Source organism: Vitis riparia, chromosome 16, assembly GCF_004353265.1.
Source record: "Vitis riparia cultivar Riparia Gloire de Montpellier isolate 1030 chromosome 16, EGFV_Vit.rip_1.0, whole genome shotgun sequence".
Classification (NCBI taxonomy): domain Eukaryota; kingdom Viridiplantae; phylum Streptophyta; class Magnoliopsida; order Vitales; family Vitaceae; genus Vitis; species Vitis riparia.
Genome location: NC_048446.1, coordinates 2,516,378 through 2,588,466, shown reverse-complemented (window position 1 = coordinate 2,588,466; position 72,089 = coordinate 2,516,378). Strand labels below are relative to the sequence as shown.

The 72,089-nt window shown below is 33.7% G+C and overlaps 5 protein-coding genes and 1 pseudogene across 6 annotated transcripts; 1 reads left to right on the top strand and 5 right to left on the bottom strand.

Moving 5' to 3' along the window:
* Window positions 1-1,303: 1,303 nt before the first annotated feature.
* LOC117933036 (rust resistance kinase Lr10-like) lies at window positions 1,304-3,242 on the bottom strand. The gene is made up of 2 exons (XM_034854382.1): window positions 2,814-3,242; window positions 1,304-2,721 (listed from the first exon to the last, which is right to left on the bottom strand). The coding sequence occupies exons 1-2, from the start codon at window positions 3,145-3,147 to the stop codon at window positions 1,430-1,432; spliced, it is 1,626 nt and encodes a 541-aa protein (XP_034710273.1). The 5' UTR covers window positions 3,148-3,242; the 3' UTR covers window positions 1,304-1,429.
* Window positions 3,243-21,199: 17,957 nt separating this feature from the next.
* LOC117933948 lies at window positions 21,200-22,678 on the bottom strand. The gene has a single exon (XM_034855535.1). It carries the CDS (start codon window positions 22,676-22,678, stop codon window positions 21,200-21,202), a length of 1,479 nt encoding a protein of 492 aa, XP_034711426.1.
* Window positions 22,679-28,113: 5,435 nt separating this feature from the next.
* LOC117934157 (binding partner of ACD11 1-like) lies at window positions 28,114-32,871 on the bottom strand. The gene is made up of 5 exons (XM_034855794.1): window positions 32,765-32,871; window positions 30,642-30,745; window positions 30,327-30,402; window positions 28,981-29,064; window positions 28,114-28,887 (listed from the first exon to the last, which is right to left on the bottom strand). Exons 1-5 carry the CDS (start codon window positions 32,768-32,770, stop codon window positions 28,324-28,326), a joined length of 834 nt encoding a protein of 277 aa, XP_034711685.1. The 5' UTR covers window positions 32,771-32,871; the 3' UTR covers window positions 28,114-28,323.
* Window positions 32,872-36,964: 4,093 nt separating this feature from the next.
* LOC117933947 lies at window positions 36,965-39,046 on the bottom strand (annotated as a pseudogene).
* Window positions 39,047-47,564: 8,518 nt separating this feature from the next.
* Window positions 47,565-52,935, top strand: LOC117934289 (syntaxin-22-like). Its single transcript, XM_034855967.1, has 7 exons — window positions 47,565-48,000; window positions 48,348-48,441; window positions 49,356-49,495; window positions 50,184-50,258; window positions 50,914-51,071; window positions 51,169-51,269; window positions 52,436-52,935. Exons 1-7 carry the CDS (start codon window positions 47,798-47,800, stop codon window positions 52,499-52,501), a joined length of 837 nt encoding a protein of 278 aa, XP_034711858.1. The 5' UTR covers window positions 47,565-47,797; the 3' UTR covers window positions 52,502-52,935.
* A 2,303-nt stretch (window positions 52,936-55,238) lies between these two features.
* LOC117933852 (heat stress transcription factor A-1b) lies at window positions 55,239-59,514 on the bottom strand. Of its 2 annotated transcripts, XM_034855411.1 has the most exons (3): window positions 59,145-59,513; window positions 55,917-57,263; window positions 55,239-55,491 (listed from the first exon to the last, which is right to left on the bottom strand). In XM_034855411.1, the coding sequence occupies exons 1-2, from the start codon at window positions 59,376-59,378 to the stop codon at window positions 55,956-55,958; spliced, it is 1,542 nt and encodes a 513-aa protein (XP_034711302.1). In that variant the 5' UTR covers window positions 59,379-59,513; the 3' UTR covers window positions 55,239-55,491; window positions 55,917-55,955. The 2 variants fall into 2 exon arrangements, with proteins under 2 accessions (XP_034711302.1, XP_034711303.1); XM_034855412.1 differs by lacking the exon at window positions 55,239-55,491 and having other exon boundaries at window positions 55,720-57,263; window positions 59,145-59,514.
* Window positions 59,515-72,089: the final 12,575 nt, after the last annotated feature.

Genomic DNA, 72,089 nt, shown 5'->3' with positions numbered 1-72,089 from the left:
CGGAGGGTTGGCCGCGTCAAAAGATTGTGAAGCCAATCAACAATAAGAAGATAGCAACAAGGCCATGCATATATACGACTTTTCTAGCATAGACTTGGGAGTCCAAGTCCACCGCATTATACATTTCAAAATTCTAAAGGGTTTGTTTTTCCTAAAGTTTCACGGAAGCAAAGCAAATGATATCAATTTTGGATAGTGATTGGGTGCAGTCCAAGTCTATGAGATCTGCCATCCCTCATAAGTCATAACTTTGATAAGTGCCAGTTTTGACCAATAAGATGCAGTTGCCTTCTTCAAATGCAGGCAACCCATGTTGACTTATACTATGATATACAATATATATATATATATATATATATATATATATATATATATATATATATATATATATATATATATGAGAAAAATCAAATTTAAAAAAAAGACGTTTATATTAATTGTTTAAATATGCAAAAAAAAATAGAAATCCCTAAAATGGAGAGGGGGGTAAAATAATCTTACATAAAAAGTTACGAGTTTGTTTGATAATTGTTTTCGAGAACAATTTTTTAATTTTCAAAATAAAAAAATTGGAAAACGCATTTCACAACTATAAAAAAAAAATTGTTTTATGTGTTTTTTTTTAAGAATGTAAAATATAATGTTTTTAAATAAAAAATTTTAATTGTTTCAAGTATTTCACTTGTTTTTTAAAAATTGTTTTTAAAAAAATTATAAAAACATATATAATCACTAAAAATAAAGTTTTATATATAAAAATTATTTTTAAAACATATTTAAAATTATTAAAAACAGGTTAAAAACATTTCAATTTCCCAAATAGACTTTTTTTTTACAAAACATTAGAGAACGGTTTTAAAAAATTGTTCTCAAAAACTATTTTTCTAATTTTCTGGCTTATTTTCTAAAACAATTACCAAATATGACACATATTTTTGTTTTCAAAAACTATTTTGAAAATTGTGTAAGCTTCAAATTTTTGAAAGATTTGAATATTGATATTAAAATTGGCGGTCATTGGTAAATAAAACTTTGTATGTAAAGTATTATTATTATTATTAACAATAATACATGTGAGTATATATGCCTAGAATTTAGAACTAAAAATCAAATTTAAAAAAATTTATATTTCTAGATTTAATTTATAATAAAACTATAGGTTAAACTCATATTTTTTTAAATTCAACTTTTCCCAACTCCTACCATTCAATGCTTCATATGGTATGATATTTCATGAAATTGGTGTTATGCGTCATACTCCATGTATAATATTATATATAGACATTTTTTCTTATTCATCGGGTAAAGCAAAGAAATTAAAGATTGTATTTCCATTGAATAAGAGAAAAATATTGTAACTCTAGACATGAACAACAATCTTTTCACTAAGGATTAGGAAAAAATAAGAATACAATGTTTTGATGATGAACTAGCTGAGTATCTCTATCTCCAATACTCCTTCCCCAGGAGTAGCATAAGATGGCTCTGATGTTTCCCTAGTGGATTCTGAAGGATCTGTGTCTTCACTACTTCCTCTTGATGACACCAAATTTGGCATAGAACGTTGAAATGGATATGGAGGTGGGGGAATCTCAGTCTCCCCCTCCAGCATCTTCACCACCTTCCCCATTGTAGGCCTTGCTTCAGGTAAATACTGAACACACCAAAGAGCCACCATGCACATTCTCCCTGCTTTCTCTATGTTAGTTTCTTTGATCCCACAAAGGGACAGCATCTCTGGTAATTCATTCTTCTCAAACATTTCCCACGTCCATCTTGGAAGCCATTGTCGGGTCTCGCTCAGACTAGCGTCATGGTTTCTTCTCCGTCCGACCATTTCGAATAGAAGCATACCAAAGCTGTACACATCACACTTGAAGGTGACCGGATACGGCTTCCAGAGCTCCGGTGCGGCGTATCCCGGCGTCCCTCGAAAGCCCGTCACGGGGACCTGGGTGCTGTCCCTGTTACAGAGCCTTGCTAGTCCGAAATCTGCCAATTTTGGAGAGAGAACTGCATCGAGAAGAACATTTGCAGGTTTTATGTCGTAGTGGATGATTCTCTGCCGACACTCTTCATGGAGGTATGCGATTCCTTTCGCTGTCCCGACTGCAATTTCTTCAAGCTTTCCCCATTGATCATTAGTTGCCTTGTTCTCACCGAACAAGAACCTGTCCAGGGAACCATTCTCCACATACTCGTAGACGAGAGCTCGCATGGTGGGGTCGAAGCAGAAGCCATAGAGCCTGACCAGGTTGATATGGTACGTTCTTCCAATGGAGGCTACCTCCGCCATGAACTGCTCTGCAACCTTCTTCTCCGAATTGCTGTTGATCACTTTGACGGCCACCGGCAGACCATTTGGGAACTCCCCTTTGTAGACGACTCCAAAACCTCCAGATCCCAGTACCATGGAGAAGTCAGAAGTGAATCTAGCAAGCTGCTGAGGTGAAAACCTGGTGGGCTTCTCTCGTTCCATTTCACTAAGGAATATCTCCATGGTGCCTGTTTTGAGCTGTGAGTCTGAAATTATGGGGTAACCTGATGACACTGCGTCTTGTACCTTCTGTGTATCTTCCATGGAAGTTTTATTGAAAGGTTCATCATCGTCTTTACTTGATATTCGAGCATACTTTGGAATCGCGGTTCCTGTCTTCTTCAAACAGTCTATAAGCGCCAGCACTACAGCAACCACGGCAACAACGACCACTACAGAAGAAACTGGAGTTTGGAGAACAATGATAAGTTAGTTAATATCAACATCATTCCACTTCGAAAATTTACTGGAAATTCTGTTTGGTTTTGGATCTTACAGATTGAAGCCACGACAGTCCATTTGAAAGTCGAATCAACCGACTTCTGGAACGAGTTGAATATATCTTCGGGTCCGTTTGATGGATTGCTGTTGAATCCATCTCTGAAGTGGTAGGTTTCACCTACAGACCGCTGTATTGAATTGAATGCATCAGCAACTTCATCAGAGGAGAGAGAGGATGGAGAAAAGATCCAAATTTCATCTGCTGGCTTGAAAGATCGAGTCATCTGGTCCCTGTGCAGAAGGGTTTGGGGAAGATGAAGTAGGAAATGGAGAAGGCGATAATATAACTGATGAATAAAATTAAGGCTATGTGGTAGGGTTTTCTGCATGGGTCACTTTCTGTTTAGTCATCTTCATTTGCGCGTAGTCTTCTTCATTTGCGCGTTGGGTCTGTTTCGGGGAAGATTCTGAGCAGAAGGCAAATATGATCGACAAGAAGGTTGATGAAATCTACATCTAATTAAGTGTATGGGAACCATGCAGGTTTGACACAACGCTTTGAAATTAGGTGTCACATGGCTTTGAGATTAAAGGTTGCTTTTCGATGTGGTACCACAAAGTAGACTTCACTTTTGGTGGTTTGCTTCTAAAGTCATTTGATGTCTTGAAACATCTTCACTGTGTGAAAGAGACTCTTTTACATTGTGTCATCATTGTCGTGTGGAATAATCTTGTTTGCAACGAGATACCGTGTGTATAAAAAATATGACTTCTTTTTTTTTTTTTACGAAAATATTTTTAAATACCCTCCAAATAATCCCCTTAGAATGGAAGAATACAAGGCAAAGTTTACAACTGCTAGCTTCCTCTGATTAGATTTTTCTTTGGATGTAACCTTTGTTTATTTTATTATTTAGCTTTGCGTGTGAATGTTGTCATTGATGGTTGAAGTCTTTCTTGGAGAAGGAATTTCCAGACCAGATGAACCCAAGTCTTAACCCTAAAATTTGGGCATTGATGTCTCATCAAGGTCAAATCTTTCGTAAAATTTTTAGCACAGGTAACAGATATAAAACAGAGCTTTGACCCAAAATAGTATATTTTACAAAAAAATTCCAAAAACTAAACTTTTTTTAAAATAATGTCCAAGTGCATTATAAAAACTAAACTTTTATAAATAAGAGGTTTGACCCAAACTAAACTTTCTAAGTGGTATATAATATCACATATATATATATATATATATATATATAAAAGTTTAATTTAAGTTTAAAATTTATCATATTTTTATTTAAATATATAAATAAATTATTATCATATCGATATGATATTATGAACTTAAATTAAAATATGATAAATTTTAAACTTAATTGAACTTGTATACATGTGATATTATGTACCACTTACATATAGTATATAAAAAATTATTAATTAATATAATAATTTATATTATTTGTTTTTTTAATAGGCTTTCACAATTTATTATATTTTATTTATATTTAAATATAATTAACTAAATATATTTATATTAAATATAGTGCCTATTATTTTAATAAAATTAAAAAATATATTTTTATATCAAATTAAAAATATCAATTATTTAATTTCATATATTATTATTTTTTAAATAATGAAATAAGTATATTTAAAATCAAAATAATATAATATTTTTATTTAAAAAATTAAAGTTGTATATAAATATATATAAAGTTAAAGTCGCAGTTGGTGACTATGACTTTGACCATTTTTAAAAAAAATCAAAACCGTAGTCACCAACTACGGCTTTAAACTTAAAGTTAAAACCGTGGTTGGTGATTATGGTTTTTAACCATTTTAGAAAAATAAAACTGTAGTCACCAACTACGGTTTTATGACATGACAGCTTATGTGACAGACACATACGTAGCATTATTTTGGAAACAAGTTTAGTTTTTGGATTTTTTTTTTTTTTAAATATACTATTTTGAGTCAAAGCTCTATAAAACAGGAGTAGTTCAAATCCCATCATTAAGAACTAGATTGCATTACTTTGAAGTTTGAAATTTGGAGGCAATGATGCTTTCAAGGTAGTTTCACACACATATATATTGACATGTGGACAAAGACTACAATTTTAAGAGAACAAAGAGATTTTTATTATATTAAAAATTTTCAAATTATCATAATTGGTTTTTTTTTTTCACTAAAAGTAATTTTAAAATATTGTTCTAAATTTTGTAAAACAAAGACAAATAAAATGCAAATCAAAGTAGTAGAGATAAAATATATCTTACTTTGATATATAATATGGAAGAAGGAATCAAAGAAGAGAATTGAGAAAGTGAAAGAAAGAGAGAAAGAGAGAGAATGAGAGGAAGAGCTTTCTTTCTTTCTCGGGATGCTTTTACATGGAGGGGTAAGAAGCCTTTTATAGGCTTCATAATATGAACTCCATTTACTCATCTTTAAGATGAGTAATGGGAGTTCATAATGGCCATCAATGTGGTCATTCATTCTTTTCATTTACAACACTCCCCTTGGATGACCACCATATTAAAAGAATATGCCTCATTAAAACCTTGCTAGTAAAAAAACCCTATAGGAAAAACCTAGCGAAGGAAAAAGAGTACAATATTCTTTTCTTGGTATATTAGGACTGTCTCGTTAAAAACCTTGCCAGTAAAACCCAGTAGGACAAAACCTGGACGAAGGAAAAAAGAGTACAGTACACTAACACCCTTTTACAAGCATACTCCCCTCATGTCGATATCCTTGAGTTGACGCATTCCAATCCTGTGTATTAACTTCTTGAATGTTGAGGTTGGCAATGATTTTGTGAATAAATCTGCTAGATTATCACTTGAGCGTATTTGTTGCACATCAATTTCACCACTCTTCTGGAGTTCATGTGTATAAAAGAATTTTGGTGAAATGTGTTTAGTTCTATCTCCTTTAATATAACCCCCTGTTATTTGTGCAATGCATGCAGCATTATCTTCAAATAATGTTGTCGGGTCACCTTTGATAGAGGAGAGTCCACATGATTCTCGAATATGCTGGATCATAGATCTTAGCCATATACATTCACGACTTGCTTCATGAATTGCCAGTATTTCCGAATGATTTGATGATGTGGCTACCATTGTTTGTTTGACAGATCTCCATGAAATAGCAGTACCATTGCAATTAAACACATACCCTGTTTGTGACCTGCCTTTATGTGGATCTGAAAGATATCCTGCATCTGCATATCCAAGCAATTGTTGCTTTGATTCCCTTGAGTAAAATAAACCCATATCAGTAGTTCCGCGAAGATAACGCAATATATGTTTGATACCATTCCAATGTCTTCGAGTTGGAGCGGAACTGTATCTTGCTAATAAATTGACAGAAAAAGCAATGTCTGGACGTGTACAATTGGCAAGATACATAAGTGCACCAATAGCACTAAGATACGGTACTTCAGGACCAAGTAACTCTTCATCCTTTTCGCAAGGACGAAATGGGTCCTTTTTCACATCAAGTGATCGGACAACCATTGGAGAACTTAAAGGATGCGCTTTATCCATATAAAAACGCTTCAAAACTTTCTTAATGTATGTTGATTGATGTACTAAAACTCCATTTGGGAAATGCTCGATCTGCAGGCCGAGACAAAATTTGTTTTTCCAATATCTTTCATCTCAAATTCTTTTTCAAGTAATTTGTTGTTCTTGTGAGCTCTTCAGGAGTTCCAACAAGATTTAAGTCATCAACATACACTGCAATAATTGCAAATCCGGTTTCTGATTTCTTAATGAAGATGCATGGGCATATAGGGTTATTCACATACCCTTCTTTTAGCAAGTATTCGCTAAGGCGATTGTACCACATGCGTCCAGATTGCTTTAATCCATACAAGGATCGTTGTAACTTGATTGAGTACATGCTACGAGGCTTTGTATTATTTGCATCAGGCAATTTAAATCCTTCGGGGATTTTCATGTATATATCATTATCCATGGATCCATATAAATATGCTGTAATAACATCCATGAGACGCATATCCAGTCCTTCTGAGACTGCCAAACTAATTAAGAAACGAAATGTGATTGCGTCCATGACAGGAGAATATGTTTCCTCGTAGTCAATACCAGGTCTCTGCGAGAAACCTTGTGCTACTAATCGCGCTTTATATCTTATGATCTCATTATTCTCATTGCGCTTTCGTACAAATACCCATTTGTACCCAACAGGCTTTACATCTTCAGGTGTTTGGACTACAGGTCCAAAAACTTCTCGTTTTGTTAATGAGTTTAATTCTGCCTGTATAGCTTCTTTCCATTTTGGCCAATCATTTCTATGTCGACATTCTTCCACATTTCGTGGTTCGGGATCTTCATCATTTATTATGATATCAGAGGCCACTTGGAAAGCAAAAATATTGTTAATAACAATATTATTTCGATCCCATTTTTCTCCCGTTTGTACATAACTTACTGAGATCTCACAATTTTCAGGTACCTGTGCCTCTTCAGGGGCTTCTTGTTCAATATGTGCCTCTTCGGGGGCTTCTTGTTTAATTTGTGCCTCTTCGGGGGCTTTCTGCATTATTTGTGCCTCTTTTAGGGCTATAGATTTATCAATTTTAAACTGATCAGTCATTTTGATGGTCTCTTCTAGAGTGCCAAGTTTTTCTTGGATTCTCCTCTTCCGGGGAGTTACATCCTTTGAGCCGATAGGTCTACCACGCTTCAGGCGTATCTTAGATTCATTTGTTAACTGTCCTACAGGGACATCAATCCGTGCTGGAGTATTTGCAGCCGGGATATGTGACTTTGTCACTTTCTTGGTATCAATGAATGCATCTGGTAATTGATTTGCAAGATTTTGCAAATGAATGATCCTTTGAACTTCTAGTTCACATTGATTTGTACGAGGATCAAGATGGGTCATAGTAGATGCCTTCCAACTAATTTCTCGTCGTTCTTCAAGAATCGACTTTTCTCTCCCTAATGATGGGAAAACACTCTCATTAAAATGACAATCCGCAAAGCGGGCTGTAAAAACATCGCCTGTCAAAGGTTCAAGATATCTTATGATAGATGGAGAATCAAAACCTACATAAACCCCAAGTCTTCGTTGGGGACCCATTTTAGTGCGTTGTGTAGGTGCAATTGGTACATATACTGCACAACCAAAGATTCGTAAGTGAGAGATATTTGGTTGTTTTCCAAGCACAAGTTGTGAAGGGGAGTATTCATGGTAAGTTGTAGGTCGAATACGGACTAAAGCTGCAGCATGCATAATAGCATGTCCCCAGGCGGAAGTAGGTAATTTGGTTTTCATTAGTAATGGTCGAGCTATTAATTGGAGACGTTTGATGAAGGATTCTGCTAAACCATTCTGGGTATGAGTATGAGCAACAGGATGCTCAATATTTATCCCTACTGACATGCAATAGTCAATGAATGTTTGAGAAGTAAATTCGCCAGCATTATCAAGACGTATTGTCTTAATTGGATAATCTGGAAATTGTGCTCGTAATCTGATTATTTGTGCAAGGAGTCTAGCAAAGGCTACGTTACGTGTAGAAAGGAGACAAACATGTGACCACCTAGTAGAAGCATCTATTAAGATCATAAAATAACGGAATGGTCCACATGGTGGATGGATAGGCCCACATATGTCCCATGTATTCTTTCTAAAAAGATTGGTGACTCAGATATGACTTTAGTAAAGATGGTCTGATTATCAATTTACCTTGTGAGCAGGCAGCACATGAGTATTCATTGGGCGAAAGAATCTTCTGGTTCTTTAGTGGATGCCCATGTGAGTGTTCGATTATTCGACGCATCATTGAAGACCCTGGTGACCTAGCCTGTCATGCCAAAGGACAAAAACTTTTGGGTCGTTGAACTTCTGGTTCACGACAACATATGATTCAATAGGCTTTATAGTTGTATGATACAACCCAGAGGAGAAAGCCGGGAGTTTTTCCATTATAAGCTTCTGGCCAGATATGATGGAAGTAATATAAAGATATTCTACATTATCTTCATTCATAGTTTCAATATGATATCCATTTCTGCGGATATCTTTAAAACTGAGCAAATTTCTTCTGGATTTGCTAGAATATAACGCATCATTTATATGGAATCTAGTTCCATTTGGCAACATTATGTTTGCTCTTCCAGAGCCTTCAACTAAGTTTGTAGTACCAGATATGGTACTTACATTAGCTTTTATTAATGTCAATTCGAGGAAATATCTTTTATCTCGAAGAATTGTGTGCGTGGTCGCACAGTCCGCGAGACATACATCATCCTCATTCATCTTGAGACCAAATAACACATGGATTTCAGATATAACAAAAAAAAAACAGGGCATAATGTAAATAACAAAGTAAATCAGATGTAAATATAAGACATAATAATATATTATTTTATATATAAAGTAACATCAATCAATGTTAATTTTTTCATCATTTATCAAATGGTCTGTTTTTTCATTGGGACCTCCAAAGAAATCAATGTCATAGTAGGTTAGGTCCAATCCATCACCATCGGTAAAGTTCATCTCTATCTCTTTTCCTTTAGCTTTTATTGATGCTTGATAGAGGTCGACCAAATGTTTGGGCGTACGACAGGTACGCGACCAATGCCCCTTCATACCACATCTATAACAATTATTCTCATGGTTCTTAGGAGGTTTATCTTGTATACGCTTCCCATTTTCTTGTATTGTCTCAGTATTGTTCCACTTCTGGTGGTGCAATGAGGCTTTCATTTCTGAGAATTATTACTATAAGAACCATGGTATCGGGGATTTCTTCCACGACCACGACCACGTCCTCGTCCTCGTCCACGTCCACGAGTTTGGGACGATATTGCATTCACTTCAGGGAATGGTTCAGATCCAGTTGGACGAGACTGGTGATTTCTCATCAAAAGCTCATTATTTTGTTCAGCAACAAGAAGACATGATATTAATTCAGAATATTTTGTAAATCTACGCTATTGCTGCTGCAGGAGCACATTCGAGGCATGAAACGTAGTAAAAGTTTTCTCTAACATGTCTTCCTCTGTGATTTTTTCTCCACACAGCTTTAATTGAGAGCTGATTTTGAAAAGTGCAGAGTTGTATTCACTAACAGTTTTAAAATCTTGCAACCTTAGGTGCATCCAATCATATCGAGCTTTTGGGAGAATCACAGTTTTCTGGTGGTCATATCTTTCTTTCAAATTACTCCATAGAGTAAATGGGTCCTTTACCGTAAGATACTCATTTTTTAAACCTTCATGGAGGTGATGGCGAAGGAAAATCAATGCTTTTGCGCGATCCTGCAGGGATGCTTGATTTCCTTGTTTGATCGTAGCTCCAAGGTTCATTGCATCAAGATGTAATTCAGCATCAAGGATCCAAGATAAATAGTTCTTTCCCGAAATGTCAAGTGCCACAAATTCGAGTTTTGTGATATTCGACATTGTCAAATAACTTCATATATATGACAAAACAATATTATTAAAATCAGTTATAATAACTTGATAGCATTGGTATAACTTTGATTATAAACAAAATCAAATAATTTGTTTATAACTTTTAACAATATGTAACAAAACAAATCAACAATAATATAAATATGTAAAATTTTATTCTATATAAATAACTTCAAGTTTAAGATACGAGAATTACCTTCAGAGCAATTCGTGTTGATAACGTTTTGTAAAACAAAGACAAATAAAATGCAAATCAAAGTAGTAGAGATAAAATATATCTTACTTTGATATATAATATGGAAGAAGGAATCAAAGAAGAGAATTGAGAAAGTGAAAGAAAGAGAGAAAGAGAGAGAATGAGAGGAAGAGCTTTCTTTCTTTCTCGGGATGCTTTTACATGGAGGGGTAAGAAGCCTTTTATAGGCTTCATAATATGAACTCCATTTACTCATCTTTAAGATGAGTAATGGGAGTTCATAATGGCCATCAATGTGGTCATTCATTCTTTTCATTTACAACACTAAACATAAAATTCAATTATATTATAATATTATTTACTTTTAATTTTATTTCTCGAAAGACAAATATTAACCCAAACAACATGGAATTGTAGAATTTTGCACCTATAAAAAATAATCACTTTTTTAAATCTTGATCTTTGTATCATATTACGCAAAGTGTGCGTTGCGAGTTGAATGCCTTATATTATGATTTTATGTCTAGGAATTATATTTCAAAAATATTGTTATTAAAAATAAAAGATAATTTTGTAATTTTACAAAATTAATTAAATAAACATATGTGTGGACCCCGCATTTCGGCTCATGCGTTTCCCACTCGAAGGCGAGCTCGATTTTGATTTCGAAAAATGATCTTTATTGATTAAGAAAAATTGACTTGAAGTCGCCACTTATTTTTGTTTTATTTTTAAAAGGGTAAACAAAATAAGAAAGAAAAACCCTAAGTGCGACTCCTGGTTTTGGAAAAGGTGATCTACGAAAAACCGGATCGGGCTCGGGGGTCAGGTTACTTATCGGGAAGGTACGGTGAGGACCATAGCACCCCTTTAAGTCCCTAAAGTCGGGTCTCTACTAATAAAATGAAGTTGATGTGGCAATTGATAAGTAAATCAATGAATATCCTGAATGATCATGCACACATAAGAATCGAGACATGGATAGACAACGATTAGAGGGAAAATGGGTATATACCTGGGCAACGAGCCACCATGCGCTATCGATAGAAATGGTTAGTATACCATATAGAGCACAAAACATATCACATGTCTAAGCAGGGATTAAAATTGTTCGAAGGAAAACTAGATTTTTGAAATTTAATTGAAAAAATAGAGTTTTAGATATTATTTGAAAATTGGATTTTTAGGAATTAAATGTAAGAATGAGAACTTTTAGAAATTAAATTTGAAAGAAAATCGGGATTTTGAAGAATTATTTGAAAGTTCGGGATTTTTAAGAGAAATTAAGTTATGAAAATTGGGATTATGGGAGTTAAATTTCGAAAGGGATCTGAATCGTAAGTTATTTGAGGCGTAGAAATTATGAAAGTTGATGTATAAAAATTGGAAATCTTAGAAATCATTCGAAGGCAGAATTTATAGAAATAATGAATAAGATGATAAGGATAATGGTAATGAATAAGTAGCGGGATAAATACGGGAATTGGAGCATGGGAAACTGAAAATTAAGTTCGGAGATAGGACAATTGGAATTTCAAATAGCTAAATTTAGGAATCGGAGTTTTGAAGAATTAAACTTTAATGATTGAAATTCTTAAGAGAAATAAATGGGTAAGTATGGAGTAATGTTACTAATTAATCAAAACGATATTTGGATAGATGAATAGTGAATAGTGAGATTTGTGAGATTAAAGATTAAATTGGAAAATCGGATTTTGACGAAAGTGATATTTGAACGGATGAAAGTGAATAGTGGGATTTTGAAAATTAATTTTGGAAGTCGGGCTTTTGAATAATTGAACTCTAATTATTGGAATTTTTAGAAGAAAGAAACAAGTAAACGTGGAATTTATAATAATGATAACAAAGATGATATTTAAATGAATAAAAGTGGATGGTGGAATTTTTTTAGTCTAAAGGTTAAATTTGGAAAGCCGGTTTTGAAGAATTGAATTTTAATGATTGAAATAAATAAATGAACAAATATGGAATGATGATACTTATTAACAAAAATAATGTTTAAACGAATAAAATAAATAAATAAATAAAATAGTGGAATTTTTCTAATTGAAAATTTGAATTAGGGCATTGGATTTTTAAAGGATTAGGCTTTGAATAAATAGGTAGGTATGAGATTATAATACTAATTAACGAGAATAATATTTAGGCGAATAAAGATAGGTAGTAAAAATTTTGGGATTGAAGTTTTAATTCAGAAATTGGATTTTTGAAGAATTGGATCCTATATAAATAGATAGATGTGGAATAGGAATCCTAATTAATAAAATTTAGACGAATAATGGAATTTCTGGGATCGAAAGTTCAATTAAGACAGGGGGGTTTTCGAAAAATTGGACTTTGAATAAATATGGAATAATGATTCTAATGGGTGAGGATAAAATTTAAACGAATTGTAAAATTTTTAGGATTGAAAGATTAAATTAAGACATGATATTTTTTAAGAACTTTTTAAATAAATAGATGAATATGGGATAATAATCCTGATCGATGAAAATAAGATTTAAACGAATATTTGAAGAATTAAACTAAAGCATGAGATTTTTGAAGGATTAGACTAGATAGATGGATGAATATAGGATAACAATTCCAATTGATGGACATAAGATTTAAATGGATTATTGAAAGATTAAATTAAAGCATGGGATTTTCTTGATGGATTAGACTTTGAATAACTAATAAATACGGGATATAGATTCGGCTTACGAAAATATGATTTAAACAAATATTTTGAAGAATTAAATTAAAACGTGGGATTTTTTTAAGATTAGGCTAGATAGATGGATGAATATAGGATAATGATTCCAATTGAGGAACACAAGATTTAAACGGATTATTGAAAGATTAAATTACTAAAATAAATATGGGATAATGATCCTAATAGATGAAAATAAGGTTTAAATGAATTATTGAAAAATTAGGTTAAGGCATGGGATTTTCAAAGGATTAGGCTTTAAATAAGTAAATGAATATAGGATACTAATTCTAATTAAAGAAAATAACATTTAGACAAATAGTGGGATTTTAGGATTGAGAATTAAATTATGACATTGGATCTTTTTAAAGGGTCGGATTTTGGATAAATAAACTAATATAGGATGATAATACTAATTAACGCAAATAATCATTTAAACCGAATAAAAGGAATTTGGAATTTTTAGGGGTTTGAGAATTAAGTCAGGACATTAGGTTTTTGAAGAGTTGGACCTTAAATGAATAATAAAAGAAAACACAGGGGATAAGAATTCTAGTTAATGAAAATAACATTTAGGCGATTAATAGAATTTCAAAGGTTGAAAGTTAAATTGAGGCTTTTGAAATATCGGACTTTAAATAAATATGGGATGATGGTTCTAATTGATAAAAAGGAAATTTAAACAAATTGTGGAATTCTTAGGATTGGAAAATTAAATTAAAATATGAAATGTTCGAAGGATTAGACTTTAAATAACTAAATAAATACGGGATTGTAACTTTAAGTGATGAAAATAAGATTGAGTTGAATTATAGAGTTTTTAGGATTTGAAAGATTAAATTAAAACATGGAATTTTTGCAGGATTAAACTTTAAATAACTAGATAAATATGTGATAATAATTCTAATTGATAAAAATAAGATTTAAACGAATTAGTGAAAGATTAAATTAGGATTGAAAAATTAAATTAAAAAATATGGAGTGTTTGAAGGATTAGAATTAAGTTTTAGCGAGTGAGATTTTTAAAATGTGATAAATAGATTCATACGAAATAATAATAATAATTAATAATCATAATGTTTAAGCTAGTGAAATCGAATAGTATAAATTTCGAAATAAAAATATAATTAATAATTTGTCTTTAAGTTTGAGCTAACTAAATTGGTGAAGATAAAAAATAAAATAAAATAAGTAAAATGACAATGCATGAATAAGCTAATAATTTATTAAAATTAAAGACTTAAAACTTGTTAGGATATGAAGTAACTAAATGGGCTCACTCATCATGGACTTGGGCCATGAGAGTGGCTAGCATAAGGAGCAATTGGGCCTTCCATCAGCAACCTTGGGCTTGAGCTCCAACTTAAACCCAAAACCAAAGCCAATATAGGATTGGGCCTAATGCCCCAGCTCAAGCCCAAGCCTAAGACTTCCCTTTTCTTCCAGCTTGCCTCTCCATTCGCGCCTGGCTTCAGCACGATCACCACCTCCCCGCAGCGGCAGCGGCAACGCCAGCCAGCACCAACCAGCACCCGCTATCACCTGCCCGCGCCAGCACCAACTGCACCTGAGGCCATGATTGTGGGTGCTCTCCGGTATAAAATCTCCGACATAATGGAGAACTATGGTATTCACCATGGTAGGGCATCGAGAACATGGGAAAACAGCAAACAGAGCACAATGGGAAAGGATAAAACGAACCCATCCAAGCCATATTACATGTTTGAAACAATGGGTTTAGATGAGGGTGAGTTAAATCAAACATGCATCCCATGGAAAAATGAAGGGGATAGCAACCAAGCATAAACCATAAAACTAAACACAGAGCTAAACGATCCACACACAAAAAAAAAAAATATCCAGAAAAACAAAGAGAGATTATGCTCCAATGAAGAAAAACCCAAGCATTCATAGCAGTCATACCTTCCCTTTCTCCTTCAGGCTGCCTCCAACCAGCCCGCTTCCCATATCTCCCAGCTTCCCTCCTAACCTCAAAACCTTCCTATCTCTCTCACCCACTCTCATGTGTCCTCATCAACAGGCATGGCCCCTCAAATTATGGTCATCCCTGCTCCTCCTTCTCCTCTACAGCTGGTCCTCCCTTTTTTTTAAAAAAAAAAAATGCCCAAAAGAGAGAAAAAAACTCACCCCCGGGCCTTCCTCCAATAAAAGGGGTCTACAAATATGCCCCTCTTCGGTAGAGCTCACGAGCGTAAGGAATATGAACACTGGAGTGAAAAGTAAGTGTGAAAAGTGAGTGGAATGAAGTGAACTCTACCGAAGAACAAAGGAGACCCCCCAAAAGGATGTTAGTGAAACACGAACTCACTCAGGCCAATAGGCGAACATAAAGGCTCTAATCCTAAAAGACAAGGATGACTCAAAATGACTCTGAAGTCACACTAGGGACCCAGATCCTCTCTAGGACGTATCTAAAAGTGACTCGAAAAACCATATCAAAGATGGGTAACGGTCGAACCACTCTGGAGTGCGATAAAAGACATGTCCCAAGAAGACTGCCCCAAGGGAACTACGTGAAAGTACCAAGTGTAGGATGCCCAACAACATGACCGAAGTACGTGTTGTGAACTCAAAGGACTACGTCATGAGCAATGAGAAGAGAAGTCTGGAAGAGCAATGGCGAATAAGCGATAAACACCAAGTAACCAGGTGAGGAGAACGACTCTGAACGCCTAAAATGAAGGGAAACAAGGTGACTCAAAATGCCTGGATGAGTATGCACGAAAAAGGCTCTGAACACCAAAACTAAAGAGAGATGGTGACCCGAAATCGGACAAGACTCGACTCAATCTAACAAAACAATGACCGATCCATATAGGTGCGGCCCCGAAACTCAAACTGACAAGATGATGACCGATCGATATAGGTGCGGTCCCGACTCAGACCCAAACAGACAAGATGATAAGAAGATGGTCGATCGATATAGGTGCGGTCCCGACTCAAACTGAACTCGAACTGACAAGATGATGACCGATTGATATAGGTGCGGTCCCGACTCAAACTGAACTCGAACTGACAAGATGATGACCGATTGATATAAGTGCGGCCCCAAAAACTCGAACTAACACGGAAAATGACTGATTGATATAGGTGCGGCCCCGAAAACTCGAACTAACACAGAAAATGACCGATCGATATAGGTGCGGTCCCAACTCAAACTGAACTCGAACTGACAAGATGATGACCGATTGATATAGGTGCGGTCTCGACTCAAACTCAAACAGACAGGAATATAAGAAGATGGTCGATCGATGTAGGTGCGACCTCGAAAACTCGAACTAACATAGAAAATGACCGATCGATATAGGTGCGGCCCCAAAACTCTAACTTAACTCGAACTAACAAGATGATGACCGATTGATATAGGTGCGGTCCCGACTCGAACTGACACGAAAAGTGATAGGAACATGGCCGATCGATGTAGGTGCGGCCCTGACTCAAACTGACACGACGAATGACCGATCAATATAGGTGTGGTCCCGATTCAAACTGAACTCGAACTGACAAGATGATGACCGATTGATATAGGTGTGGTCTCGACTCAAACTCAAACAACGAAGTTATAGGAATATGGTCGATCAATATAGGTGCGGCCCCGACTCAAACTAAACTCGAACTGACAAGATGATGACTGATTGATATAGGTGCGGTCCCGACTCAAACTCAAACAACGAAGTGATAAGAACATGGCCGATCGATATAGGTGCGGCCCCGACTCAAACTAAACTCGAACTGACAAGATGATGACCGATTGATATAGGTGCGGTCCCGACTCAAACTCAAACAGACAAGATGATAAGAAGATGACCGATCGATATAGGTGTGGCCCCGACTCAAACTAAACTCGAACTGACAAGATGATGACCGATTGATATAGGTGCGGTCCCGACTCAAACTCAAACAACGAAGTGATAAGAACATGGTCGATCGATATAGGTGCGGCCCCGACTCAAACTAAACTCGAACTGACAAGATGATGACCGATTGATATAGGTGCGGTCTCGACTCAAACTCAAACAGACAAGATGATAAGAAGATGACCGATCGATATAGGTGCGGCCCCGAAAACTCTAACTGAACTGACAAGATGATGAATAACCTGATCAAGTGGCCCAAAACCAATGGATAACCCAGATAATGATGCAAGCAAACCCGACTGGAGGGGATATGCCCCAGTATGACAACTCATGAGGATCAACAACTAAGTCAGAAAGTGAATGAAAGTCTACTAAAAGGTCCGATACTCTCGGAGAATGGGGTATGCCCTAGTATGACCACTCGGAGGGGTCAACAACTAGATCGAAAAGTGAATGAAACCTGTGGAAGGTCCGATGCTCTTGGAGAGGGGGTATGCCCCAGTATGCAATGATGAATAGACAAAGATGCAAAATGCCTCAAAATTACTGTACTATGAAATATGCTCATCCATCATGTAATGAAAATGTCCAACCTCAAATAGGTAATGCCAAACAGGACCATGTATCGTGACACCATGCTGACAAAACAAGACTAACTGGTGAATAACAACAATAATAATCAATGCTCAAAATGCAAAGAGAAAACAAATCAACAGTCAACATGCCAACTATCAAAATGAAAACATCATCACTAATAAATCGGTAATCTGTCAGGCCCTGCCATCATGAAAGATGTTGAACCTAAAGTCCGAAAGATGTATGAAAGCACAACCAAGGTGATCGAGGACTAATCTACATCTCCTCCTAATCGAGAGAGAGGTGAGGTCATGTGTCATAATGGGATGTGTAGGATAAAAGAAGGTAATGATCAGGCTCTGGTACAATAGAAGGCGTGAAAGTATCCAGGGTGAAATGTTTGAGCATGAAATGAAAGGTAGGCAAGTATCTGAGATCACCCAAGTATGCCGAGAAGACTAGACCCAAGGTGTCAATAGCTCCATAATCCATCGAAAGCGGCAATCACAAACAGAAAGTCAAATCTCGGTGTTGAAACATCCAACTAGGTGGCTATGCCCCAGTATGCAATGAAGACAATATGAAATAGTCCAATGATCCATATCATCTAGTAGATGCTCCAATGTAAAGAACCAATCTAATCTCTCTCCAAAAGACTGATATGCCCCAGTGTATAGGATCCAATAGGGTGGTCATGCTCCAATGAAAAATGTTCTCCATCCCGGTTATGCCCCAGTGTAAATCAGTGCATCCAAGTCAACAACTGCTGAAAAGGACCACGCATAGTGCATATCAATAAATCAATCGATCTCCACTCCTGACGCCAAAAATGGAAACATCTCAACATAATCCATATGAATCAGAATCCCTGAGCTCTATGAGTACGAATGAACTGGTTATGCCCTGGTATAAACCATCTGAAGTGACTATGCTCCAAGATAAATCAAAGTCCATCACCGATGAGAGGGCTATGCCTCAAAATAAATCATGATCTCAAAAATCAACCATCAATGAGTAGAGTGATTGTATCTCCAATAAAAGCGCTCTCTGAAATGACTACGCCTCCAGTGTAGGGTCATCCCACAACTACTAATCCATCATAATACAAGTGAAGAAGCGAACTGATTATGCCTCAGTGCAAGGCATCATCCCGAAAGAAAACATCATCGATGAGTGGGATATGCCCCAGTGTAGATAACGTCGCCTTTGAAGATCCATCACTGATAAGAGGGGTATGCCCCAATGTAATCCATCACCTCGACTCCTCATCCATCATGCACCGAGAAATAATCTCCAACTAATCTCAAGTATTGCCCATGTGTGAGTCGTCAAGCACAATGTGTGAAGTCATGGCCTCAGGATGGTCTTAAGATGCGGGACGTAACGTAGGCCAAGGTAATAGGGTGAAAGAAACGAAAGGAAACTAGGCTCAAATATTCTAATGATATAATCTTCTTACCCCTCATGCATGAGATGCAACGCGTAGAAAACGTCATGAGTCTCGGACCTAGGGGTCCCCACACGAAAAGTGATGATAAAGGAATGGACATATCGAATAAGCAAGAATAAAGTGTGGATGCTGAACCCAAGTCAAACATCAAGCAGGATGAGAAAAGAAAGAAATCAGATGAGATAGAGTGGAATGGAGGAACAAAACAAAGATACAAGAAAACAAAGAGGTAGAAAAATGAGTGATGGTCAACCTGCATCAAAGCATAGAAAGTAGTCACATCCAAAATAGATGGAATGATGGATAGAACAAGGATCCAGAGATACTAAAGAAAAGTCGCTCGTCTCTCTCACAAAAATCGAATGGATGACTCATACTCTCACCCAAAATATACACCAAGATAGAATCTCATAAATAAGCTCTCATACGAACTCTCTCTGACACATAAACTGAATGAAGCAAACCGGCACGTCCATACACATGCCCAATGGAGAATGATACAATGAAGAATGCGCCTTTTTTTTTTTTTTTTTTTTTGCGCATACTCTGATCAATAATGAATGAACTCCCATGAAAATACATACCCAAATGATCAAACCCTCTCCACATATGAATGTAACATGAATCCTCACTAACAAGACAACCTCTCAAAATAACATCTCTGAACCACTACCCATAAGGCGAACGGGGGAGGAACGTGACAATCCTCCATGCAGTGACGTGTGAAAAACCACCACTTAAGGTGAAACACGGATATTGTCAAGTAAGCAATCATGAAAGAAAAGGTAGAGAACGAATATCACAAGTGGTGATATGTGATATAAGAAAAATAGTGATGAAATGATGTCCAAGTGGAAAATATCACAGTGAAGAGTAAAGAATGAGGCTCGAATATGTATGTCAGGTCTGGAACTCATGACGTATCCAAACATAGCATGCAAGCACTACAGGGTCCCCAACCCGGTGTAATAGGTAAATGAGGTGATGAAAGAAAAGGCTATGTGCTCGTGTGAGGCTCAAAGGGCTAGCAACGGGTAACTCTATATGTGAGGGTGATAAAGTAAATAAGCTCATGAAATGATGGTCACCCATCCTTTGACTAAAACCTCGAACATCGTGCTTTCGAGATCTCACATGGCCAATACTAAAGACTGGCATCCATCCAACATAGTCATGGTGACTCCTTTGAAATCGTGCGAAAGCTCCCACTGATGCTCTATGACAACCATCAATGTACTCTGAAAATCAACTCACTCTATCATCACAAGCCACTTACCATCATCTCATAAAATCACCATGTCAAATCATCCCGACTCTCTGAAGTCATGTGCAATGACTCAAATCTGGATGCTTCATGATAACCCCTCTATCTCAACAATATCATCAAACAGTCAAACCACTCTCTCATCATGATCCATCTATCATCGTGTAAAGCTCACCTCGAGTCTAACCATCTCGGACTCTACCTAGTCAGATCAAGGAAATGATGGAAATGAGAGGCAATGGTACTGTAGCATGATAAGGTGAACAAGGGTAGTAAAGTCGTGTAATGGTACCAATGGGTGGTGTCATGTCAGGCTCAAAATGGGTAGGTCGCCAAGTCCATAGAGTCAAGGTATGGATATGGATATGGTACTGCTCTGAATGGAAGGTGAAATGGGTCACAGTCTCGAACTCCCTAGGTTGATCTCCTAATCCTAGGTCAAAAGGCTTAATATCCTCCATGATATGTCAGACTAAAGTGATCATGATGTATAAGTGAAAATATGTCTCAAATCAAAAGCATAGCACACATCAACGCAAGATATGCAAAACATACTCATTAGAAAAGAGAATAACACATACTCAAAGTAAAAAGATCATATCACTAAATGAACCAAATGAGTACATCATGTGTGAAGCAATAGGGGGCTACAAAAGATTAGACTCTCAACATGAACTACAAACAACGACTCTGAACCAAACTGGACTCGACAAAGCGACTCTGATGAGCTAAACACTGGACCCGACAGAACGAGAACGACTCTGATGACGACCATAAATCAAAATGGAAGGTGCTCTGAGCTAAATCGCTGCAAAATGATGTACCCATGTCAACTAAAACAAAGTCCCCAACCCGAGGTGTCCCAAAATACCATGCGACCATCAATACCATCAACATCCAAATCAATCTACTGAAGACTAGGAGGAGGAGGAACCACATGTGTAGAATGCGTAGGCAGAGGATTGGTGGTCACACTTGGCCCAACCAAGTTGACCAACCCCGAATCGATCAAGTCTTGTATCGCATGATGGAGTGCCGAACAACACTCAGTATCATGTCCCTGAATCTGATGATACAAGCAATGCTCATGAGAGCGAAAATGTGGAGGAATAGGATGTGGTAAAGGGTGTGGCGTCAAAGGAACGATCAAACCACCATCTCTGAGCTTCTCAAAAGCTCTAGTCAAAGTCATGCCCAAGTGAGTGAACTGTCTCGCTGGCCTCTGTGCATATGGTCTAAGTGGCGAGTGAGTAGCGACTCTCGGATGCGGTGGTCGTGGCTGCATGCTAGTCTGAGCAATGTAAGGCTCCTGAACATAATCCGGCTGATACTGATACTGTGGATGAGGGAAATGAGCCCTGACTGGAGGAGGTCTGTAAGGCGAGTGATGTGCGGGCCTCCGATACTGATAGCTAATAGCGTCAACCACTCCAGATCTACCAAATGATCCAATCGGCTTCTTCCCCTTACTATCAGGGGAAGGAGCAGCATCTGTCCATAATCCTCGAGCGATGGCCTCCTCAACACTGAAAGCTGCCTGAACCAGACTCTTGAGGTCCTGAAATGGGACGCCCACAAGACGTCTCGCGAACCTCGGCTGTAGGTTCCAAAGAACCATATCAATCTGATCCTGCTCCTTAGGCCGGTCTATCATACCAGCCACATTTGCCCTCCAACGAGTGACAAAGGAAGAAATAGACTCATCTGGCCTCTGCCTGGTGGCCTCCAACTCTCGTCTAGATACATCAATATCGGCACTGAAAGCAAACTGAGTCAGGAACTCATGAGCCACATCCCCCCAAGTGCGGAGTCTCGAAGGCTCAATCGAAGCAAACCACCTCTGAGCTGCTCCACTAAGTGACATAGGGAAGAGGGCCACCAACTGCGCATCGTCTATACCATGTGCCCTCATGACTGTGCTGTATAGTCTCAAGTGGATCTTGGGACAACCAATCCCACTGTAACGCTCGATGTCTGGCATGCGAAACTTGGCAGGCAAGCTAGCCACTGGTATGCCGTCTTTGTCATCCCAAGTCAAACCTCCGTCCTGCAATCTAATCTGTCTCATCATGGACTCAAGTCTCTCAACCTTGGCCTCCTGCTCGGCTAATCGAGTATCCTCGATAGTAGGAACCATGGGAGGTGGCACTGTGACAACAGGTGGTGGAGCAATCTCACAATGATCTGATAGATGGAATGGAACGCCATGTGAAGTCCTGGGTGGAAAAACCTGCGCTGTCTGAGGTACATGGGGAACTGTATCGTCAGTGCTAATGTCGACTGGATGATGATCCTGACAAGAACTCTCTATCCGATCCAAACGTCTACTAACCCCTGCCATGAACTCCTGAATAGAAGCAAGTGTGGAAGCTAGCTCGTCCGACATCTCAACTGAACTGTCTGAACTCAAATATGAATCTGCTCTGATCAATCGACCTCCAACTCTCCCCCAATGATGTGGCTCCAGACTCGACCGACTCCTAAACTGACTCCCTACAATGCAAACAAAACGGATGAAGGACACGAGGTAAAACTCTAAAAGACGACAATACAATCATGCAAGCACATGGTCCTGAGATGGCAATCCAAAATCTGGATACATGACGAAAACTCCAGAGTCATAAAGATATCCACTGCGAGATGGCTACAAATGTGACCAGAGAAATCTCCATCAATAATCCAAGATAAAAGGGGTGTGAAAAACACACTATCACGAGATCGGTACTCCATCGATAAACATATATCTTTAACTCAACTTTCGACTCGAGCTCCATAAGAGAAAAAGTGGTAAGGTGATCAAGGCAACTCTCTAAAAAAAGTGTGAATATGAAAATGCGTCTTTCACCTTTCTGTAATGAACATATGAGCATCGAGTCGAAAATTAAATCAAGGATCAAACAAAGAATGAGGTATCGAGCTTGTGATAGGTGTACAGTGTGAAAAGATGATCATGATCAATGAACATATCCCGAAGCATCGAGTGAGTGTCAACAAAATGAAAGGATTCGTCGAGCCAAGAAAGAAAAACGAAAGCCCTATGGAGAAAACATGACAAACTCATCGAGTGAAAAACATAATCCAAGGTGACACGATAAAGGTGATCAAACCGATACTCAAACTCAAATCAATCTCTGAGCACTCAACTGGAGACTAAAAAGAGGGAGTGTCAAATCCAAACTATGACCTTAAAGGCTCTGAAAGCCCTCAGATGCACCCACGTGTGAGGAAGGGAGTCCTAATCGAAGGATCTACGGCTCAACCTACGAGGTCAATGTGGCTCTAAATGGATATGGGTAGACTTTAAAATATCCCTAGCAAAAGCGATCGTACCCTTTGATGGTACGCAACCCTCTGCACGCCTCCGAAGAGACGGAGCGCTTCCATGCAAGGTGGTCATCACTTCCACACATGTACTACCTCAACATCCTAGGGGGTTTCCTATGGTGAAGCCTCTCAAACTCTCAACGCTCAATGGTCAACTAGAGTGCACAGTGAACGGTGTGGGTGCATCCGATAACCCTAAAAAGCTAAAACGGGAAAGGAAACACACTGGCCACACAAATATCCATGAAACCTAGCTCCGGGCTATACAGGTCTTCAATGATCGGACTCCAATCGTCATCAAAGTGTCGCTCTCCTCCAGAATGCTCCCGTGCATCGATATAGCCCGTCGCTAGACCCTACTCCTAATCACTAGCTCGGTCGAAGAGCAAACAAAGTAACAAGTCTCGTATCAAATACGAGATCAAGGAAAACAATGTCAACCGAGACTAGGGACTTGGAAATAAGGGGATAAGTGTGTGTCCACATAGACACGCAACTCATGCAGTCACATCAGGATGAGAGGAGTCATGCAACAAATAGTCATGCAAAACAGGTATATATCATCCAAATCTACACACAAGCTAATCGTGAAGAATATCCGGTAATGATAGCATGCTCCATGATAATCAAGATCATATACAACCAAGAGAATCAATCATGTCGAATCAAATGATATACAATGGTGAGTCTATACATGTGAAGTGATCAGAACAAAACATGGCAAAAACAGGGTCACTATGCTAAGCAAGGTAAGATGATCAGTCAACATAAATAGCAAATCAATGTCTCGAACAAATAATAACAATGAAGCACAGGAAAAATCACCACAATCGGGATCCTCAATCAAGATAAACAAGCATCATAATCAACATGTCAATGTCCCAAGTAAAAACAAACACCCAAGCATGCGTCCAATGATATCGGGAACTCTCAATGTGTAATCGAGAAATAGGTACCCACTGATCGACTCATCAAACGCCACATTTGCTTCATCTTAAGTTCAAGTTTGACCTTCTAAACGATCCCCAGTGGAGCCGCCATTTTGTGGACCCCACATTTCGGCTCATGCGTTTCCCACTCGAAGGCGAACTCGATTTTGATTTTGAAAAATGATCTTTATTGATTAAGAAAAATTGACTTGGAGTCGCCACTTATTTTTGTTTTATTTTTAAAAGGGTAAACAAAATAAGAAAGAAAAACCCTAAGTGCGACTCCTGGTTTTGGAAAAGGTGATCTACGAAAAACCGGATCGGGCTCGGGGGTCAGGTTACTTATCGAGAAGGTATGGTGAGGACCATAGCACCCCTCTAAGTCCCTAAAGTCAGGTCTCTACTAATAAAATGAAGCTGATGTGGCAATTGATGAGTAAATCAATGAATATCCTAAATGATCATGCACACATAAGAATCGAGACATGGATAGACAACGATTAGAGGGAAAATGGGTATATACCTGGGCAACGAGCACAAAACATATCACATGTATCACTAAGCAGGGATTAAAATTGTTCGAAGGAAAACTAGATTTTTGAAATTTAATTGAAAAAATGGAGTTTTAGAGATTATTTGAAAATTGGATTTTTAGGAATTAAATGTAAGAATGAGAACTTTTAGATTTTAAATTTGAAAGAAAATCGGGATTTTAAAGAATTATTTGAAAGTTCGGGATTTTTAAGAGAAATTAAGTTACGAAAATTGGGATTATGGGAGTTAAATTTCGAAAGGAATCTGAATCGTAGGTTATTTGAGGCGTAGAAATTATGAAAGTTGATGTATAAAAATTGGAAATCTTAGAAATCATTCGAAGGCAGAATTTATAGAAATAATGAATAAGATGATAAGGATAATGATAATGAATAAGTAGCAGGATAAATACGGGAATTGGAGCATGGGAAACTGAAAATTAAGTTCGGAGATAGGACAATTGGAATTTCAAATAGCTAAATTTAAGAATCGGAGTTTTGAAGAATTAAACTTTAATGATTGAAATTCTTAAGAAAAATAAATGGGCTTTGGTGGGGGCCCGACATATGTGACTTTATGACTGATTGATTGATTGGTTGGTTGTTTTGATTGCTATATATGAGTGATTCATTTTGTTCTATGTTATGCACACGATTGCTCTGAATTTGTTCACTAACCTTTGTTTCCCATGAAATAAATGAGCTCATCACTTAGGTACGTCTTTTGCCTCTCTTGTTCATTCAGTTATTTTTGTTTTAAGTGACATATTTCATGTTCATTATTATGCGCTAACCCTATCTCTTGATAGCACATTGTGGCTTATCTCCCAGGTGCGCATCCACTCCCTTTCTGGTCTTTCTATATGCATGTCTCGATTCTTATGTGTGCATGATCATTCAGGATATTCATTGATTTACTCATCAATTGCCACATCAGCTTCATTTTATTAGTAGATACCCGACTTTAGGAACTTAGAGGGGTGCTATGGTCTTTGTCGTACCTTCCTGATAAGTAACCTGACCCCCGAGCCCGATCCAATTTTTCGTAGATCACCTTTTCCAAAATAAGGAGTCACACCTAAAGTTTTCTTTCTTATTTTGTTTGCCCTTTTAAAAAAAATAAAACAAAAATAAGTGGCGACTCTAAGTCATTTCCTTAATCAATAAAAACCATTTTTCAAATTAAAATCGAGTTCGCCATCGAGTGGAAAACGCATGAGCCGAAATGCGGGGTCCACAATATGATTCTCTCAGAGGAAAAACAAGGTTTAAGCTTTCTCAAGGTTCCATATGAAATTTTTAATAGGTTTAGTCTAATATGCTTAAAAGAGAAACACAAATAATTACAAAAGAAGATGAAAATTTGGGAGAATAAAAACTGTCTTCCACCACTCATTCAAATATTATATAATTTCTTAAATAATATGTGAGAAAAAAAGGTAAGTAAGGTGATAAATGAAAAGGTTAAGTATGTATGACTCGATTGACTAGCAAAGAGTGACACTATGTGCAAAAAGGATAAGACAAATAAACTCATAAAATGATGGTCACACCTCTTCTAACCACAACCTCAAACATCGTGCTCTCAAACTATCTCAAATAATTGGTACTAAAGACTAGTATCCATCCAAATATAATCATACCAAATCTCTAGAATCATTTGAAAGGCCTCCCTTCAAATACTCTCTCTAATCTCAAAGATGATCCTCTCAACCATACAATACTCAATAATCTCGTCATGCAAATAACTAACTTGCTCATCATAAGCCACCCTCGTCATGTCAAGACACACCTTGGGTTCAAACTTCTCAAACTCTTCTTGGTCAATTTGGAAAATGACGAAAAGAATAGATAATGGTATTGTACAAGGCTAGGATACATAGGGATATAACGATCATGCCACGATAGCAAGAGGTGATAATTAATTTTAAAATATCTAAATAATTTTATCTTTAAATAAATGTTAAACAAACTATCCTTATTAATAAATATAAATATATAAACTTTCAAATTTAATATAAATTATTTCACAATCATAATATCTTTAAAGAGTTACAAATCATTATTAATTATTAAAAATTAAGGGTTGCTCGTTTGGACTATTTTATGTTTTCATGTTCAAAGAAAACACATTTGGATGATATTTTTGCTCAAAAAATGGAAAAAGTCAAAAACCTCAATTTAATATTTTCAAAGTTTTCTTTAGAAAAAAAAAACAAACAAAAGAAGCAAAAAGCCTTTTAAAAAGAAATTAATAAAATCATATATTATGAATATAAATATTACTGCATAAAAAATATTTAAAAAAAAAAAAGATAATCAACCAATACAATATAATATTAATGTATATAAAATATAATATATAATATAAATTATTATTATAATTGTTGTTACATAATATCACATTATCCATATTATAAAAGAAGTCATATTATCTATTATGATAATAGATCTAGTAAGATGACATATAAATTATATAAAATTTCACAATTTTTTTAAAACCAAACAAGATTTTACAAATTAAAAAAAAAAAAAAGAAAGAAATTTTCACTTTTCTTAATTAGCCATATTTTCAAGAAAGAAAAAGGCAAAAAATGAAAATAGAGAATGAAAACTAGAAAACATTTCTCAAACTAAACACAATCTAAAAATTTTAATTAATTTTCAAGCATTAAGTTATTGATATTCTACTTCTCTAAAATTATCATAATAAATTGTAATTTATATATTAATATAATAAAATATTATTGATAATATATTTGATATATCTATCTATAAACATGCCAACTTAATTCCTTAATACAAAAATAATTATTAAAATGAGATTTTAAATTTTGTATTAAAAGAACACCGACTTAAAGATTATATTACCAATAAATTTTAATTTTAATAAATTTTGTATTGTGATGATGATACCACTAAATTATGAAAGCAACATTATAACATCATGCATATACACTCTCACAATGCATCACATGTTTACGTACTACCATATATAAAAGCGTGATAAAAATACAAGATTCTCAACAAAGACGGAAGATGAATTTAGCACTACATAAATCTAAATAAAAGGAATTGAATAAAACAGAATCATCAAATTTGAAGTCATGTATAGCAGCCATTTTCAACAGTTTATATGTCAAACTATTCTACATTTCCTACATTCATGCGGAAGAAAAAGAGCAGGCAATCTGAAGAGGATAAAGATCCAATCCTCTCTCTCATTTACACTGAGTTTGAGGAAGTTAAAGGATCAAACCTTGAGCCGGGGCTGGCTTGGAAGGCTGCTCACTCGTAGCAGCTTTCGGGGATTCCGACTCGTGAATCTGAGAATAGCCTTGCCCCACGCTTCTTCCTTGTTCCTCCTCAGCCACCTTCTCCTTTGCCTTTTGCCCAACTTCTCCTGCTGCCTTGGCGACTTTGTTGAAGGCTCCGGTGACCCATGAAGCACCGGTCAAGACGTAACGGTTTTTCATGATGGCTGAACCAGCATTGCTAACTGTCTGCTCAGCAGCTGCAAAGGCAGTCTTGGTTTTTTCAGAAACCTGGAACTTCTGGTCCATTTCCCCAACTTTGTCTTTCACCAGGGTTGTGCCCATGCTGATTTTGTCGGTGAGGCCAATTTTTTGATCCAGAGATACGACTTTTGCCGAGGCAGTGGAGGTGAATTGGTGCCTCTCATCGAAGGACTTTGCCTTGTTGAGTGCGTCTTTCCCCAGAATGAAGCCCTTGGCTAGCATACCACTGACAACGTCCTCAGCCTTTTGGAGGGGGGATTCACCAGCCCCCACATTTGTGTTCTCTGTTGCCTGAGGAGATTAAGCAGTTTGATCATAAAACTGATATCAATTTGGCCTCTGAGATTGCAAAGAATGACCTTCTTAGATAAGATTCTCAGTTGCCCTAGGCTGTACAGAAGCAGCAGCTGGAAGCTTGTAATCAGGTGCCGGCGCTATTATAACAGACATATCAACAATTGTTGCTCCCTAGAAAACACAGAAATACAGAATGGCTTCATTATAGGGGAGAAAGGATTGAAATGGAGAAACAACATCAGGATAAGAACAACCAGGGATGGGAATCATGGGGTTTAGACAAATTGAAATGGAGAAATAACATCAGGATAAGAACAACCAGGGATGGGAATCATGGGATTTAGAAAACTTGACCTCTTGAACTAAAGCAGGGTACAGTGAGATTTAATGAGGATAAAAATAGATGCAGAGGACATCAGATCAGCTGGGATTACAGTAATCAGAGACTGACCATCAAAAAACCATCAAAAAAGAGACAACCCACCTACCATGAAAAAGGAATTGAAAGTACAGCATAATATTTCAAAATAAGGAATTTGATGCTACTTGGATGGTAAATGGAAATTCATACTTTTCCAGTACCCTGTAATACAAATTTTTGTGTCTACTAAATGATCAGAAAGAAAGTCATTCAACAAGCCCAGACCAGAACTCTTCGGACAAGGGCATTGGTGAAGAGATCATCATCCAGTCTTTAGAGATACAACTTCTTTGATATTGAAAATGACCAATTGATGAAAAAGAAAAGGGTCCAGTCATGGGTAAAGCTCACAGAATAAAGGTAACTAGGGCTATTTAAAGGCATTTAGAATTGACACCTCAAACAAAAGTAAATGAAGTATCAACCATTAAACCAGTTGTGAAATTGGGTTCCTCAGGATCAAAACAAAGCAAGAATGCTTGTCTAGTACAACTGTGAACCTCCATTAGAAACCTCACAGCATTAGTAGTTCCAGGTGGTGACCACCAAAGTGAACATAAAGTTTGGTATAATGCCTAATGTACAAGTACAACAATGGCTATCAAATTGGACATATGGGAATATGTAAAAGTTTAGTCAGTTTGGATACACTTTCTGTTTTTTATTTTTACAACAAAAAACTTCTATATAAAAATAGAGTATTTTGTACAAAAAAAATATAGATTTTACCTATGTCCATAAAAATAACCTTCAAAAATTTTTAAATTTGAGGTCTTAAAATTTTTTTCATACCTCAATTTTTTAAAATCTTTACTTATTCAATATAAAACCTTTCAAGAGATCTTCAATCTTATATAAAATTTATTAATTTAATCTAATTTTATAAATGAAAAACAGGAAGTGTAACCAAACAAGCACTTAGTTATAGAAAGTCAAAGTGAAAAGTTAGCAAGTTCAATAACAGAAAGTAAAACAATGGAATAAGTTAAAAGATCTTGAGAAGTGAATGCACCGAAAGAAGAACTGCAGTCTCTGCCCCTTGGGTATCCTTGAAGGTAACATATGCAACTTGAGACCGTTCATTCTCACTGGGAAGAAAGAAGGAATAAACTACATGAGAAGCTTGAGCCATAATCCAACACTACTCTGACTGGTTTCAAAGAAGATGGAGGAAAAGAAAATTAAAATCATAAGCTACTTAGAGCAGAAAAAAGCTGCCATAAGTTTCAAAGTTTCATTCCTCTTCCTCACCAACTTCCATCCAACCAAACAGAGTATAAAGAGTGAAATAAATCAAATAACATCAAAGTTACTTAAAACAGCAAACCTTTGCATTTCCACATATTCAATTTCACCAGAAAAGGAGAAGAACTCCTTTACATCTTGTTCAGATGCACCTAAGGAGACATTGCTGACTTTCACCGTGCTTATCTGTAATCAACAAGAACAATGCACAAGATGGAAAGCATGCTTGTATAATTAGAAAGTGCATAATACCACATAGGAGTTTCATACATACACATATATAATCACAAGTAGAAGGTAATTATTTTACATCACAGTAGAGATGGATGTGTACATGGTCTGTGGGTGGTTTAAAGACATAGGAGTTGAGTGGTTTTTTATGTCAGTTTTGTTTTATACATTGACTCTTCATGATAAAGCCATTAGGCCCACTACAGTAAGAAAAGAGAGTTTCCCACATGCACAGGCAACGAGTTTTCCATGTGGATGGGACTTTTTTATTTGTAGACATGTTTTTATCCTCTTTTACAATCCCTTTATTTTGAATTACAGACCTCACACAATCACACATTCATTTGACATTAATTAAAAAACCTGATCTATTTCATAATTTTCCTAATTAATCACACTAAGAAACAAAGAAACTCACACGCTTTAAACAAGTGTTGCAAAGTTGCCAATTGTCATTGAATGTGAATAGAGGATTCTTCAACTTTTTTAGCCCTTTTATTCTATCTTATATGATATAGATGACCACTAGACATGCCACATCATCAAAGTAAGATGTCAATCAATCAACTAGTTCTTTTTTTGAGGCACCATGGCAGAACTTATCTAGAAGACTAGATGCAGAAGATCTAATATAAATATGCAAAACCAACATATGTTTTAGGGATTATTTTCTTCATGGAAATAAGAACTACTCTCTATTTCCAAGAACTGGAAGAATGAATACAACATAGGATATGCATTTGGTAGTAAATTTTGAAACCGTTTTTGGAGATATTTTAAAATCCAGTCATTTTTAGGAAATGTTAAAGCTTTTTTTTTTTTTTCTTTTCATGTTTTCAAATATGTATACACTTTAGAAATTAAAAGTACTCCAAAATGAACAAGATCATTGTTTTCATTTTTGAAAATGAAAACATTCCTAAGAAAATCATTTTCAAGCTCTATATGAAAGACCGAAGCCCAAGTCCATGAAATCACTAATCTTGTGGCAGATGAATGAAAGAAGGGATTTCACACAAGTCCATGATTTGAGATCTTTCATGCAAATTCACAATCCCAGACCTTTCTACTGAATCTAATATCTTTTAAGTAAGGGGTCCATCTAAACCATTTCAAGCTCACTAATCCAGTTATTCGTTATTCAATTTCATTCATTGACTCAACCATTTTATTCTGTTTATTTTTGTGATTGCAAAATCCAAATTCACAAACAAACCGAAGAAGAACGGAAGCAGTCATCTGCTGCTATGAAGCAGATATATGAACAATCGCACACAAAATTGTCAACTATCAAGGCAACACAAAAACCACTCACAATCTGAAGTAACTAATTGGAGCACATTTGACCGTCTATAATCATATCCAATAAAGATTCAACACAAGACATAACCAACCATCAATTTGGCTACTTGGATACCAGAGGAAAATAACAGAAACAAAAAATAAAAATCAAGAAAAATCTCATTCAACCTCGATTTCCTGAACAAAAATAATACTCATCACCAGAAGCAATCAATCTGAGCACATACAACTTCCAAATCACATTCAATAGGTATTCAACAAAAACACGAATCCACTTTCAACAACCATCCCTTTGGCTGCTCAGAAAACAATAGAGAACAAAATCTTCAAAATAATCTCATTCAACTTCATTTACCTATCATTCCCCCATATTTTCTCAGCAACCAAACAGATTCAACAAACAACACAAAGCAAAAACTACTCAAGATCCGAAGCCATTAATCTGAGCACATGCAACACACTTCAAATCAAATCAAATCAATTAAAGATTCAACAAAAACACGAATCCAATTCCAATAACCTCAGTCTGGCTGCCAGGAAACCAGAAGAGAACAGTAGAAAACAAAATTTTCAAAAAGAACTCCGATTTCCCTTCATTTCCTCCAGATTTTCCTAGCAACCAAACAAATTATAGAAAACAGAGGAAAATTAAGAAGAGATTTGGAGACTAACCGCCATGAGTAGAGCTTCGAAGATCAATTGGGAACTCAGAAAATTTCGGTTCGTGAAGAATTTCTCGAAGGAAAATGTCAAGATTTAATGATGTATAGAAGAAATCAGTACTCGATTCTCTCCATTTCATTACCCTCCGGTTTGCACACGAAGCCACGTGTCTCTTTCTGATTGGATGAGGTGAAATTCTCCCCTTTTTTTTCCTTATAAAAACATGCCTCAAATGAAATTTAATATCCACCTGATGTAACAAATGTTAACAGGTGGTATTAGAATAATTCAATAGCTACGACTAGAGAATAAAAATCTTCTTTTTCTATATTTATCAAAAAGGCAACGTGTCATATACATTTTTGGATCTCATTATTTATACTTATATTCTTATTTATTTGTATCTTCTACTCTAATTTCATTTGTTTATATTCTTATTTAATGAAAATTTTTAAAATAAAAAAATATTGTTGTTTTAAAAAAATATTATTAAAATATAATTATATAAAAGATAAATACAAAAATATGATATTTTCATCATTTTTTTATTTTAACACTAAACTCATTTTTTTAAAAGACGAATTCTATTTGAAATTGAAAAATATCTTAATTTTAAAATTATTTTTTATATTAGGATTTTTAAAAATATATATTATTCTAGCATAAAACCCTCTTTAACGGCTCAGATTTTCTCATATATATTTAATTATCAAAATTTGATACATTACGATACCATTTTCCTGATATATTTATTTATTTTATATGATGGGCGAACATTATAATTAAGGTATGATGTAGCTACACAATAGTAAAAATAAAATCTCTTCTTAGAGTTTAAAGACCATATATAATAAGATTTCATTGATTATCTTCTAGGGTTTTTTCTTTGTGATCTTGTTTCTCAATCTTTTTTGAACTTAGTCCAATTAATATATTTAATTAATACTATTCCTCTTGAATTAAGAAATTTAGTCTTTTTTTTTTTCTTTTCTTAGAAAAAATTTACTTGAAGAGGGAGATTTAATTCCTCTTTCCATTTAAAAAAACCAATGAGCAATGCTGAAAATGGATATCAATTAATTGAACTAGAAATAAAACTAATTCACTCCCAAGTAATGTAAAATTAAAGGAAAAAATATTTTTATTATCAAATTGTGGTATCTTACATCAAATAGGAGAAAAAATAAAATGTGATATCAAATTTATGAGGATAAATATATTAATTTGATTATTTAGAATTAAGTAATAAGTTTTTAGTCAATAATTTAAGTATATGTTAACTTAAAATCAACTTAAGTAATAAATTTTTAGTCAATAATTTAAGTATATTTTAACTTAAAGTCAACTAAAGTCATTAAATAATAAGTATTTACCAAACACCCCCTTACACAAACTTTTTTTATTTATTTATTTGAATTTTTTGAAAAGAAAATATTGATACCGTAGAAGTCTTATAAAGCATTAAATAGTTTTCTATGTAAGTCAAAATATTAACTTATAGGAAAAGTAATGTTTTCATGACTTTCATATTAAGTCTTTTTTTTTTTAGTTTAATGAACTAAAATAAATCTATAAAACTCATATTGTGACATTGCGATGAAGATCATCTTATGTAAACTGTCTACAATGTTGAGTCACTTTGGCGCACCTTATATCTCTTGAATCGGTATCTGTGGACCCCGCATTTCGGCTCATGCGTTTCCCACTCGATGGCGAGCTCGATTTTGTTTGAAAATTTGATTTTTATTGATTATTTGAAAATGACTTAGAGTCGCCACTTATTTTTGTTTTATTTTTAAAAGGGTAAACAAAATAAGAAAGAAAAACTCTAAGTGTGACTCCTTATTTGGAAAAGGTGATCTACGAAAAATCGGATCGGGTTCGGGGGTCAGGTTACTTATCGGGAAGGTACGGTAGAGACCGTAGCACCCCTCTAAGTCCCTAAAGTCAGGTCTCTACTAATAAAATGAAGCTGACATGGCGACCAATGAAAAAGTCAATGAATACTCAAATCAATCCTATACGTATGGGAATTAGAAACAAGCATAAGGAGTGACCGTGATGCGAGAATATACGTACCTGGGTCGCGAACGATCGATGCGCTATCATAAAAATAAGGTTAGTGCACAATTAAGGAATGATTTCGAGCATGTCATAGAGCAAAATAAAATCGATCATACATGGCAATTAAATCAAACAAACAATCAATCAATCATAAGGAAATCACATATGTTGGGCCCCCACCAAAGCCCGATTTATATTGCATGAATTAATATCACAGATTCCATTGTTCCGGAATTATGAAAAATTCATTCACGCTTATTTTTAAAACATTTTTAAAAGGATCATGAAGGATGTGAAAATTGCTTTCCGAATAGAAAGTGGAAGCAAATTTTATTAAAGAGAAATTTCATTGACATTAGGATTACTAAAATAAATAAATAAATAAAATAATAAAAAAAGTGAGAGTAAAATAAGTAAAATAAAGTAAAAATAAAATGATAAACGAAATACTAAAGCAAAATAAAATAAAATAACGAGGAGGTTAAGGAATAAAAGAAAACTACTTAAAAATCATATATATATATAATAAAAAAAACAACTATTGGAAGTGAAGACGGAGAATTTGAGACATTTGTTTAAAGAGTGACCCGCCCAAGGTGGCCATGCGTCTCATGAGAGAAAAAGGGTGGGTCCCGCGGTCAGATTTTGTCGTCCTCACCATTTTGACACTTGCATGCAGCCTATTGCACCGGATAACCCAAAAACAGCAAGTGCAAAGTTTATTGCATTCCCCATTGGCATTCCATCTTTTCAACAGCAGCCACAATTACACTGCCATGCTCTACATCTTACACCCTCTTCTCAAAAGTCTCAATGGCCAATGAATCCGTAACAGCTCTAGAGAGCAACGCGTTCGAATCTGTCAACAAAATAGCACCCATTATCCAAGCTGCCATCCTTCGATCATTCCAAAGGAAAGTTGTGGGCACCATTAGAGGATGCCGAAGATCTCAACTCAGGGAACCTGCTGGCTGCTAATGAGTGGTCAATGGTAGACACTTGGTTGAATTGAGAAGGCAAAGCGGCATCAGCTTGTTACTGTAATAGCAGCAAAAGAGGAACTGAGTAAAGAGGTAATGCAAGAACATGGGACCACCGAGCCTGCGTTGGCAGGTTCAAGACCTTGCAATGCGCTATTATTGATGTTTACTCTTTTAGCATCCTCTGCTACTACAGCTTGACCTCCCAAGAGGTGCTTCAGAACTGGGCATTTCTCACTTATCTCCAAGCTAACCGTACCCTTGCGGGCATGCACACCCTCAGATAAACTAAGTTTTCTCCTTGGATCCTCAACATCTTCTTTCTGGGGCTCATGGGGTTGGCCACATGCGTGGGACTCCATGCACGTGAATAAGATTATGGGAATGAGAGGATGGTGTTTCTGATGGGTGGTGAGGGTGAAAGAGTGGTGAGGAAACGGTTTGAAGAGTGGAGAGTTAGAAAGAGAAATGGGTAATAGGGAACGTAGAGAGAGGAAAGGTGGCGGCGAGCATGAGCATGAGAAAGGTGATAAGAAAATGGGTGTAGATGAGAGGTGGACGGATGATGAATAGGTGGTGAGTGAAAGTGAAAGAAAATGGGCTTGGTGAGTCTATGGAACAAGAGATGGGTGTGGTTACAAAATGGGTATGAAGATGAGTGTTTACAAGGGCATTATGGGAGATGAACATGTATGTAGGGCTGAATATATAAACGTGGTGAGTTTGCATGGATGCATGGAAGATGGGTACGGAGAATATATGGAGAGAGAAGTGGGTATGAAGGTGGGGAACGGGGTTCCGGTGTGCATGAACATGACACGAATATGAAAGGTGGGGAGTTAGAGAGAGAAGTGGGTGTGGGATGCAAGCTGTGGGTTTGGAAATGTGGGATGATTTGAACGTTAATGAGCATGTTGATGGATATGAGAATACGAGATGGGATTGGTTAGACAGGTAGTGGAATATAGTGGCCGTGTATGAGGTGTTTGATAACATGAGTGATGGTTTTGGTGGGTGCATGAAGTGTAGAAAATGGGTATGAATAAGTCTAGAGAGAGAAATGGGTTAGTGGGTTGGATGGATAGGTATTGAGATGTTAGAGAGAGAAGTGAGGAGTGAGAAAGAAGGTGAGGGAAAATGGGTTCGGTGCAGTGGGTATGTGGAGCTAGTGGGTGAGGGTATGGTGATGACCGGGCTCAATTAGCATTCCTTTTATTGGACACTTGGTCATTCTCTGAGCCATTGAGGACCAGAAAACAGTCGAAGCTTCGGGTCTACACGCATCACCATATATGATAAGTGGCTAAGCGTAATGGGGTCCATAAGATCGAACCCGCCCATTGAAAGTGAAAGCAAAACCTGATAATTGCTCCCCAAAGTACCCAATCCTTTCTCTTTGGCTCTCCATGTTCCGAAACATCAACATCAAACTCTTCCTGGATAATGACAGCTTCATTGATTTCCTCCTTGATGGCCTTATTGTGGTCATCTTTAGACACCTTCATAGCCTTGAACTCACAGTGAACTCTTCTAAGATCCATGGTCTGAGGGAAAGACCCAATAGTTGTAGTGGGAAGGACTGGGAGGCACGGCTTCTGCTGTGCATCTAACCATGCACTGACATCTGTGGCTCGGCGGCGATCAGAATCCTTCAAAGGAGCAACAGACTTTTGGACGTTCTCGCTTGTCACCTTCGGGTAGAACTTTCTGGAAGAATGAGCCACAGCATTATAAAAAAAAAGGTCTTGATCTCTCTGATCAGATAATGCCTTAACCAAGATGCTCATTTCATGCACTTTCTGTTATGCAAATACAAGCCATAAATTGATCTCTTTGTCAAGCTTAGCTTCATCCACAAAATCAATAGCAGTGTGGAGAAGAGAACAGCATGTAGACACAACAAGATTGCCTTTTCCATCTACCACTCTAGCAAAAAGGTCATTTTCCAGAAGGAAGTTCAATATGGATTAAATCAAAATTTTTGTCTCGTGAACCAAGTCATACCCAATGCCAGTAACACCATCAAAGAAGTTAGGGTTTTGTGTGCCTCAGCATGAACATCAGCGAAATATATTTCAATAAGAACGCTCAAATAAGTACAGTAGGCTCTAGTTCTGGGTACGCTTGAGTAGATGCCTCGCCCACTGGGGGTCATGAATTTGTGATAGTAAGCCGGAGCATAACCCTCTCCTCTCAAACGTAGATCAGGACGCGAAACACATAGTCCAGAGCAAATTCGAAAATGTGAGCCAGAAACAGGGATATGGATGGAGATACCGGGAACATAGGAAGGAACAAAACAAGATATATTGTACCCAGAACAAATTAAATAGAATAAGCAAAGCATTAAGTAAGATCCCTTTTCATGTTAAAATCAAGTGGATCACAAACCAGCGGTGCAACAAGAGCGGTCAAGGCAAATATCAAGATGAGACCATTAGCAAACTTCTACTGTTAGAGTAAGCCATATTCAGATAAAAGAAAAAAAAAATACTAAGAGAAAAATAATACAGCATCTCACCTATACCCAAACAATCAATCAATGTCCAGAAAAACGAAATAACTAGAGAGAATGAGGGATAAAAGAAAAAGAGAAACGAAGATGAGTGAGCGTGAATAGTCTAAGAAGTTACCACAAAATCAGCTGGAAAATGCCTTTTCCAAAGTCCTTGCTCTCCAAACTATCCCAAGAAGTCCTTCTCTTGCCTCCTAAAAAAATCTCTCCTCTTGCTATCTCCCCATAGCTTTTCCCTTCCTTCCGATATCTAGCTTTTCTTTTCCTCTGTTTGTGTCTTCCTCAGCAAGCCATTACCGGCTCTCCTATTCGCCCATCAGCGAGCACGTCGTCTGCCAACCACCAGCATGGCCCCCTGCCATCTCTATGCCGGTCCATGCAGCTCCTCTCATGTGTCGGGAAGGGGTCCCCCCACTTGCCTAGGGTGTTGCCAGCTGCTGGTGAAGAGAAAGTCCCCCTAGTATCGAATATAAAACCTCACAAACTTAGGATGAGTGGAGAGATAGGTCAAAAGCCCTTTTATATCATTTCAAGTGACCTTCCATCAAAAATCACAAATGAATATTTCATTCTACATACATGAATCCTCGTTTTTTAATTTCATATAATATTCATGGTATATGAAAAATGTACCTTATATTCTTTCATGTACCATATACATTTAATTTTCTCACATATATGAGATGCATAGTATGGGAAATGTAAATACATTACGTTCATAACTTTCGTCATGATCGCTAATTCCGACACAAACTTGATAAACTCTTTCTTGACACGTGGATAGTACCAATAATAGTCTTGTCATCTATTTAATAAAATATGTAACATGATTTTCTACAAAATCAAAAACATTTTTATCATACCATATAATAAAAAAAATAACATTATTTTTGGTGTATATTGACACATCCATTGATCTCACTTAGGATTTATTTATTTATCTATTTATTTATTAAATATTAAACCACATGAAAACTTATTTAAAAATGTTGTGGAATCCCTGTTCTTGGCTATATATTTTTTCTTTATTTTCATGTGAAAAGATATTAAATCCCATAAATTCTTATTTAAATTAATTTTTTTATTATCATGTATAATAAATAATTATTATTATTCATGTGGATTTGGAGATATAAAATATGGAAAAAATACAAAATCTTTAAACAACATAATTCACTAGGCACAAATTAATTCAATTTAGGGGATTTATATAATTAAACAACAACAAAAAAAATAGAATTTTAGAGACCCCAAATTTGTTCCAATTTTATTTTTATATTAATTTTGAGCCTAATTTTAAATTCCAATTATATATACTATTTTAGGCTTATTCACCTTTAATTTTTTGTTTTCATTATTTTGTAAATTATTTTATTTTTATTTTTATTTATTTATTTTATTTATTATTATTATATTATATTATATATAAATATATATATATTATTTATTATTTTTTTATTTCTTCTCTCTCCTCTCTCCTCTCTCCTCTCTCTTCTCTTCCTCCGCTTATCCCCCACCTACCCTCATCTATGCTTTCCCACGTCCAAAAGCCCCCTCTCCACTCTTCATCATTCTTTTTTTATTTTTTATTTTTTATTTTTTTTCTCCCTTCATTTCCCAAGGTTGGCCGGCCCTCCCCAATTGGTTTTCCTCCACTTTTTCCCTCCATTCCCAGCCGGCAGCCCGCCTCTCTCTCTGTTGATTTTTTTTCATTTTTTTATTTTTTTCCTTTCCCCAATTCCTGAAAAGGGGAACGAGCGGCCCCCCAATTTTTTTGGGGGCTCCCTGGCTTTTCTCCCGCCTCCCTTCCCCACTTTTTTTTTTTTTTTTTCTTCTTTCCTCCGGCATCTCCCCACTTCTTCCGACAAACACAGCGGGCGCCATTTGGGGGCTTCCATTTTTTTTTTCTCATCCTCACAGCCCCATTTTTCTTTTTTCTTTTTTTTTTTTCTTTCTCTTCCTCCATCGTACCCAAGAATGAAAATATCTATAATTACGGATATATCGATACTTCGATTTTATGGATATATCGGATATATCGGACGGATATTTTAGAAAAAAATATCGGTAAGCTTAAAATTGTTAAAAACTCATGAAAATGTAAAGAAAACCTCATAATAATATAATTAGAAGTATAATAGACATTTTAAAGTTATTTTATTGAAAATTTTGATGTATGTATAATATGATTTATCATATTTGATAATAATATCGTATGCATCGATAAAAATATGAATTTTATAAGTGTACATTTATTATTAAATTACATCTAATATTATGATATTTGATTATAATATGTCTAATTTTAAAATATATATTAGTATTAAAATATGATCTATGTAATTCAATTGTATTAAACAATATAAAATAAATTATGATATATATATATATATATATATATATATATATATATATATATATATATATATATATAATTTTTTAATATTTAATTAATTATTAATGATATTAAAAACATTATGAAGAAAATTATATAATTTTTATATTTTTGGTAATTAATTAAAAGACTTTGCATTTAATTATAAAATAATTATAATTAATTTGCTCTTTAAAATATTCTTATATTTTCTTCATATAATAAGTTTAAGTATATATAAAAATATTGCATATTATATATCAAATGGCAACTTAGCCCAGGTGGTACTGTAGCGCGTTGACGGCACTGTAGCGCGTTTGATTTTTGCTGACCCGCGTTGACCAAGCGATATATCGGGAAAAATCGCCGATTTATCGCCAAAATCGTCGATATATCGCGAGAAATAGTCAATTTCTCGAGATTAATCCCGAAATATCGCCGGACCGATATTTCTCCATGAAATATCGTGTCGAAACCCTTCGATACACGATATTTCGGCGATATATCGCCGAAATATCGCGACATTTTCTTCCTTGATCATACCCGACTAACTTCTAGAGGCACCAGAATCCTTCCTTCCCTTCTTTCATCTCATTTTCCATTTTTTTTTCTTTTCACTTTATTTTTATTTTCACAAACCCGCCCATCTCCCACCACCGCCGGCGAGCCCCAGTCGGCCGGCGGCCTGCGACCTCCTCCCTTTTTCTCTCATTCTCTCACTTCCCCGTATCACTCATTTTCCATTATTATTATTATTATTATTATTATTATTATTGTTATTGTTATTGTTATTGTTATTGTTATTATTATTATTATTATTTTTATTGTTATTGTTGTTATTTTATTTTAGTTTAATAGTAATTGTTGTTTGTGAAATTTGGATTGTTGAATTAATATGAAATTTTGGGTTAATTTGTTGTTGGTAGATTAATACATAATTTGATTTAATTTATTGTTAATGAATTAATTTGAAATTTGTTAATTTGGGTTTATGGGTATATTATATTTGGTGATTAATTTGGGGATATTTGGATTATATCAATTACATAATGTTTATTTGGACTTGGGTCTATTGTAAATGTTAACCAAAGGGTTCTCCTAATCGGGTTTTGATGATAACAAACCATGGTTAAGTGACTAATTGGTTTAAATGTTTAAGAATCTCAGGTATAAACTCGAAAATTCATCAAATGACCAAATGGATACAAGATCGAGACGCTTGGAAGACTTGTGATCATAGGAAACTAATGTAAGATGAATGCATGAGTGCACTTAGGATTTTCATACGTTTCATGCATCTTAGAAAACTCGGTTTATTCTTTAAAATGTCGATTTCATTAAAACCCGAGTTTTTAACTAATGTACCTTAGGCAAAATGATTTATAATTGGCTTAATAATTTACCTAAAGACCTTGCATAAGTGTTAGAAAAGAAAGGAATCAAAAAATAGGTTTTCGGGGCAAAAAAAAAAAGGCTCGACCAGTCGAGGCTATGGCCAACCGGTCAATCGGTTAAGGAAACCGGTCAACCAGCTGTGGTCGTCCGGTTGAGGACCGGTCGAGGAAGGTCAAAAACCTTCTCTCTCTCCCAGTAGCCTTCTCTTCCCGATCGAGGTCCGGTTGAGACAACGGTAACCTGTCATACATTAAATGCTCCAACGGCTAGTGAACCGGTTGACCCTAGCTCTACCGGACGAGATTACCTTTTGCTTTTTTTGACTCCCGAGCTTAAAAACCTATAAATTGAGAGCTCCACTTCATTTATTGACAAGAGAACACTTGCATTCAAAGCATACCTACTTGTTCTTGATCAAAAAGCTCTCATTTCTTTCATAGTGCATTAAATCACCACTTGCATATCCTTTAGTGCACTCTTGTTTGTCATCCTAGCTTTGTCTTGTATTTGAGTCATCCTTAAACTAGGTTGAGTGATTATATCTTGTAACAATCTAAGTATTAAAGCCTTCAAGATGGTTGAATCTTGAAGAGATTGTGTAAGAGTCCATTGGAGCCGAAATCCAAGTGTAAGAAGATTGGAAGCTTGGTTGAAGCTTCAAGTTAGTGGAACCCTCACTCGGTTAGAAGGTTGGGAAGAGTGGACGTAGGTAAGGAAGTGTCGAACCACTATAAACTCGAGTTTGAATTCTCTAAACTCTATCTCTTTACTTTGCTTATATTTTGTTTAAATTTGTTGTGATTGAAAAGATTTTAAAACCCCAATTCACCCCCCATTTTGGGTGTTTTTTTTAACTAAGTATAGCCTTTGTTTTCTCAGTTAAGTTGTTATTTGTTTGGACTTATTGGATTGAGCTTGAAATATTATTTCTCTTGACCATGTATTTTTTTATGTAGGCTTGTTAATTGATGTGAATTTTGGGCCCCATAATGTGGGTGAGATTTGTTGGATTATTTGAATATTTGATATGGGTTTGATCAATTTGAATTGTTTAATTTGGACATGAGACAATTGTGGTGTATATTAAACTAGACATTGATTATGAGATATTAAATTTAGGTCTAATAGAATTTATTTTAATTTATCCAATTTTAGGTTTGGTTGATTGTGTTTGTATTTTTTGTTATTAATTTGGATGTTCTGGGTTAAGACCTATAGTAATTTGGGATCATTTTAATTGACGAAATTTATGGGACTAATTTGAAATTGGAATTTGGATTTGAATATTTGTTTGAGATTTTATATATCTCTGGATATTTACATTTGTACTATTTTTGTTTTTACATGGACCCATTCTACAATCTTGTTGGCTGAGTAGGAATTGATGACACGTGGAGCTTGTTGCAAGTTTATTTGGGTATATATTTTATTTTCCACTTTTATTTGGTTTTTTTTTAATTAATTTTTGTAAATATTTGTTCCTATATATTTATTGAGTGTGTAAAGAATTGAATATCGAACAAATTAGAAATTTTGTTTAAATGAGAGGAAGAATTCAGTAAATATGCTCTAATAAAATACTAATTTTAAAATATTCTTTTTAATAAAACAAAGTTTTTTTTATTATTTATAAAAATTCAAAAAAATGCATTTAGAAAAATCCCAAAAAAAATTGTTTTTAATAGAATTCGAAAAATTGTTTTTAATGACATTGTTAAAAAATTTCTTTGTTTAATAAAAATTGTCCAAAATTTGTTTTGTAAATAAAGTTGTTCCAAAAATTAACTTTTAATAAAATTGTTTAAAAATTTTTTTTCAAATGAATTCTTTTTCCTCAATTAAAATGGGGTCAAAAGTGTTTTTTAGAAATAGAAAATTTAAATATTTGTTTTTCTTTTTAATTAAAATTTCTTTTGCAAATAAAGTTATGTCATTTTAAATAATTTATAAAAATCACTCCTTTAAATGAAAATGAATCTAAATACTTTTGTAAATAAAATTGTAAAAATTCATTATTTTCTAGAAAAAGTAAGTAAAAATAATTTTTGTGTCCAAATTGAAATTTTATAATAAATTCTTTTGATACATTAAGTGTAAATAGCTTTTTTAAATATTGAATACAAATGAAATTGAGAAAATAAATTGGTTCTTTTTTATAAGTAAATAAATGAAAATCATTAATTCAAAATCATTTTTAATAAAATCATTTGAAATTTCTTTAAAACTTTTTTTAATATCTTTTATTTATTTAATTTAATAAATCATTTTGCATAATTCTCTTATTATTTATTTTGTATATTATTGTAATTAAATTTCATCATTGTTTTTGTGCATATTAATTTTCACCATGACTTGTATATTGATTATTTTTCTTGGTATCCATAATTAATTAATTAATTGTTACAATTTCCTCAATTCGTTTAATAGAGGTTGCACGTATACGGGTTTAGAGGGGTACTACGGCTTACCACCGTACCTTCCCAATGAGTAACCTGACCCCCGGACCCAGACTCGATTTTTTACAGACTTGTTTTTTCCTTCAGGAGTCACACTTAAGGTTTTTTTTTCTTATTTTGTTTTTTCCTTTAAAAATAAAACAAAAATGTCATCGAGTGAAAACACATTGAGTAAAATGCGAGGTCCACAATTTTATATAAGAAGAATTTTTTTTTTCCATATTAATTTTTTTTAAAAGACAAATTCTTTAAACAAAATTACACAAATAGGTAAGGAAGCACTTAATATGCCTAAAAAAGAGTTTTTTACTTTTCAAAAGTGGATCCAAACAATGTCTTATATTTCTTTTACAATTATTTGTAGGCTATATTAGTAAGTTATCAAAATAATAACAAAAGGGATGGTGATTTTATTTTATTTTTCATATTTTTTTATAAATGATGTGGTGTTGTATAAAAGCACTTTTTTGAAATATTTGGGTCATCTTCCATTCCAAGATCCATTGAATTGTAGAAATCAACCAATTTGTTAGTTAGGGTTATGATGTAAGGTGGCTACCAAACCAAACAAACCCTAGGTCAGTTCCAAGTCCAAATTGTTGGTTTCCAAGTCCAAATTGTTGGTTAGCCAGGGTTGACATAAGCCTTCTCTCTTCCTACCCCTATATGATTTCATCTCTCTCTCTCTCTCTCTCTCTCTCTCTCTCTCTCGCCTTCTCTCTTCCTACCCCTCCGAAAATTTGGTGCTTTGTCTGTTATATGATTTCATCTCTCTCTCTCTCTCTCTCTCTCATGCTAAAATGACACTGGTAGTCTCTCCATTTTTCATTGCTTCGAATTACTTTCGAATATGTCCAAAATCCACACCAATAAATTCTTCTGAATGAAACTACAAAAATTTGCCTTAACCTTTTTTTTCACGAAACATAAAAAAAAAAAAAAAAAATGATTTTTTTTTATTTAAAAGTTTTCTTATAAAAACATATTCTTTCGATCTTTATATATTTCGACCTTTATTTATATATATATATATATATATATAAAGTTTCAACTCTCAAAAATTATTTATTCTCTTTTTTTTGTTAGATCAGGTTAAGTTGATCCTATTTAGAAACCGATTCCAACAATTTATATTATATTTATTTGATAATAAATTTATGTAAATACATCATTTATAGGAACAAGGAAAAAAAAAAGGAAAATATTCATTTTTCTTAGATTTTTTTTTTCAATTATTGTTTTTGAGAAAATTTTTAATTATATTTAAAGTTTAATAATTGTAATTTAGCATTTTCTAATAAAAATATACCCTGATATACCTAAAAGCACCACATCCCAATAATTTGGTCCATTTTTTCAATGAGTATAAACCAACATCATTGATTTAAACAACTAGATCTTTGGAAAACTGCAAAATCTTTTTAAAGAAAATTTATGTATTGTACCCACATATGTCGTATCTACAAAACTTCAATAAAAAGATATTTGAAGATGGATTATTATTATTAAATTTTGTCATCAAAATCAAACTTCAAACAACTCATAATTAATGAAAAAGCATAGAAGTCACATGCTCACACTACATTGTTCCATAACTTAACCCAAGAACAATATTGATGAACAATATTGATGTTTCTCGATCTAACATATTTGTTGATATTAAATTGACATATAAATAAAATGCCTTCAACATTACACAAAATTATGATAATATTATTAATATGGTGTTTGATTGTGATTTTTGGGAATGTGTTTTGCTTTTGTAACAGTTGAATGATAAAAAATTTTAAATATTAGAAATGTTAAAAACGTTTTCTAAAATTATTATTAAACAGACTCGATATATTTGATAGTATTTTTACTTGAAGTGTTTTTTTTGAAAATGTTTTTAGAAGAATCAACTATTAAATATTTTTTCAAAAAATATTACAAGTGCTTTTACATATTTTTTAAAAGTATTTTCTAAATTTTACTAAATATCTAATTTTTTTTCAAAATACTTTTTAAATTAAAAGTATTTCATATAATCACTAGCAAACAAACTCTAAATATGTCTAATAAAACTATTAATTAAAATTATATGTCTTCAATAACTCAAAATTTATATATTTGGTTGATTTTATTTATCATATTAAGTATGTTATAAATGGTACTATGTTATAAATGGTAGAGTGTGTTTGACAGTTTTTCTATTCGAAGTGTTTTTTAAAAAAAAATTACTTATGAAGTGTTTTTCTAAAAAACACTATAAGTGGTTTTCCAATATTACAAGTCATTTTTATATTTTTAAAAATATTTTTAAAATTTTGTTAAACACTTTATTTAAAAAAAAAATTTAGACTAAAAGTGTTTCTTAAAATTATTGTCAAATATATTAGACCAACTAATTAAATTATATCAATTTGTTGAAAGTAAAAATATGTTTGACATTATTTATACTTGACGTGTTTTTAGTAAAAGTGTTTTTTTCAAAAGTATTTTTAAGAAAATCTCTGAGCAAGTGTTTTTTCAGGAAAAACTACATAAGATTCATCCTTAAAGTATTAAAAATACTAGAAACACTTTTTATAATCAGTGTCAAACATATTTAGTGATTTTTCAAAATTTTAAAAGTATTTTTAAAAATTTGTTAAACACCGTATTTTTGTAAAAAATATATTTTAGATTAACAATGTGCTAGAAGTGACTTTGATAATAATTATAAAAAAGGTTTTTAACTTTTTTAATATTTGAATAATAAAAATTTTTAAATAATAAAAAGGTTAAAAATACTTTTTAAAATAACTGTAATATGTACTTTAATAAATTTTATATAAAATTACATGTTATTTCAAATAATAAAATAATATTTGAAGATAAATAAATAAATAAAATAAAATAAATATATAAATATTTTCTTAATAAATTGGCACAACATCAATGTGACGGCCATCCACCACCACTTCCAAAAGGGACATTGAGAATGGATCAGCCAGCTAATTTTCCCCATGGATTTGACCCCAATTTAAGGGCCATATGAAGGAAAATAAAAGACCGAGTCCTTAGAGGAGGCCAGAAGCCTAGTGAAGAAGCTTCCTTTGGCTTTTCTTCTCTCTTTGATTCCCTTTTCAATTATATTTCCTTGTTGGGTCAAAAACCTCCAAAGTTTGAAGCTTCCTCTACCAACCCTTTTCTTCCCTTTGCAACTTCCCCAATCTTAGACACGCCCACAAATTCCCAACAAGTTTTCACAGTTTCTTGGATTTGGTTTGGTCTGAGATGAGCTTTGAAGATCTTGAATGGGGTCGGACCAGGCCAGGCCAAAGCCCTTTGGCCTTGGCAACAAAGAGGCGGGAAGAGGATGACTCTTCACAGGCCGTGGCGGCAGGCGTTTTCAGAATCAACACTGCCGTTTCGGCCTTCTATCGCCTTGTCAATTCGCTTGGGACTCCCAAGGACACGCTCGAGCTCCGTGAAAAGCTGTGAGTTTTTTTGAGTTTTTTTTTTTTTTTTTGGTTCCCGGGGAATTTGGGGAAGATTTTAGTTTTTTGGGTTTTGACTAAGGAAAACGTGATTTGGATGCTTTTTGTGAAAACCCCTTCTGGGTTTTGGTTTGTTGGGTGAGGGAATTGAAGCCATCCGGTGGGGAATGATCAATTGTTGAAATAAGTTTCCTAGGTTTTGACTAATAAAAGAAATCAGTTTTTGTATGATTTTTCTGCAAGCCTTTCTGGGTTTTGGTTATTTGGTTGAAGGAATTTGGTAGGTCAATGAGAATTAATGGTTTATGGTGTGGTGGTTCTGACTTTGGATTGACTTCATTTTGTAGGCACAAGACAAGGCTACATATTGGGCAGTTGGTGAAAGATACTTCAGCAAAGCTTAAGCAAGCAAGTGAAAATGATCAGCATACTGAAGTTAGCGTAAGTGCAGATGAATTTGGAGTTTCTAGTGGCAGCCTTGCCTTTGATGTTTTTGTTTTAGAAATTTCATATCATTGTTCTTCAGAAAATTCCTATGGTTCTGTTTGGATGTTTTTGAAATTTTCTAACTTTAAAACAGGTTTGTCAAACTTAAATTTGACAAACTTTTGACTGAAAATAGTTTTTTTGAGAATTTGTCTTTAAAATAGGTTGCTTTTTAGAATAAAATTGAGGTGTATTCGGATGCCTATTTATAGAGTATTCTTTAAAACAATTGAAAATATGGAGAATATTTTGGATATTTGAATTACCATTAAAAACTGTTTTTGAAGAATTGTATTTGAAAACATTGCCAAATAGGCCTTATATTTCCCTTATGGAATGCTTTTTTTGTTTTCCTTTTTAGTGTTTTTGTCATGCGGGTTGTGGGTTTTATTGCTTGTTTTGATTGTTGCTGAGTTCTTTGATGGAACTGCAGTTCAGCAAGAAGGTTGCCGATGCTAATCTTGTTGCCTTGCCTTCTCGCTCATGTTTACACCACTTCACCTCATTGTTATCGAGAAAACTGCTCTACTTATCTTGCAGTATGAATTCATTTTGGTGATTTAGAAATGAATTGCTTTTTCGTATATATGGGTTGTGTAGGATGTGTATTTGGGATTGTTGTTTGGCTTTGCTTGTCACTAAGTTCTCATAAATTGCAGGCAAGCAAGAGGATTGTCGATGCTAAGTTGGATTGCATGCCTTATTGCTGTGTTTTGTTATAGAAATTTGATATCCTTGTTCTTCAGAGGATTTCTATTCTTGTCTTACAAATATGCTGTTCTTTTGATGATTCGGGGATGTGTTCGTGCTTTTGCGTTTTTGTTTGTGGCTGAGTTCTTGGACCCTGAAATTCCTTTGTTAAACTGCAGGCTAGCAAGAGGATTGCAGATGCTAAGCTTGCAAAAGATTTTCAGGCAGTTCTTAAGGAATTTCAAAAGGCTCAAAGGCTTGCAGTTGAGAGGGAGACGGCATATACTCCTTTTGTTCCCAAGGAAGTTCTGCCATCCAGGTAAACTTTACCAGGCATCTTAATTACTGTTATGGGTTTAGATTTGTTTGTTCTGTTTATAAAGGCTTCAAAGTCTTGATGTTGGTTTGATATATTCATTGTACCTTTCAACTAATACTGGTCAAATCCCACTCAAATTTTGCGGGAATAAAAAAAAAGGTCAAGAATATCGAAGAAAATCTTAAATGTAAACTAATGGGTTTTATTGGACCAAAAAAAGCTTTCAAGAATCTACGAGTGTTTTATTCAGCCACAAAATCTTCCAAGTTCCAAAACTGTTGATTTTGATAGTACTGTACATTTTAAGTCTTGATTGATTATTTATGGAAGATTTGAAGGAGGGTTAGCATTTTAGAATGCACCATTGAACTTGAACTATTTGTTTCTGCAACAGATTCGAAGAAGCATGATTTATATGTAGCTTTGTATATCAAGTTGCTTATTCTAATATCCCCCAGTACTGTGTTGATGTTGGCAACTTTTCTGTTATCCACAAACTCGATATTGCACAAGAATCTCAATTTGGTCCCACCCTATACTTAGATGGATTGGTGAACCCTAGCTTCCTAAGATTTCTGTCAAATGACTTATTGGTGTCTCATAAAAGCTTTCTTTATTTTCAGGTTGCATATCTCACGTTTTTTTTTTCTTTTCTTTCTTTCTTTTTTTTCGACTAAATATTACACAGTTATGATGCACGCGAGCTGGAGATAAGTTCAGGGAAGAATCTCGAGCAACAAGCTGTTCTTTTGGAATCTAGAAGGTATGAATGCTTCTCCAAGTTTCTTTTTGATAAATTTACATTGATTATCGGGATGTCTCTTTGATGAGTCCAGGAATTTTTGGGGTTAATTGTTATGGATTGCGAGGCCAAACACCTAAACTGCCACCAAAATTTATCAAAATGTAGTATTGGCGTCAAAGTTTGGATCAAGTAAACCTCTTCAACAAAAGTGTTTTTAACTGCCTGGTTATTGCCCTTCAAACAAACTAGAGTACTCTACCATTCACTAGACATTTTCCATGATGTTTGCATCTCATTCCCTTATTGAATGAAAATGCCATTTTTGGAAGTCTGGGCCAATTCAACTGCCCAGCTCAGTCTATGTAAGAACATGGCATGGTGGTTGGCCCTGCAGAAATATTTTGTTAGTCTGACCATGGCCTGGGGTGCATGGGCCAGAACCCACTGGGGTTCCCTCCACCCGACCCCCCCCACCACTCATCCTTCACCCATTAAAAATTAACTTTAGGTCTCTCATCTTTATATATGACTGGCAAACCCCTAATAACTTTCTGATTTTAATCTGCTGGAAATGGGAACTCATCTTTCTGAGTCTAGATCGAGTTTGAACACATTATTACCATATTATAATGCTTTTACTATGAAACCGTAGTTTCTAATTGATTTAGTACAGACAGGAAGTTGTGTTATTGGACAATGAGATCACCTTCAATGAAGCCATAATTGAAGAAAGAGAGCAAGGAATCCAAGAAATTCAGCAACAGATTGGTGAGGTGAATGAAATTTTCAAAGATCTGGCTGTACTGGTCCACGGACAAGGAACTATGATTGGTAAGTCACACATTGTTCTTGTCTGTTACATTTCCTCTTGAAACTTTTTGTAATGTTGACTTGATGAAATAGAGTGCTGAACATATCTTTCTTGCAGATGATATTAGTTCAAACATCGAGAAATCCCATGCTGCAACTGGACAAGCTTCTACCCAACTGGAGAAAGCATCCAAACTCCAAAAATCTAATTCCTCTCTGGTAAATTTGCTTTGTTTCATTAATTTTATTTTTAAAATTTGCAAAGGAAATAGGGTGATGCCGAGAAACATGAACTGAATTTTACCTTGCTGAGTTACACTTGGATAAAAAATATCACTAACCATCATACTACACATTAGCTTAAATTCCAGCAACTCATGTGTTAGCTTGGAGATTAGGGTCGAAACATGATGTTCGGTTTGGTAGGTCACTTCTACCTTCCATTCTTCGTCCTGTCGAATCCCTCATCCATACCTGGTATCTAAGGATGAAAATATCCACAATATTCTTGATGCTTCCATCGAAATATCCATAGCTTAGGGGTACTGATATCAAAAGAGGGATATTGATATTTCACTAATATTTGACTGTACTCTATAGAATTTTATATATAGTACAAAAAGAAATTCAAAAAATTTCTATTCATGATAAGTTGTAGGAATTAGTCAAAATATTTACATACACGAATATGATCATATAGACCCTATTTTGTGATATCTGCATATATTCTTTTATTGTGCAATATTATTATATTATACTTATATTAATTTCTTAAAAAATCTTTTTCATCTACTAAAGTTTCATGCAAATTTGTTAACAAAATTTTTTTTCTGTCCCATCAAATTCTTTTGTTTTGCAAAATTTCCATTTGATATTTCTATAAAATCCAACCAACAATATTCTGCAGATTTCCGATATTTTCATCTATACTAGTACCTATAACCTTGTCCCTGCCTATCGATACATTGCAAGTCAGTTGCTGGTGTATTACCATTCTCATGTTGGGTATCAGGACCTGTCTCTGCCATTATTATTCAGTTCGGGTCATCATCTGTTTTGACATTTGGTGTTTGTAATTGGCCAAGCTTGGATTGTTTGGTGTGAAACCAATGTAGAACCCATTCGGGAGTGATTTTCAGAGGGTTAGAAGTGTTTCTTAATAATTGAAAGTGTACATTTTTTGTGGGTTTATATTTAACACTTTGTAATTCTCCCTAGAACTTTTCTAATGGAAGTGATACTGGAAGTGATACTCTAACAAAAACATTAGACTAAAAATGCTTGAACCAGAATTACTTCCAAATGGACTCTTAAACCCTAAATTTTAATCGACCGAGGTTTAGCCAATGCGAGTCAAACTAAATTTAACTCATATTGCATTGCAGAGCTGCTTGCTGCTGGTGATTTTCGGGGTAATTTTGATCATTGTGGTCATAGTTGTGGTAGCATGAGCAGAGCAGAGCAGTGAATTTGAAGGGCATGATCTCTATTAATTTCCAAGGTGGTATATCTCTTAACAAAGAGGCACTGCCACTTAATGTACAGTCATTAGTACCATTCTACAAGGGGCTCTTCTCTTCTACACCATATCTTTGTATATGATCATGAGCATGGCCATATCAATAAATTTGAAATTCTTTTCATCTCCCTATTTATCCTTGTTGAATTAAAATTTTCCCTACTCCAAGAACAAGATTTGGTGCCATTGATGGCTTCTTTGATGGGTTGTAATTGTAAAGCATAAAATGTGTCGTCTATCTTCTCATATATTGTTGCCCATGTCCATGGGAGCCATGGGAGCTGCGGATCTGTCTGGATTTTTTTTTTTTTCAGTTGTTTTTGAGGAAATAAATTTGTACTCAATTATAAGTTTTGTATTGAAATATGACATGAAAGCAGCATTATACGCTTACGTATAAACTTAAAAAATAAGTTCTTAAAAAACTTAATTTTGAAATAAAGTCAATCAAATGTGTATGTTCACGAGAAAATTGCTTTTTTTTTTTTCTTTTAAATAGTTTTAATTTAGACATTTTTAAGTTATTCAGTTTTTATATAAAAAGATTGAAATAAGTGAAATAAACTTAAAATAATATATAAAAATAAATTATTGATTTTAATTTATTTTATTTTTATTTCATTTTATTTTATTTTTGGTGTTTGCTTCAAATTTCTAGGACAATGAACCACACCCGCCAAGATAATCCATGTGTGGACCCATATTTTTAATCCATTTTTCCCATGCGTCTTTACTCGAACAATAAAATTATCGACAAATTTTGTGTTCTACATCATATTTATATAAATTTTTATCATATTTAATTTTTTTTATAATAAAATCATTTTTTTTTTACTATTTTCCTAAAATCAAACATGGTATAAAAATAAAAAATAAAAGTCCCCTCATTAGCAAAAATTTGGACAAGAATGTCATTACAAAATTATTATAATTATTTTAACGTCAATGAAATATTTAATTATATTAAATTTAGATATTAATTGATATACTAATATTAAAAATTAGTGTACATTTAAAAAAAAACAAAAGTAATTTTATAATTACATATTAATAAAAGAGTGGCATATTATGGACAATATAATAAATTAATGAATAAAATTTCAATATTCATTTAATTCTACTCATACAAATATTAATAATCATTTATCAAATTTAGATATTAAAAAAATTAAGAATATTATCTTCATAATAATTAAGAATTCAATCTCATGAGACCTATTTTTAATTAATTTCTTTCATAACTAAATAATATTAAAGACCCAATTAAGTCATTGAATAATAATTATATAATTCAAAATAACTAATTTTCAAATAATTTTGTTCGGAATAATAACTAAACAAATCAATTAAATGTCAAAAATGCTCCTTAAAACATTTTTTTACATGTCTTTTTATAGAATGGTTTAAGAAACCATGAGAAACATAGGATAAAAATTTAAATAGGATAGAAAGAATTATGAAAATTAGAGTTTTGTCGATAAAATTTCCCTAAAAACTTGGGATGGTGATTCGTGTCGATGGGTAATGTTTATACCATGTCAAAACATAAATATATTCTATTACATAGGTTAACCTAAACCTGATTAATAATAATATTTCAAAAAACAAAACATAAACCCAAATATTACCTAATTATTAAATAATTAACTTGTTATGTAACTTATTTAATAATTAAATACTCATATTTAATAGTCGTCTTATATAAATTTATATAATTAAGATCTTAATTAAACATATTTATAACTCAATTAACCTATTTATTTATAAATAAATTTAAAATAAATCAAACGAGTCAAATTTGACTAAAAACAATAACAACCAGAGCTACTTTTAGAAATAATCATAAAAAATTATCATTTAACAAACCCTAAGACCCTATTGCTATCGGATTTTGAAAAGAGTCTTCTATTCTTCAAAACAAAAATACAAGAAAACATGTTTGATAAGTAAAAAATATAAAACAATTTTCTATTTTTAAAAACAAAAAAAAAATGAATGTTTTTAAAGAACATATTTTAATTGTTTTCCCTTATTTTTTATGGACTATTTTAAAAAATAATTATACAAATTCAGAGAATGATCAAAAATAAAACACAACATGTAAAAGCTATTTTTAAAACATATTTAAAAATATGAAAATATAAAATAGGTTAAAAACATGTTAGATACCAAACAAACTTTTATTATACAAAATATTAAAAAACAATTTTCAAAAACTGTTCTCTAAAACCATTTTCGGAAACACTTCCCAAACCAACTCAAAATCTCTTCCAAATATGATATGAACTCCAACACTCATGGGTTATAATACGAGCACCCTAGTTATGATAAACACCATAAAAAAGCATGGGCAATTTCATGGGGTGTGTCAAAACAGCACCCTACCGGAAAAGAACTATATTAAAACCATGAAGAAGAGACCTAGGGCTAAGCAACATGAAACCTAACAGGGAGGCAATTTCATGGGGTGTGTCAAAAAACATCATTGTCGATAGGACAAATTTTTCCTTCAAAAACCGACCAAACCACACCTTTGTACACCCAGTCCCCAGCTATAGTTCAGTTTATCTCCTGTCAATATCCTAAATCCAACAAAGAAACCTAACAGGGAGGCAATAGGGAACAAATCATGGGAACAAAAACAATATACTTTCCTTAGGAGCACTATCATAAAAAGAAATCCTAAGCTCTGATTACTACCATCCTACAATTTGCCAAAGGAGTTTATGTTAACATAGATGATGACATAAATAAACCGCATTATAAATTTTTGTAAAGGATTCTCAGATAAACCATGCAGAAAACAAAATTTACAACATAAAGATGAGGAGAGTGAGGGAGAAATTTCTTTAAGCTTCTATTTTAACTGCTAATTCGTTGTTGAACAAAAGCTTTGTCTGCCCAGCGGCACAGTTCATCAACCTGAAAATAACCATACAAAAATACGAAATGGGAAACTCAACAACACCATGCCCGTGTAGACTAATTTACTTACAAGCATGTTGACCAACTCAGGATTTGAGCATTCAGACTAAACTAGAGAAGGGAATGGTACAAAGGGGGGAAAAGCATGCATCTACTCAGGAATTCCATAAATTCAAAGCTATATGATAGTTTAAGGTGGTTGTGAATATTTCAAAGTTGTATTCATATCTGAAAAACAAAATTTTGTATTATGTAGACCGTTTTGGACTGTTTCACAAATGTGAAGAGGGAACAATGAAGAAAGTGGGAGAAAATGCTGAATTAAGATCTATAGGAGTTGTGGATTATGGTGTAGTTAACAAGCAGGAAGGGGCATGAAGATCGGGCTTGCTATATAGTAAATAGTGGGTTTAAAAATTTACCTCTCGACAAGAAACAAATGTACAAATGGTAACACAAGATCACATCCCCTTGGCCTTTGATGCAAGAAGGCCCATTCGTTCTGTAAGATGATCCATATGCTGGGTATTATTCCATCCGTTCACCCCTGGCTGTAACTCATGTACATTGACCACATTATCTTCCAGCATGCTTGAATGAATCTCATCTGTGTCACCAGTGAGTGGGCTTGCTGCAAGAAACTGTTCCCAGAAAGCATCATTAATGCTGGGAAGCTTGGGTATCCCATCCAGCAAGCTATCTACATTGGAATCGAGCGAGAACTCGTCAGTGTCTGCAGGAACTACCCCATCTAAAATGCCTGCCATTGGATCCATATACCCTGGACTCCCATTTTCAGTGCCAACCATGCCAACATTAGGGATTTCAACCGTGCTTTCTGGAATGATTCCTTCCATTTGAGTGAAGTCAGTCAAGACAGTATCTTCCTGAGAATTAGGTACATTGACTTCTGGGAATTGAGCTGCTTTTACTGAGTCAGTCATGACAGTGGGGGAAGACTGGGTCTCAGAGATGCCAGCTGATAGATGATTGGATGAATATGCTGACTCCACTGGCAAGTAAGACTGACCAGATGGTGGAACTTCTGCAAGGGTCACTCCTGAAACCCGACTTGATGAGCTCAAACTATCTAATGCATTGGAGGATGGAACATCATCAATTAGGAAAGCATCAGGGTTAATGGAAGGCTCTCGCCTTGGAGTCGCATTCATCTTCAAGATCTGTCGCAACATTGCTTTTGCAGCCTCATTCATTAGAGGCTGGTACTTGACAACCCGCCCATCTGGAGCAGTGGTAGCATGCTTAGCAGAATGGATCTCTTCCTCCTGCTTTGGAAGTCTCCTTTTCTTATTGACACCTGTAATGCGCCTTTTGCTATCATTCTGCTGCTGTACCAGCTGAGCTAAGAAACCAGGGCTTTGTACAGCTTTTGCAAGGAATGACATCATTTGTTGCTGCCGTTGCTCCATATCTTGAACACGCTGCCCAACAGTTTGCAACTGGTGATCAGTTGTTTGCTGCTGCTGCCTCAACCTAACAAGTTCTTGCATAAGAACATTCTTATCTCTTTTAAGCCGCTCAACCTCTTCTTCAAGCCCAAACTTCCCTACCTCAACACATGCTCCCGATGAGCTTTGCACTTGTGTTTGTTGTTGTTGTTGTTGTTGTTGTTGTTGTTGTAGTTGTTGATTATGAGTATGTACATGAGTGGATTTTCGCCTACTAATACTCTTCAAAAGGTGTTTTTGACCTCTTAGAAAACCCTCATTTGCAAATTCCCAGCGGTCTGGATCCACCTTCCTAAATCCCTGTTTGATTAAAGTGAAGAAAAAAACTACCCCTTAGAAACTAAGTTTTGATCACAAACACAAATAAATAATATTCAAGACAACTAACAAAATAGCGCATGCATAAAGCAGGATTGGCATCGAAATATCAAGCTGACTAACATCTCACAGGTCAGGGTTGATCAGTGCTACTCCTTGGAAGTAACCAAATAAAGGGAAGACCACTAGCATATATTTAAATATAAGCATATAACAAGCACATTCCATTGAAAACAAATTCAGATTAGTTGGATATCACCAATCTCCACCATCCTACCACCATTAGGGGCATCATGGGCATCCACCCACCTACCAAAAAAATCCAAAGAACAAAATTGATTCTATTTTTATTTTTTATTCATTTGTCTTTTGTCCCTCACTGTTTCCAAGAACCAAAAGGAGTGAAACTATAAGTCCTTCCTGGAATTACCACAGATGACAATGAAGGAAATTTCATATGCAAGTTCTGTCAGGTTCCACCAAGTCAGGCCCCCTCTTGGCAGGAAAATATTCCTTTTTTTTTTCTTTTGTGCCAAGACTCTTATTCTTTCACTTGAAAATATAAATGTGGTGACTTGCCAATAGCACATGCATTTTACACCCACCGTAAAAACATACTATTTTCCCTTAATCCCCATTCAGTAAAAACATGATCCCAAAACAGCGGACCTCGCTTAATTTAAAAATTGGTGAAGTCCCAAATTGTAGAGACACCTAAACCCCAAAGGCCAAGTTGACTATGCACAACCAATATCCAAACCCTCTCTTCAGTTACACATAAAAGCATCACAAAATCACAAGTACATATCGAACCCAACCAAAAGGATTTGTTTAATGCAATGGATGTACCAAGAACAATAAATATGACTAATAATTATCAGAAGGTCCTAATAGCTTCAACTGTAATTCTATAGAGAATAGTAGATCTCTTTTTTTTTCCTCAGGAAATATTCTCCTGAGAAACAAACAGAAAAATTTACTCAAACCTTGTCAGAACATGATTCTCCTCAGTTACCACTTGGGAAAGTGGTTGTACTTGAAAAAAAAAAGGTTTTCCTGGTAAAAGCAGAAAATTTTTCATCCTCCCAGAACAACTCCCACTCAGATCATCCATTTCTTTGCTCCAAATTGTTCAAACCATAATCCGCCCAATTTTCCACTTGTGAAGTAGATTTGAAGGTTCTTCAACCGATCAAAATAATCAATTCATTTTTTCTCTGGAAAAAGTTCTCCTAAGCAGACCGAAAAAATCTCCCAACCAACACTCAGAACCTCCATTTCTTTCCTCAAAATTCACCAAACCACAATTCTCTCAATTTCAAATGGCTTTAAGATTCCCAGTTGATCTAAAAAACTTCTCTTGAGTACCAAATAGAAGATTTTCCAACCTCCCCAAGCCAACTCCGCTCGGATCCTCCATTTATTTACTCCAAATCCACCAAACCACAATTCTCTCCAGTTCCCACTTGGGAAAGTAGCTGTGGAGTTTCTCAAATGAACTAAAATCTCTCTCGAGAAAAATTTTTCCTGATAAACAGACAGAAAAATTCGCAAACTTCCCAAAACAACTCCACTAGAATCCTCCATTTATTCAATCCAAACTCACCACACCACAATACTCTCAATTTCCACTAGGGAAAGCTGATTCGGAAGCTCTCGGATGATCCAAAACTAATTTCTTTTCTTTTCTCGAGAATTTTTTTCCTCAAAAAAAAAAACTAACTATACCAAAACAATATCCTCCCTTTCTTTACCACAAACTCACCACACCACAATTTCCACAAATCCAAACAAGCGATCACGCATTCAGAACCAACAGCACAGCAGCAGAACAAAAATCGAAAACAAAAACGAAACACTCACATAAGTATTCAACTGCCTCACAAAGCTGGAGAAATTATTGTGCTTGAAGTACTTGGGCAAAAGGTCTCTAGAGAACTCCGGAACATTCCAGACAACAAAGCTGTTGTTGCCGCTACTCCACGATACCACCGAGTCGGTGGCCCGATCGTCTACCATGTCGTAGGTCTTGCTGAGGAACGGCGGCGGCAGATTCGAGATCGACGCTGCCGAGGAGATTGCCGAAGACGCCGCCATGTGCCCGGGGAGAGGTTCAGTTGGTGTTGGTGGTCATCGGAGATCTGAGAGAGAAATGTGAAGAGAGAGAGGTGAAAAGAGGGTTTCAGGAATAGGAAGAAGACTGGAGTGGGCAGGGCCAGCACCACACGCTGACTCATTCCCTTTTTTTTTCCTCCTTAGCTACCCTGCCCCCTCCCCCAAGTCTCTTTTCAAAAAAGAAAAAAAAAAAAAAAAAAAGAATTTTCCAAGAAAATGTTCGGAGGAATTTTCCTGGAAAATGTTTCTCTTCCTCTTATTTATTTATTTCCATTTTTTAGAACAATAATTTTTTTTTTGTACACGTCAAACAATTTCCTTGTATTGATTAAAAGCAAATAAAAAATATAATTAAATTCCATAAAATTTCTTCAATCCTTCCTTATATTGATTTCAAATTTTTTAACTTTATAATATATTAGATAAAATTCAAAATTTTATTTTATTTTTATCTAAAAATAATATTATAAATTTGAAACCACATGTTAATAGTATTCATGTTTTTATTTGAAGTATTTTATTAAAAATATTTTTAAGAAAATTATTAAAATTTGAAGAAAAAAAATCTTCAATTTTGTTAAATATTTAATTTTTAAAAAATACTTTACTTTTTAATTATTATATATATATATATATATATATATATATATATATATATATATATATATATATATATATATATATATATATATATATATATATATTTTTTTTTTTTTTTCAAAAAAAAATCTTAAAAAAAAATTATTCCTCCGAAAACAGAAAAATAGTGAATGATGACTCAGCACTCCAAGTGTCTCCTCTCTCCAAATTATGCCGTGAAAAATCCCAAAGGGGAAAGATTGACTTCTACTAGATTCCCTTTGCAAAATCCAATTCCAAATAAGGAAATTTTTGTAAACAATTTACATTAATCGTTCCTTGGATAAGACTACATGCCCACATAATTTTTTTTTTTATAATGGAAACAATTTTTTTTCAATATTTATATTTTTATGGACCCCGCATTTTGGCTTATGCTTTTTCCACTCGATGACGAGCTTAATTTTTATTTGAAAATGATTTTATTTATTAAAAAAAATGACTTGGAGTAACCATTTATTTTTGTTTTATTTTTAAAAGGGTAAACAAAATAGAAAAGAAAACTTTAAGCGTGACTTTTTATTTTGAAAAAGTTGGTTTGTGAAAAACCAGATCGGGTTCGGAGGTTAAGTTACTTATCGGGAAGATACGATAGATACCGTAACATCCTTCTAAATCCCTAAAGTTGGGTCTCTACTAATAAAATAAAGCTGGCGTGACATTCAATAGGAAAATCAATGGATACTCTAATCGATCATGCACATATGGGAATCAAAACGTGCTTAGAGAATGATCAGAATGGGAGTGGATGCGTACCTAGGCCACGAACGAGCAATGTGCTAGCATAAAAATGGGGTCAGTGTACAATAAAGAGCACAAAATGTATCTCATGCATCACCAAACAGAAATTAAAACAGGAGGGAAAACTGGATTTTTGAAATTTATTTGAAAATTGGAGTCTTAGAGATTATTTGAAAATTGGATTTTTAGAAATTAAATGTAAGAATGAGAATTTTAGAAATTAAATTTGAAAGAAATTGGAATTTTGAAAATTGTTTGAGAGTTCGGGATTTTTTTTAAAATTAAATTACAAAAATTGGGACTTTGGAAATTAAATTTTGAAAGAAATCAGAATTGAAAATTATTTGAGAAGTAGAAACTATGAAACTTGAATTATAAAAATTGGAAATCTTGTAAATCATTCGAAGGCAGAATTTTTAGAAATAATTGCATAAAATGATAATAATAAATAAGTGACGAAATATATGCGAGAATTGGAATATTGGAAACTGAAAATTAAGTTCGGAAATTGGAAAATTGGAATTTCAAAAAACTAAATTTGGGAATCGGAATTTTGAAGAATTATTTAAAGACAAAATTTTAAATAAATAAACAAGTGAATAAATAAATGAATGAAATAATAATAATGACAAAATAATAATAATTGGATAAATAATTGAGGAAGTTAGGATTTCAGAAATTGGAATTTGAACTTAGGGATTGGAAATTTAAAGAATTATTTAGGGATGAAATTTTAAATACATGAACAAGTGAATAAATAAATGAATAGAATAACGAAAATAATAATGATGGGATAAATAATTATGAAGATGAGAATTTTGGAAATTGGAAATTGAATTTAGAAATTGGAAATTTGAAGAATTATTTAGAGAGGGGATTTTAAATTTATGAATAAGTGAATAAGTAGATGGATGGAATAATAATAATAACGAAAACAATCATTAAACAAATGAATATGAATATTGGAATTTTGAGATTGGAAATTAGATTTGGAAGTCAGATTGTTGAAGAGTTGAATTTTAATGATTGAAATTTTTAAAAGAAATGAATAAATAAATAAATGGAATTATAATAATAATGACAAAAATAATATTTAAACGAATGCAAGTGAATAATAGAATTTTTGAGATTGAAAATTAAATTTGGAAGTTAGATTTTTGAAGAATTGAACTTTAACGATTGAAATTTTTAAATGAAATGAATAAATAAATAAATGGAATTATAATAATAATGACCAAAATAATATTTAAGTGAACGAAAGTGAATAGTGAAAATTTTTTAGATTGAAAATTAAATTTGGAAGTCAGATTTTTGAAGAATTGAACTTTAACGATTAGAATTTTAAATGAAATGAATAAATAAATAAATGGAATTATAATAATAATGACCAAAATAATATTTAAGCGAACAAAAGTGAATAGTGGAATTTTTTACATTGAAAATTAAATTTGGAAGTCGGATTTTTGAAGAATTGAACTTTAATGATTGAGATTTTTAAATGAAATGAATATATAAATAAATGGAATTATAATAATAATGGCCAAAATAATATTTAAACCAACGAAAGTGAATAGTGGAATTTTTTAGATTGAAAATTAAATTTGAAAGTCAGATTTTTGAAGAATTGAACTTTAACGATTGAAATTTTTAAATGAAATGAATAAATGAATAAATTGAATTATAATAATAATGACCAAAATAATATTTAAGCGAATGAAAGTGAATAGTAGAATTTTTTAGATTGAAAATTAAATTTGAAAGTCAGATTTTTGAAGAATTGAACTTTAATGATCGGAAATTTTAAAATAAATAAATAAATGGGATAAAGCTAATAATAACGAAAATAATAATGATTAAATAAATAAGTGTGAAAAATTTGAATCGTGGGAATTGAATATTAAATTCAGAAGTCGGAATATTGAAAAATTATTAGAAAGCGGAAAATTGAGGATTAAGTCTAAGAAAAAGGGCATTTTAAAGATTTATTTGAGAATGAAATTTTTGAAGATTTGACTTGAAAGGAAATGGAGTTGCGAAAATTTATTTGAAGGCGACATTTTTAAAAAAAGATTAAATTCAAAATTGGGGAATTTTGTTGGAGAATTAAATTTAAAAATTTGGATCTTGGAGAACTAGACCTAAAATTAAAATCTTAAAAAATTATTTCACGAATGGAAACTTGGAAAATCGAATTTTAAAAAAAAACGAAGTTTAGGTAAATTGAATTTTCGGGCATCAAAGTTTCATGAACTAAATTTAAAACCAAATTTTAGGAATTTGCTTCGAAAATGGTATTTTGTATAATTAAATTTAAAAAAAAAAAATTGAAAGGTTATTTAAAGATAGAACCTTCATAAAAATCATATTTGCATCATTAAAGAAACAATGACTTAAGAGGGCCAAAAACTTGGCCCATTGGAGTCTACACTAATCTAGCCTAAACTCAGAGGATGAGGCTTAAAGCCTACATGAAGCAGCTTAGGCCCACAACTTAATGCTTTGGGAGCCCACCAACAAGACCCACAACCCAAAATATCTACCATGGAGATCAAGGGATGACGCCACCTCATTTTTAAAAAGTTAGATGGATGGTTAATGGGTAGCAGGTTGGCGGTGAGGAACGGGGCTTGCATGTCGATGACGGTTGTGATGAAATGGAGGAAGAGGATGGGGGTTGCCGCTTCCACTTGCGCTTGGGTTGCCACTGCCACTGTTGGCGCTGCTGGTCTCATCGCCGTCGCTGCTGCTCGATGAAGATCTTGATGAAGAGGAAGGCGACGACGACGATGATGATTGGCGGGCTCCATCTCTAGCAGTGGCGGTTTGATGGGCAGAGTGGCAATCATGGGGGTTATCCAAGGGGAAGTAGGGGGGTGAAGATGCAGCCCTTGGCGCGTCGGCGGCAGAGGAGCTCGCAGGAGGTGTAGAGTGAATTTCCGCCCATTGAAGAAGGAGAGGAATGTGGGTGAGATAAGGGTGAGCATGAGGGGAAAGTGGATGGGAAACGTGAGTGATGAGGTGGAAGATGGGTATGATGTAGCCATGTTTGCATGGTTCTCAATGCTCATGCTGGTGAGAAGAAACATAAATGGATTCCAAAACACAAAACAAACAAAAAACAATACCATATATATATCTGGATGTCCCACAATGAACATGGTAGAGACCCTCATCCATTATTCAAGCCAAATTAATGCAATGGAGAAGGCACCAACAACATAAGTGGAAAAACGTCAAGTAAATCAATAAAGACATCCTGGGGAGTGATACTCAGAATAACAGAAAGTATGGTTAAATATGAGTATACCTGTAAATGCACTAGATGTCCTCCCTAGCTTCTCTCTGACCAATCCTTTCTTCTGGACTCCATCCCCCCGTCTCTACCTCTCCAGCCAACCCCAAATACTCTTGTTCCCTTTCCCTTCTTGGCTTGCTCCCCAAGCCACCACTTGCTTCCCTATGCACCGCTCAGCAAGTCCCCATCTCCAACCACCACCATGGTCAGCCATCCTCTTTTACTACACGTCCAATGCAGTTGGTTTCATGGGAGGTGTCCCCCCTCCCCCCCTAACTTCAAAAAATGAAGAAAATTCCTCTCTCCTGGGTGGTCCCAAAACCCAAGGAAAAACTATTAGTTTTTTAGATTTTTTTTAGTTTAAAGGGGTCTACAATTTTACAAAATTATACTATAAAACTATTTTTTATGTTTGAATTTTGAAACAATTTATTTTAAAAAACAATCAAAATTATTTTTTAAAGTTGTCTTTAAAAAATGTTTTCAAAAATATTATGAAACAAATTAGTTTACAAGCTTATTTGTTCATGCTTCTAGTGAAAGTGTTTTCTTCTAAATAAATTATTTGATTGTATATTAAATTAAAAATATTTTTTTTTTAATCATGGAATGATGTGTTGGAGCTACCGAATATTTAAAAGTCTTCTCAAATTGTATTTACTTAAAATTGAAATAGTTAAATGTTAATTCTTATCGTATGTTGTATTCTTGTTTGCGTGGGAGTTGAGTTATAAAATATGATTGAAATTGTAGTTTTATGATGCTTATGATGTGTGTAATATGTAGGTTCAAACACCCTATATGACTACTAAAAAATCAATGTCCACTCCAGTAACACCTAAAGGAGTAAATGAGTGTATTTAAAAATTATAATGTGGACCCCGCATTTCGTGCTCATGCGTTTCCCACTCGATGGCGAGCTCGATTTAGATTTCGAAAAATGATTTTTATTTGATTAAGAAAACTGACTTGGAGTCGCCACTCATTTTTGTTTTATTTTTAAGAGGGTAAACAAAATAAGAAAGAAAAACCCTAAGTGTGACTCCTTATTTGGAAAAGGTGGTCTACGAAAAATCGGATCGGGTTCGGGGGTCAGGTTACTTATCGGGAAGGTACGGTAAGAACCGTAGCACCCTTCTAAGTCCCTAAAATCGGGTCTCTACTAATAAAATGAAGCAATCATGGCAATTGATGAGAGAATCAATGAATACTCAGAGTGATCACACACATGTGAGAATCTAAACATACATACAGAAAATGACTCGAGCGGGTGTGGATGCGTACCTGGGCAGTGATCCATAAAGCGCTATCAAGAAGTGAGGTTAGTGCACAATTAAAGAATAATTTCGAGCATGTCATAGAGCAAAATAAAATCGATCACGCATGACAATTAAATCAAACAAACAATCAATCAATCATAAGGAAATCACATATGTTGGGCCCTCACCAAAGCCCGATCTATCTTGCATGAATTAATCCCATAAATTCCATTATTCGGAATTACGGAAAATGCGTTCTTGCTTATATAAAATTAAGAAAGATAGAAAATTATTTGAAAACCAAAGTGGAATTAAAATTGTTCGAGAGAAAATTGAATTTTTGAAATTTATTTGAAAATTGGAGTCTCGAAGATTATTTGAGAATTAAATTTAAGAGTTGGAATTTTGAGAATTGAATTAGAAAGAAATTTAGAATTTTGGGAATTGGAAATTAAGTTCATATGTTGGAATTTTAAAAAATTGTTTAAAATGGAATTTCAAAATAAATAAATAAGATAATAATAATAATTAAATAGATTAATGTGAATGTTGGGATTTTTGGAATTGGAAATTAAAATCGGAAGTCGAATTTTGAAGAATTGGATTTTAATTATCAAAATAATAAATAAATATAGAGTAATAATACTAATTAACGAAAATAGTATTTAAACGAGTAAAAATGAATAGTGGAATTTTTGGGATTAAAAGTTAAATTAGGACATCAGATTTTTTTGAATAACTGAACTTGAATAATTTGAATTTTTAAATGAGATAATTAAATAAATATGGGATAATAATAATAATAATAATAAATAATAATAATATTTAAACGGATGAAAGCGAATAGTGGAATTTTTGAAATTGAAAATTTAATTCAGAAATTGGATTTTCGGAGAATTGGACCTTATATAAATAAATAGATATGGAATAAGAATTCTAATTAACAAAAATAAAATTTAGATGAATAATGAAATTTCTAGGATTGAAAAATTAAATTAGTACATGAGAATTTTTGAAGAATTGGACTTTAATGAATAAGATTTTTAAAAGAGGATAAATAAATACACACGAAATAATATTAATAATTAATAAACATAATATTTAAACGAATGAAATTGAATAATGGAAATTTTGGGATTGAAAATTAAATTTGGACGTAGGATTTTTTTTGAAAGATTATTTGAGAATGGTATTTCGAAAAATTAAATTAATAAAAAAAACAAGAAATTTTGAAAAATTGAAATGTTAGAAAATTGTCCCAATATTAAAACATAAAGAAATAGTGAAAGAAAAGGCTTGGGATGGTCTTCATTTGCAAGACTTTCCCACGTGCCCAAAGTGGAAAGCAACCCATTCCCTATGCTGCCAATATACTAAAGAAGGCCATTAGACTACCCCCCATATTACAATAATGTCATCCAAAACCACTTTTCATGCAAGTCTCAAACAAAGCCACCGAGAGCACCGCAAAGCTATTTTTCTTCATGAAATAAAAAAACAAACTCCACTCCACAACGCAGCCACCATCTTACCTATCCACCATTCTCACGTGGTACCATGCACATGGATGTTGGGAGGTTAGAAGGAGGTTAAAATGAAGGAAATGGTGAGAAGATATGGGGAGGTGGTGAGATGAAAAATGGGCAGGTCGGGTATTAAAGGATGGTGAGGTGCATGAAGTGTAGAAAATGGGTATGAATAAATCTAGAGAGAAATGGATGTAGGTGTGGAATGGAAAGATGGGTATGAAACTAAAAAAAAGGTGATGAGCATAGGGCGTGCTTGGAACCGTGGTGCATGGATTGGGTGAAGGTGAGTGGTGTGGTGTAGAAAGAGGAATGCATGGGAAAAACATGGATATTGATTAGTTGGATGAGTGGCAGTGTAGTGATAGAAGGAGATATGATGGGCCTCGTGGACGTGGATAGGTGAATTTCAGGATGCTGATGGAGGCTTTGAGAGGAGCTTTGGGCAATGGATATGATAGATGGTGAGGATGGTGATCAAAGGTGGTGAAGGTAGACAATGGGTATATGATAGAAAAAAAAAAGCTTGTGGGAAACGGGTAATAGAGTGAAATCATCTTTTAGCAAAATCCAAAGGAATAGCAGATATAAAACAATAACAAGCAGCCTATAATCACCTCAAATAGCAACAAGTAGATCAAAAGCATAGCCTCAAGTCCACACTCAACCCAGACAATGTAAAGAAGCTAGTGAAAAGCAAAATAAAGTAATGAAGAAAATGGAGATGCCCCCGCTCACACTTACCTTTTGATCTGCCTCTTAAAAGAGTTTGTTTTTGCTTTGAGCTGGCTGTGTCTCCTTTGGAAACCAGTTCCAAAAGCTCCGCAACCCCCCCACCAGCTTTGTTCTCCCCTCTTTCTTTTTTCCTCCAGCTCCCTCTGCCCTATTTCCCCTTTTCCCTCTTTTTTTCTCTTTTTCTTTTTTTGGCAGCCGGTCTATCTTTCTAAGGAAGCCATTACCTGCTTCCTTGTTCCTCAGTCAGCAGCATGGCTTCGTTCACCTACCAGCATGGCTGCCCACTCTCCTTCGCCAAACGTCCAAGGTAGCCAGGTTCCATGCCTAGAGAGGGGGGCCCCCCACTCTTTAAAAGAAGATGCAATGGAAAAATGAAAAAAATGAAGTTAAAACTCTCCCCCGGGCCCTCACCTTCACAGGGGTCTACAGTTCAAACACCCTATATGACTACTAAAAAATCAATGTCCACTCCGATAACACCTAAAGGAGTAAATGAGTGTATTTAAAAATTATAATATAAAAAATGAAATTTATTAATCCAATTTAAGACCTTCGAGATATCAGGATAATCAACATAACCAAAATACTCAAATGATCAAACAAATATATAGATGACACTAGAATTTTTACGTGGAAAATTTTTACACTAACCGTGGAAAAGTGATTTTAGAAAAGAATGTTCAAAATAGAAAAATAGAAGAATTCATCTACAAAATTTCTTATAGGTATATAGTCTTATTCTCTTCGAATGAAATATGAATAGTATGCATTGTATTATTATAATTTTTATTTACTTTATCTCATAGCCAGAAGCTATATGAATCATATTTCATATAATTATATATTTTAATTATTTAATAAGTAGAAGTTATATAGAAAATTTTTTATAACCAGAAGTTATGAAAAATATGCATAATCTTCATAACCAAATGTTAAGAGGTAAATTACAAAATTACTAATATATAGCCGGAAGCTATGTATAAGATCCCTAATTACTTTTTAATATATTATATAAGTAGAAGTTATATGAAACAACATTATATGACTAAAACCTATATAATGAATAGTTCATAGTCTAAAGTTATATACAAACCCAAAATTACAAATACATATCCAGAAGTTATGCATATATAACTCGTAATTATTTGTTTTAAATTATACAATATAGCTTCCAGATATATAAAATAATATTATATAGTCAGAAGCTATAAAATGAATAGTTCATAACTTGAAGTTATGTACAAATTTACATAAAAAAAAAAAAAAAAGTTCATAACCTGAAGCTATGAAAGATATTAACTTTTAATTCTTCAATTTTTTTTAATTATATTGTGTAACTGGAAGTTATATACGAATAATTCATATCCTGAAACTATGCACAAATTTACATAAAAAATAGTTCATAGCCCAAAACTATGTACAAATTTGCTTAGTTTCTTATTTTGACAAAACAATCATAACCCAAAGTTATGAAAAATATTGGTTTTTATTTTTTATTTCGTATTCACGCATTTTTCATAACCAGAAATTATTGAAACAATTTTTATTAATAATTGTTTTATAGCCGGAAGTTGTGCGTACAATTTCTAATTCTCTTGTATGACCAGAAGTTATACAAAACAAAATTTTTAATGAACAACTATGTAGCTAGAAGATACATAATTTTTTTTAAATTTTGTTATATAACTAGAAGTTGTATCATAACATAATTGTTAATTTTTAATGTTATTATAACATTATTTTAATTTTAATTTTTCATAACCTGAAGCTATGAAGAAAAAAATTAGTAAATTAATAATTGTTAAAACTCGTATAGTAAAAAACTATATGAATATAACCAAAAGTTATATAAATATTATTATCCATAACCCGAAGTTATGAAAATGAGCAAATTAATATTCTTTGTGCTAATAAAATGTTATGTCAAAGTTGTTAATATGTACTTTCTTATAACTAGAAGGTATAGAGAACAAAATTGTTAGTTAACAATTTTGTACAACTTTATGAAATTCATATAAGCAAAAGTTATAGTAAAATATATTATAGTATAAAGTTATGATAATAAACATATATATAATATTTATATATTATCAAAAGATTAATATTTTGTATATCAAGCTATAAAAATAGGTAAATGCTTGATATTTTTTTAATGAACTTCTATTATTAGAATTTATATCGTTATTAGTAGAAATATTTACATATAGATGTGAAATTTTTGGAGTGCATGAAATTATGATATTTATATTTAATATTCTTGTGTTAAAGATGATATTTTAGATTTTTTTTTTTATTCTAGTTGTTTAATACACAATAATCTTTTGAGATAATAGTTGGATTTTCCAATATCTTATGTAAAATATGATTATTTCATATAGAAAGTTGAGATTTTTTTAATAACATATGTACTTATATCTTGAAAATTATGGATAATATTTTTTTATTTGGATTTTTTTATTGGAATTTAATAATGAAATTATGTGTTGAAAATTTCGATTATTATTATTATTATTATTTGATATATATGAAATGTATGACTTGGTCATATGATTAATAAATTAATTTTGCATGTCAATTTTTTTTTAGACATGTTTTTATGATTGAAAAATTTTGAGTTGTATAAAATAATATATATTATTGCATGTTGTCACATGATATTTTTATTAATTCATTATTCAAAAATAATTTTTCAATCACTATAGATTCAACTATTGTTTTTAATATATTCTATTATATCTTTACATTTATATTTAGATGAATTTGTAGTGTTTAAATTAAAGTTTTGAGACATGAAAAAAATTACAAGATGTTTGAAATCATGATATGTTCTCTTGAAACTTTGATTTATGAATAAATTTTTGCACGTTGATTTAGATTATTGAAATACTTTCTAGTTATTTCATGTCTATATTGTTCCACACTTATAAAATCAAGCGTGTAAGATATTTAAGAAATATATAACTTTGAATTATTATTTTCATATTTGTTTTGTTTTTTATACATGCTTTCATTGCTTTTACGCAACTTATTAAAGTAAGTCATTATCGATTACTAGTATTTTTCTATTGATTTTAACTCTTTCTCTATGATAATATTTCTTCAACTCTATAAAGGCGAAGTCTTTATGAGATGTTTTATGACTTGTTATTTTGATGAAACTCTTGTATTATTAATTGCATAATATTGATGACAAACAATGTTCATATTATTAGGTGATAAAAACTTGATTAAAGACTCTAGAAGAGCTTATACTATGTTACTAATGGTATTTGATTCCATATGAATGACACTTTATATAATGCTAGATCTAGAAAAATCTTGTAAGACCAACTTGGTCCCCTGGGGTAAACAATGATACATTAATTCATTACAAAGTCGTATGGATGTATATTATAAAACTAGAAGTTTTTATCTAGAGACTAGTCTACCTATACACTTGAAAGGTAGAATGACATATTATGCAAATTATCATTTTAATGAGACAATTTTCCTACCTTTAAGGGAAGAAGAGCTAGTTTCAGAAGAACGACATGAAATTATTTGGAATGCATTGACTTTGACTCATTTTGATTATCGTACTAATCAATGTGAACTAGAAGTTCAAAAAGATTATTCATTTGCAAGGATTTGCAAATCAACTACCAAATGCTTTCGTTGATGCAAAGAAAGTGACAAAATCATTTTCACTGACCTAGAACATTTCAGTACTAATTGAAATCTTTGAATGACAATTAAATAATGAGTTGATATCCCTGAAGGACGATTAAATAATGCGTTGATGTCCTTGAAGGACAATTAAATAATAAGTTGATGTCCCTAAAGGGACAATTAAATAATGTGTTGATATCCCTGAAGGACAATTAAATAATAAGTTTAAGACACACTTGAAGTGTGGTAGACCTTGAAGAGGCAAATACATTCACTAGAAAAGGAAAACATAAGGAAAGATATATGAAAGGTGACACTCTTGAAGAAGTTGCATATAAAGTGATTTATTAAAATGATTAATCAGTCTTAAGCAGCCCCTGAAAAGGCACAATTTAAACAAGTGGCCTTAGGAGAGTCATATGTTTTACAATTAGCTTATGAAAAATGTACAAATACCTGATAATGATGAGATCTCAATTATCTACTTATAGATGGAGAAAAATGAGATTGAAATATTCTTGTCATTGACAATATATTTTATTTCCAAGTGGCTATTAACATCATAAGAAATGATGAGGATCTCAAATCGAAAACTACATATGAATGACAACATAGAAAATATTGGCCAAAATGAAAAGAATGTATCCTAACATTATTAGAAAAATGAGAAGTATTTGATTCTATAGTCTAGACGTCTGAAGTTGTCAAGCTTGTTGGATATAAATGAGTATTTATAAGAAAGTGTAATAAGAAAAATGAAATCATGAGATATAAAGCGTGACTCATAGCTCAAGGTTTCTCACAGACGAGGAAACATATTCTCCAATGATGGACACAACCATATTTAAAT

Bases quoted from the DNA above. Each gene is read 5' to 3' on its own strand.
- LOC117933036 (XM_034854382.1), bottom strand. From the start codon at position 3,147: ATGCAGAAAACCCTACCACATAGCCTTAATTTTATTCATCAGTTATAT. The intron at 2,722-2,813 runs GTAAGATCCAAA...TCCAAACTCCAG, and splicing joins GACTGTCGTGGCTTCAATCT to TTTCTTCTGTAGTGGTCGTT.
- LOC117933948 (XM_034855535.1), bottom strand. From the start codon at position 22,678: ATGTCGGACGAGCTAGCTTCCACACTTGCTTCTATTCAGGAGTTCATG.
- LOC117934157 (XM_034855794.1), bottom strand. The intron at 30,403-30,641 runs GTTTGCTGTTTT...CTTTCTTCCCAG, and splicing joins GAATATGTGGAAATGCAAAG to TGAGAATGAACGGTCTCAAG. The intron at 29,065-30,326 runs GTGCATTCACTT...TGTGTTTTCTAG, and splicing joins AGACTGCAGTTCTTCTTTCG to GGAGCAACAATTGTTGATAT.
- LOC117934289 (XM_034855967.1), top strand. From the start codon at position 47,798: ATGAGCTTTGAAGATCTTGAATGGGGTCGGACCAGGCCAGGCCAAAGC. The intron at 48,001-48,347 runs GTGAGTTTTTTT...TTCATTTTGTAG, and splicing joins CTCGAGCTCCGTGAAAAGCT to GCACAAGACAAGGCTACATA. The intron at 51,270-52,435 runs GTAAATTTGCTT...ATTGCATTGCAG, and splicing joins AAAAATCTAATTCCTCTCTG to AGCTGCTTGCTGCTGGTGAT.
- LOC117933852 (XM_034855412.1), bottom strand. From the start codon at position 59,378: ATGGCGGCGTCTTCGGCAATCTCCTCGGCAGCGTCGATCTCGAATCTG. The intron at 57,264-59,144 runs GTGAGTGTTTCG...TTAATCAAACAG, and splicing joins TGAGGCAGTTGAATACTTAT to GGATTTAGGAAGGTGGATCC.